Raw genomic sequence first — 72,089 nt, 5'->3', positions numbered from 1 at the left:
GATGAGATAACCATTATCTTCAGATCCAACCACGTAATCTTCAAAGTGATGCGCCCATAATTCATAGTCTTGTGTGTAAAGAATGGGAACCCTTGTATTGGATCCAATGCTGTTAGAGATGTTGATGGGATTAGTTTGAGAATCTTCGTGAGACGTGGTGAGCCTTTCCTTAGAACCGCTAGAATCTTACCTGTAAACTTGATATTAGGGTTTTATCAAACACACGAGTTACCGTCGACAGGAAGAAGACGGCTTCTTTATATTCGATAAGCGGAAACCCTAAAGAATTCTTAATACAGAAGGAATGTGTATTGATCACACAGTCTCCTGCTCTGATACCAATTGTTAGAACAAAGTTCTAGTAGGATCGATAGATTCTAAGCAGATAAACAATTAAAGACGTAATTAAGAACACAAGAATGGCTTTAAAGATGTCGAATAATTAAACTTTAACACCTCAGAAGAGCTCGATTAAGAACTTCGACTGTAGAGGTGTTTAGGGTTACAAAAGCAATAATCACTATATTCACGTTAGTATCTAAGGCATACATGCATGCACTATTTATAGCTAAACCCTATAATAATCACGGATGGACAGGCCCAATCCGGATATACAAAATAATCCCATGATGCAACATACAATACCCAACACGAAGCATAATCGCGCACCACCAGAATAAGCTAGATAGTCAACCTTTGATCCAACATGAAATCTCATCAATTCACACCCTCGAGGAGGAAACACAATGCTACCTAGCCGGTTGTGTTCCTTCTTAGCAATGATCTTACCCATAAAAGGAGACGTACCAACAAATCGAATGAAATGACGAACCTCAATCGCTACTGAACACATTCTTCTAATAACCACAAGAAGATCCCACACCTTGAAGAAGCTGAACAGATCCCACCAATGAGCAAAAGACCAATAAAACTTCCAATCTCGAAGTAGAACTCCAAAATTATCCAGACATGCTGCCAAAATCCTGGTCAAATCAATCAAAATACCAACCCAGCCGACGCGGCCTGCAAAAACCGAACTTTGCGTAACCATGATGATACCTGAAAAACTGAACATCGTTGATCCGATATCCTATCTTCCGATAACTAAGGCTAGCTTCCATCCAATCCCACTAAGGACCATAGTTCCATAACCAAGAAGTCGAGAGATCACCTTCACAGAGGCCAAGATACAAACTTTATTGAATTTGACTAAGGGTTGACACATCAAATGCACCCTCGACTGATACTGCCTGAAACCTTCGAATAACCTCAATGGACCCTGAGACCGATCAAACATTGCCTAAATCAACTAAAAATAACAAACCCATATCATGGGCTAACCATGCTTCCCATACCTAATACACAATTAGAGTGGTTTAAGCTCCTCCATCCAGGTCCCCTGGGCTACCACAAAGGAACTACTGACCACAACAAATTTCTTACCCACTAGTTTCTTTCTGCGAGGATAGCACACACATCTAACGATAACTTTCCCTGCACCCATAATTTGACCAAACCTTAAATTCTCTGCGTCCAAGGAGGTCTCCGACGGATCCCTGATGAATGCAACAAGAAACTTCCAAATCACGAACACTTCGATGATAACCCACTTCTTTCCCTTATGCAGCCATAAACCCTGAACTAAAATCTAACATCCCTGAACTGTAGATTACTCTGACCCATCACGATGAAACCATAAAATCGGACCGTCTAATGATTCTCCAAGCAGAAAACCCAGTTAATTTCCCCCCACTTAGGGTTTGAACTATCATCAAATGACGTCTACAACACTAAAGCCTCAGACCGGCTTAACCATGAACATAACCGACTTGATTCTTAGGATGCATATCACAACATAACATGATCCTTCGAAAAAGAAATCGCCGAATGTCAGATGGAGACTTCGGAGACCTTTCTCCCAGCATCGCCCATTAAACTTAGCGAAATCAGTTAGAACATCATTGGATAGACTCAGCACCTTCCGAACTGAACTTATGAACAGAAAACATTACACTTGGAGAGTTGATCCACAACCTCATCCTCCTCTTGAACCTTCAAGAATCCCCTATAGATGCTCAAAACATAGCTCCAACAAACCCATCATAACTATAAAACTCTCTCGATTCCTAACACGGGAACCAGTCGATGCCCCCTCGGATACAACTGACCTTCTAGAATCTACGATACATATTTCATCTGTGACATGGCCTTTACTTTGGCCATTGAACCATAAGAACCATCTAGTCTCATACATTCCTTCGCTTGTGACACATAGACATTTTACTGCAAACCAAACTTCACATTCTCACAACAGAACCGATAAGGAGATCACCATCACCTATCTTAACCATCGACTAACCCACATCCTCTATCTCTCTTCCCTCGAGCGTAGGAGGCAGAAAAAAAAACCTCGATGGAGCAAGCAACATCCCGTACCATTAACTGACCACTCAACCTTAGGCTGTAATACTCGAGTCAATCATCACAACAACTTCCTCCTTGAGTCCCGCGACTCAGACTGGCACTACTTCGGGCAAGGTCCTCATGACCTCTGAATTAGCGAATCTACACAGGTATGCATCACTCAGACTCAAACCGCTATGGCCACCTGGGCCAAACAGTTACCGGCCTCCTTCTGAACAATCATAGCCGACAAGCCGACAACTTCGGGGATGACTGCAATTAACGTTACTGTTATACCATACTATCTACCCTCTACTAGCTCATTAGAAACCTTTTTGACCCTTCCCAGTTACCGTATGGATCCTGTGATTTCGGTAGTACGGTCCCACACTACCTTCCACACCTATATGTACGTGTCCCAAGAAGTGTCTCAAAGTCCCTAAGTCACTACACCAGACCACTATCAATCTTAGATACTCATGCAACCACAGGCACACACTACCGCTAATCCTAGACTCTCTCTCTCTCTCTATCTCTCTCTCTCTAGGATTCTTCTCATGTATGAGCAAGCACTATGATGCTTTTGATGGGTTTTGAGCATTCTAACACTCCTATGGTGTACATGCAACCCTAAATACCTTGGATCTATGTTTTCTCTATTATACATGCAAATATCAATTTTCCAAGGTATTGTTCTAACTAGCATAATATAAAGTACACATAATATAAATTCTAGTGGAATTACATACCTCTTGTTTGGTGCTTGATTCCATGGAGCTCAAGAGCCTAGTGCCCCAAGTGTGACACCTCAAATGGTTCACACAACATCATAAACACTTGGAATAACTTGAGAGAAAGTAGAACACTTCTAAAATCGGTTTGCCCTCACTTCTTTCTCTAGTGGCCGATTTTTGCACAATAAGATGCTTATATAGTTGTTACAATTAGGGTAAACCCTAATTGTCATGGCTTTTCAATTCCTTGGATCCATGGGTTCAAATACACCATGGAGAATCCATGGAGCATCTTATGGGTTTTAGCCCAACTTGATAATCCATGGAGCAATAGCCCACTATATAAGTATGGATGATTTACACAATCAACCCATATATTTAATTAGTCTTCTTTTGATCACTTAATTAATTCTAGATTAATTCTTGATCAATACTAATTAAATAATCTTATTAATATATTAGAACTTATAATATATTAATAAAACCTTAAGTGTTATTTCTCTCATTTTAGTCTATCCAAATGCATGATGCCATGCAACCCAAATGGACCATGTCGGGTCGGGTCAAGTATATACCAATTATAGTTATGGACTTAGACACTAATCCAACAGTCTCCCACTTGGATAAGTCTAATAACTATTATTGCAAGTACGCCTTCATAACATGACCAGCAATCGTAGCTCTTAAAAGCTACTGCCGAACTCTGAACAAATCAATGACGCGTCCATTAGATAAGTGATCATATATTCCTCCATTCTAGATATCATATGGACTGAGACATGGATTATAATCATTCTCTTTGTCCATTTGTTGTTTCCCGATTTCCGATTTATGACGACTGACTAATTGAACAAATCAAATCAGTCCAGGCCCGACCGAGCACTTACATTTTGTCATCACTAAATCATCGAGGGGCCCACATATATCGCTTTTATCCCTTTGAGGGTAAAAGGAATGGATAAACTTCGACTCATATGCTTGTACTGACTACTTGTTGAATCATACACAAAGGCACGTTTTATAACATCGAGTTACCAATGCGTTTTCGTGCAATCAATGTATAACCAACTCATAGTCAATAACTCATATCTCTAGGTTTGAAGAATATAAGATATTATCGTCTCATGATTCACTCGTGATAAAATCCATGAAGTGATTCAAATGAGCGTGGGTTGAATCCAATACTCAGAACTTATGAGCACTCATGAATGTTGTAGCGACCACTGCTATGTCTAATGCACATTAGACAAATCATACAAGCCAAATTCCTGACAATCTTGATTCATATCTACTTCCAACATATGACCGACTGTGGATGGTTTAAATAACTTAGTCATTCGGGAAGAATGACCTAGTTATTCTGGAAGTCAAAACATGCAAAGTGAAACACAAAAATAATACTAATCCTGTATGGCCCCAACACTTTGAGTGTAAATAAAAAACACCTTTTATCTAAGCACCATATTGATTACTCATTATTCATGTTTCGATTAATCAACTTAATACTTGAATTGAAACAATAGTCAAACCATGCTCCAAGCATGCACACTATGTTCGTCCAAACAATAGCTATGCCAAACTCCAAGTATGCACACTATGTTTACATGTGGTCCTCTCTTTGTGAAACAGATCGATTGACAGCATTTCTATGATGCTCATTTCACAATCCCAAATCCTTTACAATAAATGTAAGAACACCAAGTTCTTGTCATTTACCGTAATCTTGTTAGATTCTAAACTTATATACAATGATCCTCTTTTAATGAATATGCACACAAGTCACAAAGACTTGGCAACAGACATTACAAAGTATTCCAATGGAAAGCAATTCCATGGAAATGATCTCAAATTCAAAGTACATTCCTTTGAACATCCTTCTTGTATTAAGTTCTCTAATCTTACACAGATTCAAAGAATAACTTCCACCTATAGAAACAATTCCACATTCCCATTTTGACCATCACTTTTGAAAAAGAGTTGCCTCTTTTCAAAATATGTCAATATGATCCTTACTCTATACTTCCAATTGTCCATGAGTAACCAATCTTTGGTAAACCTCAAATTGTCCTCGACAATTGCTTAATCATTTTAGTCATATCCAGTTCTAATCCCTTTTCCCCTCTTAATGCCCTAAGCATTAAGAAAATTTAGAAAGGATAACTATTATAGCTCATGAAATCGATCCTATACCCGAAGCATATAGGACACGATTCATGCTATAAATTTTTATTTTCCATATTCTCACAATTCGAACTATGAAGAGGTATGTCGTAATCATAATCGAATTTTGAGAACGCAACATATATAGAATTTCCTTATGTTGAACCATTCCAACATAACATTCATATATATCCTTGACTAAAGTTGATTAAAATCTCAATCTAAGCTTGTAGAATTGGAATGAAGTATAAAATCTTCTCCCTTAATTATAGCAAAACAACTTTTTCAAGGCGAATTGAAACTTTTGTTTTCTATAATTAATATTGCTAACTTGCAACACTTAACATAATAATCATGCTCCCACTAGCATAATGATTATTATCTTACTAGCATAACACTTATGCTCCCACTAGCTTTGACATGTATCCAGAGATCAGCTGGACTTTTAGAAATCAACACTTTATTGACTTTCTTACCAAAGTTCAGATTTCTGATACGCAATTGCTTTGATAAGACTTTATCAAAATCATACACCTTTCCTTAGATAGCTCACTTGTGTGTCTAAACAATTATGAAGAGGGATGCCGTAATCATAATGTTTAGACCTTTTGTCATTCTCACAATTGCTATCTACTTAAAATCTACTTAGTGAAAGAGTTTCCTCACCATCATTTTCATGAATCGGAGAGAAACCTTATGACACTTAGATTTTATGGTGTAAGTGTTCCTATCCATGTGAACTGAACTTGTTCAATCTTAATTTCTTGCCACCTGGCAGCACAAGGGCCTACCATTGCTTCCAGGTTGTTATGCAAACAATTAAGAACTCATAGAACTCATAAGCATAGTCAACTTTTAACTGGAATAGACACAGAAATAAGAATATGTCAACACGATAGGTTACAAACCTCAAGTCGTGGGCTAGTGATTAACAAAACTCTTGATTAGTTCTTGAAACTATTTCAGGATCTTTTAAACTCCCACTGTCCTCTTGACATATAAGACTCTCTTGCCCAATATTCAAGAGATAGTGCGGATTCTTTTACAAACACTTCACACGATTGGCCTTAGTTGGTCTTTGTTTTATCCAAAACATCACAACTTACCAATTTCAAATGTACAAGAGTAAGAAAACATTTTACTCTACATTTGACAAGTGTTTTAAACCTTTCTTAAGATTATGTCACTCAAGGCTCAATCTTGGAGTGTGACTCTAAGATTTTATTTTGGAATGAAGTATGATTTATCTTTTGATTTAACCATTTCCACAATTCATGATTCCTCTCCTTAGCCAATAAATGCACTAAGGTGTCCTTAGAGGATCAATTGTGATATGGTTCCATAATCACTAAGATAATCATAAAACAAGATACACAAGTACTCTCCCATCTCTTCAGATTGGAGAAACTTTTATCTTTCTGCCTTATTTGATTCTTCTTATTCATTCTGCCATATATTGAAACTTTTCCAATGTTTCAGAATTACCTTAAACTTGTAAGCATAATCATATTTACTAAACTTTAGTAAATCATAACGAATAATCTTATCAACCTTTGTGGTGGACCTGACTAGTGCACAACCTAATGTACCCGATCCTTTAGTCCTTCGCTTGACTCACATGCGAATGTGAACAAGGAATTAGTCTTAATTTACCAAAGATGAAAAATCTCATACATCACACAATAAAACTTGCATAATTCCAAGTTTCTATCCAACTGAAACTTGGCTGATGAGAATCTTTCCTTATTTGATAAATTATGACACTACCACAAACGAAAGAATCAAATTCATTTTCCAATATTGCTTATCAATGGAAACATATAAACAACAATTTTTCTCAAATGCCTTTGTAAGGATACTTAAAATAAATAAAATCAAAACTTTTCTTTTATTTTAAAACTTGCGGAAAAACTTATCCTTACAATGCAAATTCATATGAAGACTTTGTTGTTATCTATCCCTAAGCAATATCTCATAACTCTTATGCAGTGGCTCAAAATTCTGGTCATCGAACCATGCGATCAGAATCAACACACTTTTTCTTTAAGCTTCCTTTGATTCTTCAAAAAAACATAAAAGTGTAATTACATTACATCATGTATTAAGAATCTCCAAAAGAGACTTAATAGAGTTAGACAACGGACTTTACCTGAAGTAGAGTCAAACTTTTGACTTTACCATCCTTATGAGGTTTCAGGTAAATTCGGCAGCTTCGTAACCAATGCCCATTTCCTTTGGCAATAGGCACATATGGACTCTTTGGGAATGGTACATGGGACTATCTCAAACTTAGCCTTTCTCTTTACCATTTGGTCAACCGAGTTGACTATGGCCGATCCCTTTCTATTGGGAAGAGAAAGTTTTTCTGGATTTCCATTGTCACCATTGTCAATGTCCGTGAAGTTTTGGGAAGTCGATCTTCTAATCAAATTTGCTTTACCAGTGTTCCAAATCATTGCTGATTCAGCAGCACCAAGCAAATAGATAAGATCATTAAAGGGTCATGTCGTGATCTGTCATCAGGGAGTGACTGAAGAACCAAGTCAACAGCTAGCTACCTCGAGACTTCGACACCCGACTCTCCCGGCTTGTCAATATGTGACTTAATCTCCAAGACCTAAGCACATATAGACTTTGTTTGCCAATAGGGATTGAGTGACTTAGAACTTATCAAGTCTTGAAACTTGTGGGATAGGGAGATTTATTGGAGGAGGTGGAGGAAGTGAAGTATGATTTCCAGTCCCACTAATGCACAACAAAGGGATTGATCTTTCACCTTGATTGCCATTTGGGATATCATCTTCATTAGGATAGCTTGTTCCTAAAGATTTGGGAAGACCATAGCTGTCTAAACTAGACATCTATAAGGGAGAAATTCAAGTTAGTTGATTTAAAGGCCTTAATATAACACCCAATATGAAATATTAAGGCTAGGATCCAACAACGTATTTATAGCTGGAAGAGGGATGTCGTAATCCGAGTTATAAAATAGTTGAAGGTAGGTAAATGACGATTTACCAATTTCCACCATGAAAAACGAAATATAATTAAGTTTTAATTGGATTTGAAACTCCTAGATCTTTTGAGATACATTGAACTTTCAATGGCATGTTTGAATCTCGATTGTGCCCTCTCAAGTTTGTGACTGGGATGCCGAGGATCACAAACAAGGTGTGAATAACCATGCAAATTGACTTGGTACCCTTAACTTTATCACCTAATCGATGTGCCGGTTAGCCACACAGCTCCACCGATCTATAATAAGGTCAAGTTACCCTTTGCCACTCTTACTAGTCCTTATTAGTGTGTCGGTTAACCACACACGCTCCACTAATGACTTGGTAAGGTACAAAGTGTAATTTCATGGGTTAGCAGCTATTTCACATTTTCCTAAGTAACTAGGATTGGGAATTTATGAGTGTTTAGTTACTTAGTATTTATCATTATACTTTTAATGAAGGGAGAATTATAGTCCTTTCCTACCCGTTCGGCTAACGACCCTCCACCAGTCAAGGAAGCGGTGGGTAAGAGTGAACACCCATTAAACTGCCATTTTATAGGCAGTAACCTTATACCCCCTTATAGACCGGCTTCGTGAATGAGGCCTACTAACGGTAAGATTGACTTTATCTTATACATATCTATATAATTAAAATTATAATAATAGTATAAGGGTGTATTTTAAACATTTAAAATACTTGGTGGTTTAATCTATTAATTAAACTATACTCTTATTTTAATTAAACTTAAACCATGTCTTTATGGAATTATTAACTCTTTTAATTAAACACTTTAATTAATTTAATGAAGTCCATAAAGTTTGAATTTTAACTTTTAAAATTGTAGAGTTTGGAATTAAAGCATTAATGTGTGTGAGACTTTACAAATTCCAAAACTTGAGGGCAAGTTTTGAAACTATTCAAAACCTTTCATTTCATAACTTATGAGTTTAATGGTTCATTAAAATAAAGACTCTTAATTTTATGTAACCTCTTATTCTTTAATAACACTTTTAAAGAAGTGACTCTTAAACATCCATAACTTGTCAGTTATGGAGTCATAAAATAATTAAATGAAAAAGACCCTTCATTTTTATGTAACCTATGGCACTTTTATGATTTTTAAGATTCATAAATGTAACATTTTATGTGACTTGAAGACAAGTTACAAAATCACCTTTTATGAACTTCTCTAGATTAATTTGGATTGAAAACAACTAAAACACAAATTTTCTTTTTCATTAATCTAAACTAACTCATAAATCAAGGAAACATAAAACTCTTGGTAATCCATAATTTGAGGACAAGTTATGAACTCCATACAATTTCATTGAGATCAAGAATTATACTAACAAACAATTTGCACATAATTCCTATGATCTACCAAAACTCATAAGCATTAACATTCATAATCAACATTTTTCAAGAATTACATAAACATATATAAACTTGAAACTTCGATTATAGCATTGAAATTGGTTTAACACAATCATTACCACATTAAAAACAGGTTTTATAAGACCAAAACAATCAAATGTAATGATTCTAGACCAATTCCAGCACCAAAACTCGAAGATATGCTGTTTGGGGGGTCCAACTCGTCGAGTGCATGAACCAACTCGGCGAGTTGGATGCATTTTGCCTTGGACTCGTCGAGTCCATCAGTGAACTCGGCGAGTCCACTGTCCCAACAGCAAAAAAAATTCGATTTTAAGCAGTTTGCATCAAGTATAAGTGAAAACAAGCCTAGGCTCTGATACCACTGATGGGTTTTGAGCATTCTAACACTCCTATGGTGTACATGCAACCCTAAATACCTTGGATCTATGTTTTCTCTATTATACATGCAAATATCAATTTTCCAAGGTATTGTTCTAACTAGCATAATATAAAGTACACATAATATAAATTCTAGTAGAATTACAAACCTCTTGTTTGGTGCTTGATTCCATGGAGCTCAAGAGCCTAGTGCCCCAAGTGTGACACCTCAAATGGTTCACACAACATCATAAACACTTGGAATAAATTGAGAGAAAGTAGACCACTTCTAAAATCGGTTTGCCCTCACTTGTTTCTCTAGTGGCCGATTTTTGCACAAAATAAGATGCTTATATAGTTGTTACAATTAGGGTAAACCCTAATTGTCATGGCTTTTCATTTCCTTTGATCCATGGGTTCAAATACACCATGGAGCATCCATGGAGCATCCTATGGGTTTTAGCACAACTTGATAATCCATGGAGTAATAGCCCATTATATAAGTATGGATGATTTACACAATCAACCCATATATTTAATTAGTCTTCTTTTGATCACTTAATTAATTCTAGATTAATTCTTGATCAATACTAATTAAATAATCTTATTAATATATTAGAACTTATAATATATTAATAAAACCTTAAGTGTTATTTCTCTCATTTTAGTCTATCCAAATGCATGATGCCATGCAACCCAAATGGACCATGCCAGGTCGGGTCAAGTATATACCAATTATAGTTATGGACTTAGACACTAAGCCAACAGCTTTTTCTAGAAACCATACCACTGCCAGGTGTATCAGCCACCCAAAAGCTTAGAAAATCCATCACAAAATGCCTTGGTTCCTAACTTAGACTTCCTCATTCACAAGTGCTCGCATCAGCACACTCTAGCACTCCCTCGAGATCACTAGGAGTACTCACCCCTACCTTGCTATTAGATGTGAAAGAAACTTCTACCAATGCCAACTAACTATCTTACGAATACAATTACATGCATCAAGTATTAAACAGTCTTTCAACTGAAAGATCTTGCACTACAACGGTTGGACTCTAACATGATGCGGAATAGGCCAAATCAAACATTATAAAACTATTTAATCCTTGTGGCATGTAACATAACATATTCGTTGAATAGCTAACTAACATCAATATAAGTTTCACATAGCACAAAGCAAGCGACATTCAAGCAGAAGACCAATAGTCAAAAGACATCATAAGGATCATGCAATTCTAACACGCAATTACTGAGGGTCCTTAGCCTACACACTATCCTACATCTCTAATAGCTCATATAACACACACACAAGACATCTCTCCTAAGCAGGCACTCTAGCATGCAAATATGAGTAGATCCTTAGTTTATCTTATAGCATACAGATCATACTATATAACATATAACAACAAGTCAAATACCGCATACAAAGCAAGTATGTATATTTTGGGAAATCAATCTACGAGCTCCGACTGACTGTACAAGCTCCGGCTGACTGTACATATCGCATCTTCTCTTTTCTTCTCTTGAAATGAATCTTTTCCAAAAATGTTTAGTAAATCTCTCAGTTCCATAGTTTGAGTTTGGAATCCCACGAGTGTTCATCCAAATCCCTCAAACAAAGGCTTTGATACCAACTTGTAACCCAAAAACCCAGGCTAAAATTTTCATTTTTAAAGTAATATAACATCCATTTTTAATAAAGTTACATTCAGGATAAATCATTTGTTCATAAACCATTATTCAGAAATCAGAGTTATAATGGAGACATTGCGGAATCTCGAATCATAAAGTTATTGATGTGTGTGTACAGTAACGCCTTCATAATCAGATGAGTAGCTGCAAAATATTGAATCCACAACTATAAGCCCAAAGCTTAGTGAGTTCCCCAAATATCGCATACAACACAATAATCAGCTACGAGTTGTCAGCAACCCTGGGGACTATTAGTAGTCCGAGAGCCTCACAACAGTCTAGGAGTTATCAGCAAATCGATCCACACATAACAACAATCAACAACATAAGACTCAGCTGGTCAACAAGCATATACTACCACACATGCAAGTATAATGAGAAGACTCACCTTGCAAATAGCAGCTAAACACCACATCTTTCACCAACAAAGACTGATCCTACATGGCACCTAATAGTAATAAAGAGTACACACTCAGTATACAATCCAAAACCCTTAATTTGACCAAAAGTCAACCCATGCCGAAAGTCAATGGTTAAAGTCAAAGTCAACATCCAACAAGACTAACAGATAACCCTCATGTCGTGACCAGATCTTGGTCACATAGTAAGAACGCACCACGTCGTGAACACAACAGGACAGGATAGTTGTAGGATCCTCCACCATCACGTCATGACACTCTCTAGTTCATGACGTGACCACAGTCTGAAGCAAAATACAAACGGTTTGAGTCCTTAATTCATTTATTCTTCAACTCCAACTTCTAGAAGGCTTTCCTTAATCTAAAGGACCATAAAAATGATAGCTTTTTAATCATGCATTTCCAATGTTTGACTTGAACACTAACTAGGTCAAAATAATGGCAATTGAAGCCAAAAAGCATTCTTGGAGTCCAAACCATCACCAATCCTCAGATCTGAGGCATACGCTAAATAAAAAGCCCTGAGTGATCAGTGATCCATAAAGTTGCTAACTTTATGGATCCCATGCATGCTACCCAACCTAATCATGAAGAAAAGTGCATAAAACTTAGAAAGGTCCAGAAACAATAAAAATTGGTGAGGAAGAAGCTTGATTGCTGAAACGCTGCACCAAAGGGACCATCTTCTTCAACAAGGAGCACTAAAAGCACACAAAATGGCCAAAACCACCAGGATGAGCTAGGGTTAGGGTTTCAGAAGTTTAAGAGAGGTGGAGGCTGAGAAATGAACCCTAAATCCGAGTTTAGGGTGCTTAAATACGAAGCAAACCCTAAAAGATAATGGGCTTGGGTTGCATCCCTTTTCACGTTGTGACCAGCTATGTGTCACGTCGTGGCCACTGCTCCAGATACGCATCCTCATTTTGCTCATCATGTCGTGACCTCATTATGGTCATGATGTGGCCCATGGTTTTTCCCAAAAGCTGTGCATTTGACTGCTTAGTGCCCCACACTGATCCATTCTGGTAACCAGATGTTACAGCATTCGAAGAAGCGACAGTACACCTGGAGTGGGTTACAGAAATGGATTCACAGATTGAATCAATAAACAATAACAATACATGGAAACTAGTCGAAAGACCAAATTGAGTAAATTCAATTGGATTGAAATGGGTGTACAAAGTTAAGAAGATCACTAATGGGACGATCAACAAATACAAGGCTCGATTAGTTGTAAAAGGTTATGTGCAAAAACAAGGAATAGATTTCGATGAAGTATTTTCTCTAGTAGCTCGCATTGAAACAATTCGAATTCTTATATCAAGTTTAGCTACGAATAATTGAGAGCTTCACCACTTAGATGTAAAAACGACATTCTTACATGGTGAATTAAAGGAAACCATTTACGTGATGCAACCAAAGGGATACTTGAAGAAAGGAAGTGAAGATAAAGTGTATCGACTCTCAAAAGCCTTATATAGTCCAAGATAATCACCTTGAGCATGGAACACGAAGCTCGACTCAACCTTGAAGACGATGAAATTTCATAGGTGTGTGAAAGAACCATCGGTCTATCGAAATATTGATGGAGTAAGAATTTTGATTTTGGATATCTATGTTGATGACTTATTTCTCACCGGATCAAGTTTGAATATAATCAAGAAATCCAGGACCGATCGACATGGCCAAAATATTTCAAATGACAGAGCTCGACAAACTCACTTGCTATCTCGATATTGAAGTACAGCAAGAAGCAAATGTGATTGTCTTCAAGCAATAGGCTTATACCCAAAGTATTCTAAAAAAGCTAAACTTCAAGACTACAACCTAGCTCATGTTCCAACGAAACCAGGTACGAAGATAACCAAAACGGAAGATGAACCATAGATCGAAGCAACTCGATATCGAAGGATTGTGGGATGTTTTTGTTATATACTACAGTCTAGATCAGACATGGCATACACAGTTGGAGTTATAAGCCATTATATGCAGAGGCCTCAAGAGTCGCATGGAACAACTATGAAGCACCTCTTAAGGTGTCTTTAAGGAACCATGAGTTACAATATCAAGTATGAGAAGAATGGTGAAAAACGACTCATTGGTTATAGCGATAGTAGTCATAATATTGATCTGGATGATGGCAGGAGTACAACTGGACATGTGTTCTATTATGGGCCATCACTGATAACTTGGTGCTCGCAAAAACAAGATACTGTCACATTATCATTGTGTGAAGCAGAGTTTATGACAGCTACAACAGCAGCATGTCAGTCGATATGGCTTGAAGACAGCGAAACCACTAATAAAGAACAAGAAACAATGATTATTCGAGTTGACAACAAACCGAAATTTTCACTCACTAAATCTTGTCTTCCACGGAAGAAGCAAACACATCCATACAACGTTTCATTACATTGGAGAGTGCATTAAAAATAAAGAAGTGGATGTTGAGTATGTACCAAGAACAAAACAGAAAGCAGGCATTTTGACAAAGCCTCTAGCTCACATAAAATTCAAGGAGATGAGAAGCTTGATCGGAGTTCAAGACCTTTTTGATTCAACTTAGAAATTCGGGGATGAATGTTGGAATTACTATGGATGTAACATCGGAATTTCCTTATTTAGGTTCCTTTGCATATTAGGAGTCATCTAAACCTCATATATATATATATATATATATATATATATATATATATATATATATATATATATATATATATATATATATATATATAGACACACACTGAGTTAGGGTCAATGCATAGAAAAACAAAGTGTAATTGAGTTTTTGAGTTAGTTTTCTCACTAAATAAGAGAGTTATTCTGATCATCTTTTCTTCCAAGTTATTGTTTCCAATTCTTGAGATTGTACGTGGTATGAGTATAGGTTTCGGTTAAAAGTGGCTCTATGGTGTTTTGTTTTTATGATTCCTTCAAAATTCTTGCATAAGAATAGGAAAAAATATTGTAATTAGCACTATACATAGACATGGTTTTCCTTGCAGGCCTATGCAGGGGTGCATAGACATGTCCAGCTGATGTGGCACTAACAGTACATCAGTGATATGTTGTGCCGGAATACATGTGATTTTGAAATTTCCTGCATATTGTATATTATATAATGCTGATTAATGACTTGCATACAGTCTTCTGTTTATAATGCTAATGACTTGTGTTTACTGATTTCATAGAGTACAAGCATATCATGGAGGTTGTTGAATCAATATTCTTAAAACCAATCATTTCACATGAGTGGTGCAGCCTCCTTGATACCAAATTTGATTCTGAAGCTATGTATTGTAGCGAGCTCACTATTTTATATTTGATTGATCAAGTTTACAAACCTTTTATTATATTTCTTAGTCATATTTATTTTGTTTATAATCAATGATTAAAGAAGCACTTGAGCGTATTATACACAAAGTGAGGGTGACGTGCAATAATGTAGCAATTCTTTATTCTACCACCACCACATGTCTATTATATGCTATTGTAATGATGATGCACATCTTCTTCTTCTTTTTTGTGTAAAAAGAAGTCAAAATAATCGACTGAATAAGCCTACAATATTACAATTTCTTTGATCTCAATCGAGCTATCTATATCCGAATGAAAAGGAATGGGTCTATAATGCATATTGTGGGTAATGTCATTGGAAGATGGTTGACAAGACCAGTAAAAAAGAAGGCGAAAATGATAAATCATTCTAAGCCATAATCGAAAGCCATGATGGTTGATTGGGTCCGGTGGGGCGTATTGCAGGATTGTAAGAATAGTGGTTCAACGGTCGAGTACTTGCGAGGGGAGGACGTATGTGGTGGCGAAGTCAAAACTTACCGACAGGGTGTTGTTGTGGGACGGTGGTGGGGACGTTTATTTAGATCGGAGGAAATATGACCATTAATTTAAAGAGAGTGATGATGAGATGTGGGAAGAAAGTGTTGAAGGAAATCATTAATCGTAATTAAAGGGCTTTACTTAAATGCAAAAGGATTCCGGATTGTTCTATGTAAAGAAATGGTTCAGTTATTTACACGATTTACACAAGTTTGGAGTTTTCTACCCGAGGATGGTATTCTAAAAAAATATTTACCAAAGTCTTGTTTTAAAATTTTTTACATAATTATTGCAATAGGTGTTTTTATGAGGCCCCTGTTTTATAAGATAATAAAAACCAAATAAACCCCTTGTCTTTTAAAAAAGATATCTCCAAAAAAAGTCTTAATATTTTGGATAAATTTTTAATAAACTTCTAAATTTTTTTTTTGAATAAAAAAGTCCTGACTTTTTCACATTTTGAATAGAAAAGCCCAAAAAATCGGCTAATTTATTCACTTTAGTCATTTTTGACATGTTCAGCAGATTATGGGTACAAATTGTTAATTTTTCGAAAATAATAAGACTTTTTCGCAGATTTCGTCAAAATTTTTATATAATGTATAAACATATTTTTTACATATCTATATTTATTTTTACGTATTTTTATATTTTTTATATTTTTTATATGTATATATTTACATATTTTTATGTATTTTAAATGTATAAACGTATTTTTTTTTACTTATTTATATGTATTTTTAACCATTTACATATTTTTTATGTATTTTTATGTGTTATTTTTTATGTATTATGTATTTATATGTATTTTTATATATTTTTACGTATTTATGTATTTTTTAAAGCTTTTTATATAGATGTTTATATATTTTAAGTGTATAAACGTATTTTTCACGTATTTATATCTACTTTAAAGTATTTTACATATTTTTTATGTATTACGTATTTATGTATTTTTTTTTAAGTTTTTTATATAGATTTTTTTGTATATTTATGTATTTTAATTGTATAAACGTATTGTTTTACGTATTTATATGTATTTTTAAGTATTTTACGTATTTTTTGTGTGTTTTTATGTGTTTTTTATGTATATATATATATATATATATATATATATATATATATATATATATATATATATATATATATATATATATATTTGTGTATTTATGTATTTTTTTAGTTTTCTTATATAGATGTTTATGTATTTTTATGTATATTAAATGTTTAATTGTATTATTTATACGTAAAAAATATATATAAACACGTAAAAATAATACAATTAAACATTTAATATACATAAAAATACATAAACATCTATATAAGAAAACTAAAAAAATACATAAATACGCAAAAATACATATAAATACATAATACATAAAAAACACACAAAAAATATGTAAAATAGTTAAAAAATACATATAAATACGTAAAACAATACGTCTATATATTTAAAATACATAAATATATAAAAACATCTATATAAAACACTTAAAAAAATACATAAATACGTAATACTTAAAAAATATGTAAAATACTTTAAAATAGATATTAATACATAAAAAATACGTTTATACATTTAAAATACATAAATATCTATATAAAAAGCTTTAAAAATACATAAATACGTAAAAATACATATAAATACATAATACATAAAAATAACACATAAAATACATAAAAAATATGTAAAATGGTTAAAAATACATATAAATAAGTAAAAAAAATACATTTATACATTTAAAATACATAAAAATACGTAAATATATACATATAAAAACATAAAAAATGCACAAATACGTAAAAATAGATATAGATATGTAAAAAATATGTTTATACATTATATAAAAATTTTGACGAAATCTATAAAAAAAGTCTCATTATTTTCGAAAAATTAACAATTTGGTCTCATGACCTGCTGGACAGGTCAAAAATCGTTAAAGTGAATATATTAACCGGTTTCTTGGGCTTTTCTATTCAAAAGGTGAAAAAGTCAGGACTTTTTTATTCAAAAAATAAAATTTAGGACTTTATTAAAAATTTGCCCAAAATATTGAGACTTTTCTTGAGATATCCCTTTAAAAAAAGAAGAAGCTTTAACTCATGAGAGATGGTTTTTGTCGGCGGCACTACATAGGACGATGCGAAGGGTCATCACTGTGTCTTTGGGTGGGGTATGGTAGTTCGTCGGTGCTGCGGGACTCTTGTCGGAATGACAACTGTTACTAGTTGCTTACAGTTTTGATGCGTGAATTGATGGTTTCCAACCACCGTCATGTTTCCGGCCACCACCATTTTTCCGACAATAAAACTCTTATAAAGAAATTACAGTTGAATAACTAAAAAACAGTAAACAAAAACACTACCGATAGCATTAATGGAATGTCTAGAAAGACAATATGATTGACATTCCCATACAAGTAACATATTTCCCTCTTAATTTGCAATTCTATAATTCCCATACAAGCATCTGAAGTTTTACAAAGAACATGCCTTAAATGAACATCACAAAACTATCATGAGCGTTAGTTTAACCTTATATTTTGCTAAGTAGGGCCTTAGGGCCCACAATTATAAAGGGTCCCATATTCTCCAAACTTAACATCCCCTAATCTAATAAATAAAAGCATTTTCGCCACGTGGCAGTTAATTAGCCCTCCCTGATCGAATTATCCTGCCTATTTTATGCAAGTGAATTTCCGTTTATGCCCCTGCTGTTGAATACGCATATGGTTTTGAATATGGTTTTGAATTCCTGTGATCCCAATTGTTGATCTCCTTAGATCTCGCCGATTTCTAATTGACCTGACCATCTCAAATGTCTTTAATTTAGGAACTGTTGTATTTCCAAATGAATTTCGTAAGTTACTTTTTCCTCTGTTCTTCAATATCAATTATTCATACTCAATTTTCATCAATCTCTCCTTAAATCGGAGACGTAAAATCTATGTATCATTTTTTATTTCGTCTGTATATCATTCCCTTTCCATCATTATTTTAATTATCAAGCTTACATAGTCTTACGTAAAATCTCGATTCAGATGGATCCATTGAAATTTATGCATATTCATGATTGAGGTGAATTTACCCATTCTTGATTTTTCTGTTTCCTTTGTTTTAGATTAAATCGTAATATAAGATTAAGGGATGGAGTTATTTCAGATCGAAGAACTTCAGGATGTACCGAGAATTAACCTGAAAAAAGAAGGTATTTTTTCATCTGATTACACAAAAGTTGGCTCAATCAACTTCTTATTTCATCCATTTAGATGGACATTGATTAAATCTCTTCTTTATACTCGGTTTTTATACTTTTGATTTGTTGGATTCCATTTTTGCAGATAGAAATGGAGAAAGAACCAGTACAAATGGTGGTGCCTCATGGTGATTGTCTCTGAAAGGATTTCAGTGATGGTGGAACCGATGATCTAGAAAATATCACAAAGTTGTTGTGCTGTAATCTGTATGTTTTCCCTTGTATTTTTTTTAGTTGCAAAATGAATGGAAATTAAATTGATTCCATTAACATTGTCTGTTGCGTCTTCAGATTGATCGAGAAATGTTGATTAGCCCTAAAAATGCAAGTTTGGGGTTTGCTACTTTGACAAACATACTTGGATTGGCTAACGGGGCAGTTACTGATGGGGTGCTCATAAAGTACATGGTATTTTTCGGATTCAGGACAATTCCTTTCTTTTTACAATCAAGCACACCTTGGAATTTAGTTTTCTTTCAAAATCTCATCTATGTTTTCTTTTAGGTTTAAAAAACAGTTTTCATAACTACATGAAGATCAACAGAAAATGAATGAAAAGAAGTTTGAATAAGGGCAATCAAATTCTATCAGGTAGAACGCTATTACTTATCCATCCTTGCATATATTGTTTCTAGAGTTTTTGGTTTATAGTGATGAAATCGGTTTTAACAAATTTGTTTCACTTTATAATTCTTCTCTTGGATCTTTTTGTGAAATTTGTCGATAAACTGACATTAATATGCAATAATACTTGGTGATAGGACACATATTTGGGATGAAGATGCCTTTGATTTTTAGTTGTTAGTTTCACTTTGTAGTGGTTCATATTTTCTTTCAGTTTTAGATAATAAGGACCTGCACAGATGATCACAAATTTTTTTCTTCCTTTTCTTTATTGGAATGGTGTACATATGGGAAGTTTTTGGGAACAAAAAAAGCACCATATATGTTTTTGACTTTTCTGTCCCTTCCATATTCCTTGTTTATCTGCTTATCCTCATTATCTATTTCGTGATCGATAACTATTGCAGCTTTGTTGCAGCAATAACCTTCTTTTGAGTTGTCTGGAAAGCTTGCTGCTGACACCAATCGAGTCAAGGGTGAGTGAGTCTTTTGTTCACTTCTTCCCTCTCTGTTTCTTATAGATAATAGAAATAGATTTTCAAGAAACTAAATTAATATGATAAATAATGGTTTAATTGACACTTTTTTCGGGTAGGTGTGACGTTGTTGTTTACTGAGCCACCAGATGCAAGGAAACCAGAAATAAGATGGAGATTCTATGTTTTTAAGGGTAGTGAAGTGCTTAATGGTGGGCTTGATCATGTCCTTCTGTTATTTAATGTAAAAAATGATTTTGTGTGAATTTTAACAACTTCTATTTAAAATAAATAAATAAAACAAGTAATTTGTTTTCCAAATTACTTTTATTTAATATTAACAAATTATTATTGTTATAAAAAGTAATTTGTTAATTACAAAATATTTAGTTTTCAAAAAAACACTTCTGTTCCAAAAAACACTACTGTTGGAAAACTAAAACAAGTAATTTGTTAAAAAGTATCTTAATATAATAAGTTGTTCTTCAGTATGTATGAACAAAATTTAAGAATTTGTAATTAGCAAAAATGGCCAAAGTGACCATAAAGATAAAAATGATCGTTTTCACTAATAAAATTACTTTCAATTTTGATTAATTCAATAAAATATATTGCTATTTAGTGCATTTAAAGCATGAATCCGCCAAATGGGATAAATACCAATATACTTTTACACACATAATCAAATTTGCCAAAAATACCCTTCCATTGTCAATCATGCTCTTTAATTAATGAATTTCCTATAATACCCTTGCCTAAGATGTGCCTAAAATCAAAATCTTCCATATCAGCTCAACAACATAATTATATTTAATGCGATAAATAGCAACCTACTTTATAAGATCGCATATTATTTTGTATGAAATTTTGTTTTTTTTTTAAACTTAACTTTTGTGTGTGTTAGGTAAGAGGGTAAATAGAAATTCCAACATTATTTAATGCATTTAAGCCATGTATCGGGTAAATACAACAAATACCAATCTACTTTATAATAATCAATTATTATTATTATTATTATTATTATTATTATTATTATTATTAATGCATTTGGGCCCTATATATGTTTTTCTGTCTAAGAAGTTGTTTATAAGAATGTACGTTTTTTTTTACTTTCCCATATTGCCCTTACCTAACATGTGTTTTTCCTTGTGATCATCTTCTTCCTTGATGTTGCCAACCAATACTAACATTTGAAATCTATTCGTTATATGAGTCTATATTTGTGAAAATTGGATCTACATTCCATGATTTCTAACTATATTTGTTAGATTTAAGACACGAGTTTAGGTGAAGATATATTTTTTTTGATAGATCTAATTTTTTCGGGCATAATAGCTTTGAACATTGATTTATGTGGAATGTGGCTTAAAGTGGAACTTGAAAGGACCTCTTTCTTGACTTTCATATTTCTGAAAGACCCAAAATTTCATATTTGACAATATAGTTACTCCAAAACATGCTACATGCATATTTATAAAATAATATTTTACATTGATAAAGTGATTACAAAAGATTGGATACAAACCGACTATGTTTTAAGATTTTACATAACTACCCAGGATATTGTAATTTTATACAAACATAAACTGAAGTACAAAAGTACTATTACAAACTATTCTAAGCCTTTCAACAGTATATGACTACACTGGTTACTTATCTCCTGCAAATTTGTTAAACATTGAGAGGGTAAGCGGTGACGCTTAGTGAGTTCAATAATAGATACAATATAACGTTATGTCATATATATACTTCAATATGGCAGAAGCAAAGAGGAACAAGGAACAACAAATGCATATGTGAATGATGTGACCAACTTTCCATATCAATTAATGATTTGATTCAAAGATATACAATCAACGAGACATAACAATTTCCATACTTGATAATCATCAATAACACTTTGGCCCAAATGGCACAGAAGACATACACTTTCTGATTTAAACATTTCGGTAGATTACAGGTTTTCACGCCCTGTCTAACCATCTGCCAATGCCATAGAATATAATTTATTCTCTTACGGAGACATGCTCTACATGGCCAGAGGCTACGTACGCCCTGTCTAACCTTATGCCAATGCCATAGAATAGAGTCATTCACTTACTGGGGGACATGCTCTACATGGCCAGAGGCTACATACCAGTACCACCGTGAATCTGAGTTCTTAAACTGATCACATGGTCAAAGGTATAGCTTTGCTATCATAAATAGCAGAAATAAAAATAACACGGGAAAATAACCCGGAATAATAACACTGAAAAGCACATAGCACATATAACACATAACATACAATTGTTCCTATATATTAAACTCACCGAGAAATAACTGGGGGGTCAAAATAGTAATTCGGGCAGCACTTCGGCTCTAAATATGACTTTCTTCGTTGAAAACCGGGAGTTTTCTTGAAAACCGGGCTCTGCGAAGGTAGAGCTTCGAAACCGAAAAAATAAATTTCTCGGGCTTCTCGGGAATCTCGGGGCGTGTTTCGGGCTTTGGAATAAGTACTGGGGCTTCGGGGGAAGTCGGAATGTAAGAAAATATGGAACAAGGGTGAAAAATGCCAAATTTCAAACATCTAACCGGGAGGTCTCGCACCCCTTATATAGGTGCGAGCCTCGGATCCGAAGCGAGGGGGTGAGGGCAAGTGGCTGCGAGGCTCGGACCAGGTGGCAGCAGGGCGAGGCTCGGACGGACAGGTGCTCGCTTCGCATTGGTCGGATGACGCGGCTTCTGGCTTCGGATCGGGTCGGCTGCCTCGGTCGAATCAGGAGCCAACACGCGGGTCGGATCACGTTGGGCACATGCGAGATCACGTGGATTCTTCGGACACCTGTGCGACATGTTTCGCTTCTCGGACATGCTACGCAGCAGCTTCGGACACGTGGCCAGCTCCGAGCGAGGGTGACGTGGCAATCACTATTCATGCGAAATTTCTCGAAAAATGTCCCCAATCTTGTAAAATCCACAACTTTCTCATACGGGCTCCGTTTTTGACGTTCTTTATATGCAAGCGTAGAGAAAATTATGCTCTACAACTTTCGTTTAGACTTCGTCGGAAATATTTAATTTATTTTTATATTATTATTTTTAACAGACCGGGGCTGGTAAATCCGTTAAAAATTCATAACTTCTTCATCCGACGTCCGTTTTCGTCAGACTTTTTACCGTTGTACTACTAATGACGAGACCTTCGATTCTCGTTTAGGTTGTGTCGGCTAAAAATCACTCAATCTAAATTCGAGTTTTTAGCTGTCTACTGCTAAGTTGAAACTTGTAAAAATCATAACTTCCTCATACGAAGTTAGATTTTGGCGTTCTTTTTTTCAAACGTTCCAGTGTAACGAATACTAAGACTTTCATTTAGATCACTAAGGCTAAAAAGTAGTTTATCAAAAACTCACTTCTTACGTCATTCGGCAGCGTGCCGGTTTTATCGCGGATCTTTGATTGATCATAACTTCTTCGTTATAACTCGGATTTCAACGAGGTTTTCGCCTACGTGTTTCTAACGATATTATCTAAAACTTTCAATAATAAAATTTTACTTATTTCAAATTTTATATTTTCGCTAAATTTCACTATTTGGCTTTTAATTGGAATCTCATAAGACTTCCAATAATTTATGAGTGATTCTAAACATAGTTTTACCTTATTTCTAGTAAAAACTATCTGTTAGAACTCAACACTCAATTTCACATAATATTTCATAATATTATTAACTTTTTAAGTTACATAACACGATTTCAAAACGTGTATGTTACAAATACCTCCTCCTTTTGAGGATTTCGTCCCCGAAATCACAACAATTTAGACAAATGAGGATATGTCGCTCTTATCTCATTCTTATTTTCCCTAAGTATAATTTGAATCTTATCATTGGTGTCTTGAATCATTTCAGGACCACCAAGGATTTTATGTCCTACATTATGCCAACATAATGGTGTTCACAGTTACTACCGAACTCTAAGACATATGCACGAAGCATATCTTCTACTGTTTGGATTGTTCTCTCCATCTATCCATCTGTCTGGGGATGATAAGCTGTGTTGGGGCAACTCGAGATCCCAATTCACTTTTCATACTTGTCCAAGAGTGAGAAGTGAAGTGAGTATCACGATCGGAAATAATCTTTAGTGGCACACCATTTCTCGCCACAATTTCGTCTAAGTAAACTTGTGCGTATTTCTCCATTAGAACCATTGTACGTATGGCGAGAAAATATGCACTCTTAATCAGTCGGTCGATAATTATCCAAAGGCTATCATTCACAGTTTTCTTCTCCTCTTTCAAGGTATTAACTGTATAAGCCGGATAAGTAGAATATCCCCTCGATATAAATTTACGAGTTTTTAAGAAAGAAATTTATTATTTTCACCGTAGATATAAATAAAATCCTTCATATCATTCTTCGTAGCACAAGAGTTCTGCGTAGTTCTTTGACAATCGATTCATGTCGAGAATAATATCAAAGATAGGAATTAGGTTAGCAGGAAGATTATAACTTTCAATTCCTATAACACTATCTCTATAGACTTTATCAGCAATTAATGATATATTTTCTATGTTTTCTATATGAAATGATTGGACAATTGCGTAACAAGCAATTTAAAAAGAATGTGCGAATTTATAAGGCACGAAAGAATCTGAGGTATCATAATCAAATAAGATGTGAGCAGATCTAAAGTTTACGAGAAAATTACTAGTCACAACATTCGAGTCCTAACTTACTTCCTCTGTGGTAATCTAAAATGTACGATTTTTAACTTTTGGTTTGCCAAACGATTGTCAAACTCTTCAAACTTCTTAATTACTAGCGGTGCTCAAACCTGCACCCGCTCATCATTCTCTATTGGGCCTTCGATCCTAATCTTTGAGTTAAAACTCAATTCTCATTGCAGACTCCTGCTCCTTCTTGGTTTATAGACTAAACCCAAGATAAGGCCTTTACTTTTGTTATAACAACAACTCGTATGGTCTTATTCTAATGACCTTTGATTTTATAACGCACAAGACGCACAACGAACCAAACGCTTGTATTAGAATCAGATCGAATAAATCAAGCTGATGGAATAAAGAAAACAAAAAGAGTTTGAACAACATGTGGATGCTTCGGAATAGAAAGAATAGCACCACGTATCTCTAATTCGTGCTTTCGGACATATACATCTTTTAGCTTTTTGCACCTCCTCTTTTTTAGTTGGAGCACTCTTTGATTGTTGAACGGAAACTTGACTCCCCGTCATTTGACTAGTAAGAGTAGGCGGAAACATTTCTTGTGGCCAGTAACACCACATAGCCAGTCACATCTCTGGCTAATGATTGCTCAATCCTTTAATGAAGATCGTTATATTTCTATCGGCTACCTCGACCATTTACTTCTTCAGTATTCCTACTGAAGTTTCGTCACTATATAAGACATGGTTCTCTGAACCAATCAACTCCTTTCGCGGATTTATACTAATCGGACTCGATTCTTTATGATATTAAGATTTGAACGATAATTATCTTCTTAGTCATTACCGAAACGAAGCTAACGACACACATGAATAAAACGGAATCATTTACTAGCTTCTTGGTAACCTTGTGACTTTGCATGATCCAAGTGTGAGTCTTGTGCTTCCAGTAGTATAGGCCTCTACTACTATTCACACCTACTCATACTCGTCCCAAGTATTGTCTCGCAGTTCCCAAGTCACCATTCAAAAGTTTTCACAAAGCAAATTTTCACACCTAAGTGCATTCAAACAAGTACATACAACAGTTTCTCCTAGACTCAACTAGGGTTTTCACGTTTCTATCAAACATATATTGGATTACCTATACTTGCCTTCTAGGATTCTTCTCATGCATATGCTCGATTTAATATATCCTAATACTTTTCCATAGGTCGATAGAAATTTTACTTCCATTTCTTCATATAAATTGTTTCTCGGGTAGTATCTACTCTACAAGACATACTACACCCAAAATTTCCTCTAGCAGTGCAAAGACAAATAGCTTCCAACTACTTACATCATCTTCTAACTCATGCAAACCATCATGCATATTTGTTGGTTTCATTATCCTTTCATGACATCGTCATTCCTGTATCTGAGTAAGTCTTCTTCTCATGGTTGTATCTTTTAAGTCTACTTCATATGAGTCTATCCTAAGAAGGCTGCATTATAGCTGCATCTCAGCAAGCTCTACTAGCTTCAACTTGGTTCTCTACCATTCCTAACTACAACATCTCTTCTCAAATAATATGAGTATATATCTTCTTCAACTAAGTACTCTACCTTGCTCTAACAAGTAAGCCACTCAGCCTTTTCACAACCAAATAACCTATTTCACTATCCCAATTTTGTATGTTAAAGTCAGCTTAACACACAATGGAACTTCCATAAGGATGTGATAGAAGTCAATCATCACTTAGTATTATTAAATACTAAGTCTGAGTATCCTGTATAGGGTTACTACTCGAACTACATACTTCATCACAAAGTCTTGGCCTAATAAGTCTAAAAACTTCATTAGCCTTTCCTTTGATTTTCATTTAATTCTTCTAAATCCTGTACTACGTTAATTTCAATACTGTTGAAGTATTTATCACCATCCTCGGTTCTTCCGACTCTATAAACTATCACTGCTTTAATCTGGACAGCGGTGGAACAACTTCATTGGTTATGCCAAAACATTTATCTCATCTAAATGTATTTCAAATGCACATCTTTCTTCCAAAGATGTTATTATATTATCTTACGTATTTTAAATGCATAATACCACTCTGTTGGTATTAATACACTATTTACGATTACACTTCATATTTATTATTTCACGATATCCTTCGATCGTTTATCAATAAACTTATCAATATCAACTATCATAAGTATCTTTATTACTTCGAAAAGTTTCATGTAAATTCTATTACGAAAATTCTTAGAATTCTGAACATAAAATTTTCTAAACCAAGGTCGGCAACAGACCTTAAACTTTCTCAAATATTAGCAATATAGGTATGAAACCTAAAGCATGCTATATTTACTTATCATTTAGCACTTAATAGTATATAAGGCATATCTCCTCTTAATATTCTAGTGCTTACCCCATGAGGTATTCAACCTAAAATATACCAGATACATATTATATCATCTTCACTTAACAATTCATGTTTAAATCTAGAAATTCTCAAAATTCCTAGTTCATGTATACTAATTCTCTAAATTTTTTGAAGTAACTTATTGTCTTAGAATACTAGGGTTTATCACTACCCAATACCCCACTTAAGTGTTTCCTATGGTTTGTATCCATATATTTACAATGATTCAGTTCACATATTGAACTTCCAATAGTTTAAGTCTAAATACCAATCCATGGCATTTAGTTCACTTAAACCACTGCTCTGATACCATGATTGAAAGAACCACTTTCTATACTTTCACATTTCTGAAAGACCCAAACTTTCATATTTGACAATATAGTTACTCCAAAACATGCTACATGCATATTTATAAAATAATATTTTACATTGATAAAGTGATTACAAAAGATTGGATACAAACCGACTATGTTTTAAAATTTTACATAACTACCCAGGATATTGTAATTCTATACAAACATAAACTGAAGTACAAAAGTACTATTACAACCTATTCTAAGCCTTTCAACAGTATATGACTACACTGGTTACTTATCTCCTGTAAATTTGTTAAATACTGAGAGGGTAAGCGGTGACGCTTAGTGAGTTCAATAATAGATACAATATAACGTTATGCCATATATATACTTCAATATGGCAGAAGCAAAGAGGAACAAGGAACAACAAAGGCATATGTGAATGATGTGACCAACTTTCCATATCAATCAATGATTTGATTCAAAGATATACAATCAACGAGACATAACAATTTCGATACTTGATAATCATCAATAACACTTTGGCCCAAATGGCACAGAAGACATACACTTTCTGATTTAAACATTTCGGTAGATTACAGGTTTTTACGCCCTGTCTAACCATCTGCCAATGCCATAGAATAGAATTCATTCTCTTATGGAGACATGCTCTACATGGCCAGAGGCTACGTACGCCCTGTCTAACCTTATGCCAATGTCATAGAATAGAGTCATTAACTTACTGGGGGACATGCTCTACATGGCCAGAGGCTACATACCAGTACCACCGTGAATCTGAGTTCTTAAACTGATCACATGGTCAAAGGTATAGCTTTGCTATCATAAATAGCAGAAATAAAAATAACACGGGAAAATAACCCGGAATAATAACACTGAAAAACACATAGCACATATAACACATAACATACAATTGTTCCTATATATTAAACTCACCGAGAAATAACCGGGGGTCAAAATAGTAATTCGGGCAGCACTTCGGCTCTAAATATGACTTTCTTCGTTGAAAACCAGGAGTTTTCTTGAAAACCGGGCTCTACGAAGGTAGAGCTTCGAAACCGAAAAGATAAATTTTTCGGGCTTCTCGGGAATCTCGAGGCGTGTTTCGGGCTTTGGAATAAGTACCGGGGCTTCGGGGGAAGTCGGAATGTAAGAAAATATGGAACAAGGGTGAAAAATGCCAAATTTCAAACATCTAACCGGGAGGTCTCGCACCCCTTATATAGGTGCGAGCCTCGGATCAGAAGCGAGGGGGTGAGGGCAGGTGGCTACGAGGCTCGGACCAAGTGGCATCAGGGCGAGGCTCGGATGGACAGGTGCTCGCTTCGCATTGGTCGGATGACGCGGCTTCTGGCTTCGGATCGGGTCGGCTGCCTCGGTCGAATCAGGAGCCAACACGCGAGTCGGATCACGTGGGGCACATGCGAGATCACGTGGCTTCTTCGGACACCTATGCGACACGTGTCGCTTCTCGGACATGCCACGTAGCAGCTTCGGACACGTAGCCAGCTCCGAGCGAGGGTGATGTGGCAATCACTATTCATGCGAAATTTCTCGAAAAATATGCCCAATCTTGTAAAATCCATAACTTTCTCATACGGGCTCTGTTTTTGACGTTAATTATATGCACGCGTAGAGAAAATTATGCTCTACAACTTTCGTTTAGACTTCGTCGGAAAATTTTGACTTTATTTTTATATTATTATTTTTAACAGACCGGGACTGGTAAATTCGTTAAAAATTCGTAACTTCTTCATCCGACGTCCGTTTTCGTCAGACTTTTTACCGTTGTACTGCTAATGACGAGACCTTCGATTCTCGTTTAGGTTGTGTTGGCTAAAAATCACTCGATCTAAATTCGAGTTTTTAGTTGTCAACTGCTAAGCTGAAACTTGTAAAAATCATAACTTCCTCATACGAAGTCAGATTTTGGCGTTCTTTTTATCAAAATTCTCGGTTTAACGAATACTACGACTTTCATTTAGATCACTAAGGCCAAAAAGTAGTTTATCAAAAACTCACTTTTTACGTCATTCGGCACCGTGCCGGTTTTATCGCGGATCTTTGATTGGTCATAACTTCTTTGTTATAACTCGGATTTCGACGAGGTTTTCGCCTACATGTTTCTAACGAGATTATCTACAACTTTCAATAATAAAATTTTACTTATTTCAAATTTTATATTTTCGCTAAATATCACTATTTGACTTTTAATTGAAATCTCATAATACTTCCAATAATTTATGAGTGATTCTAAACATAGTTTTACCTTATTTCTAGTAAAAACTATCTGTTAGAACTCAACACTCAATTTCACATAATATTTCATAATATTATTAACTTTTTAATTTACATAACACGATTTCAAAACGTGTATGTTACAGAACTCATTTTTTGTATTTTTTTTCCTCGTTTCTGATGCAAGGGTAAGGGTTACTAATTTATGCAATATAAACAGGGAATGGAATCATTCTGGTTTTGTTAACTTTACTCTTTCTGTTTTGTATTATCCGCTAAAAGTATTTCGTCTTTATTGGAGCTGGAGGTTTGTGAAATTTGATTGTGCTTTGATTCATTCAATAACCCGAATAACTTGAAAGTTCAATTTAGATAATATAATTGACAACTGCAACTTTTACTTATCTCTCATGATTATATCCTAAAAAGCTCACACTTTTGCTGTTAGTTATCCAATAAGTATGTTTTCCTGGTCTGTTATGTCTCTAAGTAGTTTATTTGCATGGGAACCGATTTAAACAATATAATTTGAACATAATTATGTTGACTGTTGTAGCTGCATATTTTTGGTTGTTTATCTTAGTAACATCTTGAAACGTTTGGATTGTTTCTCTTATTTTGAAAACTACTTAGCCATTGGTATTATATGTTTATATATGAATATTAGCAATGTACTTTTACTTTGTTTTTTACCCATATTAGTAATGTACTTCCATTATGTTATCCGTGTAACATTGTACTTTAGCTTGTGAGTAAATATTATAAATTGTAAATATTTATTACATCTTTCTTATTTGTATAAATATACTAATTATTTAACAAAAATGTATATGAAGGGTGAACATCTATAATAACTCGATCATAAGATTTGCTTAATGCATATGGAAATGATTGTTTTCTCAACTAGCTAATATTTCTGCTTATTCCATCTATTGTACTTCCTTTCAAACGGCTTGAAATTTTTAATATAAGTTTGGTAACAACTTTTGTACCTATTTATTTTTCATTCTGGTCATAACAATTGCAATATATTATTCTACAAATCATTTAAATACAAATTTGTTTGGGGCGGTTCTTTTATGTTGTGATTTTGTCATCATATAGAAAAAAGAATTTGATTTTTTTAGGGTAAATTTGAAAATAACAAGCTCTTTTTGAGTGTTTAGGTGGTTTTTGGTGTATACTTAATATGAATTTTGTTGGTCATAACTCACAAGTGTGCAAACGAAAAAAAAAAAACAAACACATTCATGTTGTGTTGTGGTAGATCTCTAATGGAATGAAAAGCAAACTATAAGTTTTTATTTATAGAAATACATCATTAAACGTAAAGCTTCACTTAGAAAAACCTATATAAAGAATACTTTACAAATTTATGTTTACACTTACAAAGAAGTGTACAATTTATGATAAAACATCGTATTTTTGCACTAAAATTTCATTCCTTTTAGTAATCAAATTTTGCAAAATGAAATACTTTGTTAAAAGGTCTTATGTTTTTGGTTATACGGAAATTTAAAAATTCTATAGTTATCTGTATTTGTTAAGTATATCTCTAATTGTAATGTAGATTTTATGTTTAACAAATTATAAGACCCAACAAGTTGTTTTATAATGCACCATTTATATTTTCTAATTCAAGTGTTAATTGCTTCATTGTTTAGGTTTATTTTGTTTTTTGTTTTGCTACGTCATTAATTGTGAGTATCGTCTTCATTTAAAAAAATTATGCAATTTAAACATGTATGTTTGTATAAAAATAAGGATAAAATTTTATAAGTATTATTTTGTATTACCATTTTTAATTATCAATATTATTTTTCTTCCTTACCCGTGGTTTCCACGGGTTATAACCTAGTAATATTAATATATCTCAAATCTCATTATTAGTCCATTATTGATTGTACGATAGGTCACACCACAGTGAGCGAACAGTAAGCGATCTTGACTCTAGAAGACGAAACACATGCGGTACATCAGTGCGATCTTGAAAAATCAAACACCACATTTATCTTCTATTATTCTATTTCGATTCTCAGTTGTTCAAATCTTCAACGCCAAATGATATGTGTTTCATTTCTTTTCTAGATTCTGTTATCTGTTAGGATTAGCCGATCAGGGTTAATTATTTTTAATTATCCATTGATTACATAATATAGATTTTCAATTGTCAAGTCTTGAATACTTATGTGTGGATTTTGCCTTTGGAATTTTCGAATTTGTGTCAGAACGAACTCAAGGAAGCAGTCAGAGAGTCAAGGCTGTGAATGTAACGACCCAAAAATAAGAACCAAAATTTTTTCATTTTTAAATTAATAAAACAACAACCATATCATTGTCATAAAAACCAAGGTAGTCAAATCGTATCAATACATCATCAATATCAGAGTAAATCCCAGAATGCGGAAAAAAGTGGTGTGTGCTCTGCAATCATCATGGGCTCCTCCCTTTCGATCCTGAAGTACCTGAAACATAAATTGAAATTGTAAGCATAAAGTTTAGTGAGTTCCCCAAAATACCACATATTATATATATATATATATATATATATATATATATATATATATATATGGGCCCCGCCCGGCATCAAGCTACATTTAGTATATAGATGTGTCAGTCATCAGGCATTGTCTGGCATCGGGCCCCGCCTGGTATACATATTGTAACATCCCGTTATTTTCTGTTTGTAAGTCAACTCTAGTCAACCAAAGTCAAACAAAAGTCAACTAAAGTCCTTTTTATTGTTTGGGTTTTAATTTAGGTTATGATAATAACCTTTATTTGCTAAAATCCTTATAATATCCATAGTTGAAATTGGAAGGAAAATGTTTGAAAATCTGAGAAACTTCACATACTATTCATTGCCTCGGACTGCAAACACTTCGGGCTGCAAAGAGCTTACGGCCGTACACTCTTCAGACTGTAAACTCCTCGCAGTCGTAAACGAGGCTTCGGCCGTAAACTGTTAGCTGACTTCGGACCATACACTCCTCGGCCGTAAACCCTCGCACATATATACAGATTTCCTTCATTTTTCCTTCATTTCTCACATCTTCCAGCCAAGAACTCTCAAATTCTCTCAAGTATCATCCACCAAGAACATCATATCTCCTCAAAAACACACCAAGATCATCCTTGTTCATCTTATTCAAGTGATTAAACACTAGTTCATCACATAATCTAACAGGTATCAATTCTTGATCTTGTTATCACTTCAAGAACACCTTTCCATCTTCAATTATTAGGCTAAAATCCATTGATTTTATCTAGTTTTCACGAAGAACACGAAGAACAAGCACCTCAAAACCTTTGAATCTTCTTAGAATCTGGTCTAGGATCATCAAGTGTTCTTCATCCTTCAAGAACACCAAGAACACACACTAGTTCTTTAAACCGTGAAAACCTCATTCAAGCCTCAAAACGTAAGTATCCTTCCGTATACTAGTTATTCTATAAAAGTTCATAACTTACAACCTTGAAAACAATCAATTCCAAGAACAATAATAGTTTACGGCCATGAGCATCTCCCTTGGCCGTAAACTCCTATGAAGAACACCTTACGTCGTAAACTCCATTGGGTCGTACACTTCATGGCCGTAAACACCTTTGTGTGGCCTTAAACCCCTTTAGAGCAATCACATGTGATTGTAACACTTAAATTCAATTGTTTCCAAGTCCCTAAAGTGGTTTCCTATTATAATTAGTTGTTATATACATTAATTATATCCATATATGTATCATTATATGCTTAATAGGATCCGTCGTGTTCAAGACTTCACTTAACACTTAGCATCCTACACCGATCGTACAATTGAATAACTTACTACAGGTAAGTTTATACCCCCGTATTTTCATAGTTTTTACTATTTTAAGGGGGGGATACAAGTCTAACACAAAGTTTTTGTGTTATAAACAAGTGATTTCAATTATCTTATCAAAATGGATTTCATTATCAAAATGGATTTCAGTTAACATCAAATCAAATGGTTTTCAATGATTTTATCAAAATGACATCAAGTCACCAAAATGGATTTCAAAATATCAAACTTCTTTTAAATGTTTTTATAAACTTATATTTTTCCCCAAAAATCATACTAGTATACATATACTTATATAAATAAGATTTAAAAGGCTTATGACTCATAACCCACTTTGGTTCCTTTTCCTTGTTTGGATGTGGGATTATAAGTATCAGTTATTTGTCCGAGTGTCATTTAAATTTTACTTGTATATATTTGTAAATGTATACAAGTATAAAAGTTAGTTCATTAAGTACAATTACCCTTTGTAACATGTTGAGCAAGGGGTTACATTCATGAATACTCGTTATCAATTCAGGAAGTACATATAAATTATAATAGGTATAATTTATGATTCATAAAACACTAATTCACGATTCAAGTATACTAGAGTACATTGTTTACAAGAACAAAGGTTTGATTCAAAACTATTCAAGGGTATACATCTTTCAAATACATGTTCAGAATACTAATTCAAGAACATACTATCAATCATTTATTTCAGAATGATTGGGTTTTCATAACTATTACTATTATACATGTAACGTTTATATGCTTTTATGAGACAAGTAGTTCAGGTTGTTTAATTCATTTTAAACAACATAGTAAAGTCCTGACATTATAACCAGAATCTCCAGCCGGGGATTGAAACAATGTGTGTATAGATCTATATTGGGATTGACAACCCCGCATTCGGACTGCTAGCTACAGTCAGGCATACACGCCTGTGAGTGACAAATTGCTATCAACATGTTTTCAGCGCACTCATAGCGTTGGGTCAGGCCATCTAGTCAGTATGGTTATAATAACTCATATAAAAGATATTAACAATACCTTAGTGTATAATTAACTAAACTTAAGTACATTTTCAAAGTACTAGTTTACAAGATACAATTTACAGTACTACATTACAGTTTGTTATAACAGTTGATGAAATCAGACATACTCTCAGATACAAGTTTACAAAAGGATTACAAATACAGAACATTGGTTTACAATTAGAACAGTTTTATGTAACTACAACTACTTTTCATATACAGCAAAAAATATAGGATTTTCTTGAAACAGTTTACATATTCAAGAAACAGAAGACATTCTTTCAAACATAAATACTTATGCACTCACTCAACTTTATGTTGATACCCTCTTTTCAAATTACTTGTATTCTCAGGGAACCAGTAGACAGGTACACCCCGAGTTTTTGAGAAGATGGAGCTATTTATGTCTTGTCTTCTTCTTTTGTACAACGATTTTGAAGCATTGCCTTGTAATGGAGTATATGAAACTGTGAATGTTGTAGATAACTTAGGAAATAATGTGTTACACATTGATTCGTCCAATGGTTTGGACAAAGTATGCTTGTCACATTGTCGTCTTGGACATGTCAACAAGAAACGCATAGCGCAACTCCAAAAGGATGGAGTGTTGGAGTCATTCGACCTCAAATCGGATGACACGTGTGAATCTTGTTTACTTGGAAAGATGACCAAGTCACCCTTCACTGGTACTTATGAAAGGGGTGAGGGTTTATTGGATCTCATACATACTGATGTATGTGGGCCCTTTAGATCCACCACAAGGGATGCGACTCGCTTCTATGTGACTTTTACCGATGATTATAGCAGATATGGGTATATCTAGTTAATCAAGCACAAGTCAAAAACATTTGAAAAGTTCAAAGAGTTTAAGCAAGAAGTGAAGAATCAGCTGGGCAGGAAAATTAAGATGCTCTGATCCGATCGAGGTAGTGAGTACCTTAGTATTGAATTCCACGACTACCTCAAGGAATGCAGAATTGTTTCGCAATTGGCGCGACCTAGGACACCGCAGTTAAATGGTGTGGCTGAGAGGCGCAATCGAACCTTGTCGGACATGGTTCGTTCCATGATGAGTCGAGCTTCGTTACCTATCTCATTATGGGGGTATGCCTTAAAGACTGCCGCTCATATCGTTAATCTAGTCCCAACTAAGAAGGTTTCCAAAACATCTCACGAGATGTGGACAGGGAAGGTTCCCTCTTTGGCACATATAAAGGTTTGGGGTTGCGAGGCTTTCGTAAGACGAGAGACTCACAAAAAACTCGAGCCTCGTAGTGAGCGGTGTATTTTCATCGGCTATCCGCAGAAGTCCTTTGGATATCTCTTCTATAGACTGAGTGACAATGTTGTCTTCGTTGCAAGGAGTGGGGTTTTCCGAGAGCGAGAACTCATATGCCAAGAGGATAGTGGGAGGCAAATTGATCTTGAAGAGATTCAAGAGTCAAGCGATGAAGGAACCTCTAACATTGGCGCTCAACCCGAGGAGGAAACTCCTATTGAACCGATTGACGAGTCCCTACCTATTAGACGTTCCAATAGAGTTAATGTTCCACATGTGTTGTATGGTTTCCATATAACAAGTGAAGGTGATACGTTTATTAGTGATAGTACACTAATAAATTTGGATGAACCTAACAACTACAAGGAAGCCATGGCAGGCCCGGAGTCTGCAAAATGTAAAGAGGCTATGGACAGCAAGATTCAGTCCATGTATGACAATCAAGTTTGGAACTTGGTTGACAATGTGCCATGTCGTAAGACAGTCGGGTGCAAATGGATCTTCAAGAAGAAGACCGACATGGATGGGAAAGTACATACGTATAAGGCGCGATTGGTTGCGAAGGGCTTTACTCAAACTCCTGGAGTTGACTATGATGATACCTTCTCACCAGTAGCGAAGATTAAATCTATAAGGGTCATGCTAGCCATAGCTGCATTTCATGATTATGAAATATGGCAGATGGATGTCAAAACCGCTTTCCTAAATGGAAAGTTGGCTGAAGATGTTTACATCAATCAACCAGAGGGTTTTGTCGATGCGAAGCACCCTAATAGCGTGTGTAAGCTTGAGAAATCCATCTATGGATTGAAACAAGCATCTCGCAGATGGAATCTTTGTTTCGATGAAAAAGTCAAAGAGTTTGGTTTTTCGAGAAGCGAGGATGAGTCCTGTGTATATGTCAAAGCCAGTGGGAGTATAATTAGCTTTCTCGTTTTGTATGTGGATTACATACTGCTCATAGGAAACGACATCCCAACCCTGCAGGAGGTTATGTCCTGGCTTGGGAAGTGTTTCACTATGAAGGACCTCGGAGAAGCTGCTTATATTCTAGGGATAAGGATAATGAGAAATAGGAGTAAGAGACTAATAGGACTTAGTCAAAATACTTACTTGGATAAAGTGTTGAAACGTTTCAGCATGGAAATTCCATGAAAGGGGAGTTACCAATCCAAAGCAATACCAAACTGAGTAAGACTCAAAGTCCGAGTACCGATGTCGAGATAGCAGAAATGAGCAGAGTACCTTATGCTTCCGCAGTTGGCTCAATCATGTATGCTATGACATGTACTCGCCCTGATGTGGCCTTCGCTTTGAGCATGGTCAGCAGATATCAAGGGAACCCTGTTAGAGCACATTGGACCGCAGTAAAGAACATTCTTAAGTACCTGCGGAGGACTAAGGATTGGCTTCTTATCCTCGGTAGGAGTGATGACTTGAGAGTGTGAGGGTATAGTGATGCCAGTTCTCAGACCGACCGAGATAATTTCTGCTCTCAGTAGGGTTGGTTCTTTACCCTGAATGGAGGAGCAGTGACATGGAAAAGTTCCAAGCAGGAGACCGTAGCTGATTCAACGTGTGAATCAGAGTACATAGCAGCGAGCGAAGCGTCGAAGGAGGCGATATGGCTAAAGAACTTCGTTGGAGACCTTGGAGTTGTACCGGCCATAAAGGAGCCTATGGAGATTTTCTGTGATAACGAAGGTGCGGTTGCCTTAACCAAGGAACCAAGGGATCATGGCAGATCCAGGCATATCGACAAAAAATATCATTTTATTAGACATCGGGTAGAAGAGGGACTCCTCATAGTGAAGAGGGTATCATCGGAGGATAACCCAACAGATCCCCTTACGAAGGGACTGAGTAGGGTTAAGCACTTGCAGCACGCTAGGAGCATTGGGCTGAAGGATGATATTAGTTTTAGTAATTAGACAGCCTTTAGAAACTTGTAATAGATAAATTGTAATTAACATTTGATGATTAAATAAAGGAGTATTATTTATAAGTAATGTTACTGTCTTATGTTAATTATTTACTATTGTTTCACTTTGTATGTTTTGACTTACTAAATAATAAGATTATTTAAACTATCCACAGTCGATCATACGTTGGAAGTAAGTATGAAAGAAGACTGTCATGAATTGGCTTGTAAATTGTCTAAGCGTTTAGACATAGCAAAGGTTTGATGTAACGTTCATGAGTGCTTATGAAATATGATTTGAGTATTGGATTAAACATGCGCTCATATGAATCACTTCATGGAATTAATCACGAGTAATTGTGAGACGATAATATCATATAGTCTTTAAACCTAGATATATGAGTTGTTGTTTACGAGTCGTTTGTGCATTGATAATGCGTAAACGCATCAGTAACTTGATGTTATAAAACGCATTGTTGTGTATAATTTGATGAGTAAATAGTACAAGCATATAAGTCGAAGTTTATCTGTTCCTTTTATCCTACGAGGGTAAAATCGATATCTTGGGCCCCTCGATGATTTTGTTTTGACTTATATGCCGGGCCCGGTCAGGACTAAATTGATGTGTTCAATTAAGTTCTATATCAGACGAATCATATATCGAGAAACAAACTGTTGGACAATAAGAATGACTATGTTCCATGTAATTGTCCAGACGATATCTTGAGAACAGATGACTATACGATCCCTTATCTAAAGGACGTGTCGGAGTTCGACAATGGCTTTTGAGAGCTTCGGATTTTGAAGTCGTACTTGCATCTATAGTTATTAGACTTATCCAAGTGGGAGACTGTTGGATTAGGTGTCTAAGCCATAACTATATTTGGTATGTACTTGACCCGATAGTAGCATGGTCCTTTTGGGTTGCCTTCACCGAAGCAACTTGACTGGATGAATAATAGAGAAAGAAGTTTATTATGGTTTATTAATATATTATTTGAATAATATATTAAAAGAGAAATCATATTATTTAATTAACATTGGTCAAGAATTAATTTAGAATTAATTTTGTGGTCAAAAGAGGTTAATTGAATTAAGGGGACTGATATTGTAATTATTGGATAACTGCAATATGGGCTGAGGAACCCTAATAATAGGGGTGGACGAAATTCTTGTGGAAGCCCACTGGATTTCGTCCATGGTAGGGACTCTGGAAGATTCTTGTGGGCTGCTTAGGGCTTAAGCAACCTGATTAGGTATTTGACTGAAACCCTAATTCCTCACCTATATAAGGAACCCTTGGGCACCTAAAATCGGATACCAAAACCCTAGAAGGAATCCAGAGCCGATTATAGCCTCCTCCCTCTCTCTCTTGCATTCTCCAATTGTTTTGGTGTTTGTGATCTATCAAAGGCATCACACTTGAGGTGCTAAAGTTCTCAAAAGCTCAAGATCTTCAAGCTTCAATTGCAAGGTAACATTCTTACTAGTTATTTATGTTGATTTCGATTTTGTTGTATGCTAGATTAGGGTTTGCAAGTCTTGGACAATTATTACATGTATAAATAGAAAAACTAGATCCAAGCATTAGGGTTTGCATGTGCACCATAGGATTGATGTAATGCTCAAAACCCATTAATATCTTGTATGGAAGATCAGGAGGTGGCTCCTAGAAGTGGAGGTTGAGTTGGGCCGTATGAACAGTTGGGTGAGACCCATTATGTATGGTTGGGTGGGGCCTGTTATGCATAATTGGGCGGGGCTTGTTATGTATCATTGAGCGGGGCCCGTTATGTGAGTTGGATTGGTCTCGTTACATATCATGCGTGTAACATCCCGTTTAAAATAAAATAATTAAATAACAAACCCGAAACCTGAGTAGTAATTTTATTGTTATTTTATATTATTTAATGCTCAAAAATTAATAAATAATTAGTGGGGTGTTTGTTTCGGAAGGCCAAATGATATAATTTTGATTTCCAGGGGCTAAAGTATAATTTCAGGATTTAATTTGCAAAGGATTTTAGAAGCTAGGGGATATTTGGTATTATTTGGACTTAAAATGTAAGGAATTATGGAAGCAGGGGCTGCTTGGTAAATATTTCGGACTCAATTTGTAAGGATTTTAAGAGACAGGGACTGAAGGAGTAAATGACGGATTTAAGTTGAAAAGATTTCTTATGGATAGGGACTAAACGTGTAAAATACACAAATGGTTGAAGATGGATACGGGTGGAACCCGTCACCTTGTTAGCCTCCATATATAAACATCATAGCCACAACACCCCATGTAACCCTAACCCTAATATTCCTCCCAGCCGCCACCTTATGCTTCCGTCTCTTTCAGCCGCCGCTATCGACCACCAAAGTCCACCGTGAACCGCTGCTGCCAGCAGGACATGCAGGGGGTGATGTTCCATTGCCAATGACGACAGACTATGGCCGCCACTGCTGCCTTTCGTGGTTGAAGAAGAGCGGTTCTGGTGCGCCGCCATTGCTGCGGTTCCGCCAACCATTCCACCACCGCCATCGTCATCTGTTAAGAAGTTAACAGTACTCCGAGACGTCGCGCGATGCTGCTGACCTCGAAGACGAGGGCTGCGGATAGTTTTTAGATTCGGTATTGTGACCCATCGTGGTCATTGCAGTGACAGACACGAAAACCCCCTCGTCGTGAATGACTTTCTTCCCTCTCCGCTTCAGTCGCTGTTGTGACCACCGAAACTCATCCGCCGGATGCCACCATTTTTGGGTGGCTGTGTTTGTTGGCTTAATCGGTGTGTTCAAGGATCATCCGGGTCATGGGTCGAAGTTGTGGATCAGTTCATGGGTTTACAATAGTTTAGCATATTGTAACTGAGTTGTTTATTCTTGTATATTAGAAGTTTTATTAGAGTCTACCAGGTCAAAAGTCATGGGCTTATTTCTCCTGGCTTTTAGGAAGTTCACGTAGAAGTAGGTTAGCTACCTTTTCTTTAGGATTAAGTTTGTTTGTTTCTTATTTAAACATTAACTGTGAGATCAATAAAAAGTGTTCAGGTAGTAAACACAAATCTACATTACGTTAGTCTAAGTGTGTGTGGTTGTGTGTGTTTTCAAAGGGCCTGATCCAACAATTGGTATCAGAGCGACCGACAGTAGATTCTGGACAGTTCAACAGCGATGGTTCTCAGCAGAACAAGTGGATCCTATCAAAGATGAAGTTGCTTCGGTTGTGGTTCGAAGTTGGTGATCTTCAAAGAGAAGGTTCAGCAGGTAGCGGCTATGGTGTCTTTCGGTGAAGAGAGTGATAGCTCGTCGGTAGTGGGTGGATCACAAGAGGTTACCCTTCTCCCTGTGTTTTCTTTTAAGCTATAGATTAGAGGGCCAATATCCAACAGTTGGTATCAGAGCTTAGGGCTCGTGAAGAAGAACAAGGTCGTTTTGAGAGTCGACTTTCGAAGGGGACGAGCCTTCGGGTGCGGGGCTGCCATCACAGTGGAAGTCGGGTGGTTGGCAGTGACCTTTTTGTTGCGGGGAGCAGAAAACAGAAGGTCTTATCGCACAAGGAGGTTCGAGACAGTAGAGGTTGTGAAGGTGCTGGCATTTGTCAATGGTTAATGGAAGAGAAGGTGTTTCAGTCGGTGGGTTTCTTGCCGGCTGTCTTTAGTTTTTGGTGGTGTCCGACAAGGTGGTGATTCTGGCGGTAAGTTGTGGGTATGTCACCGGAAAATGGAGAGAGTTACCGAAGATGCGTGAGAAAACGAATAGAAAAGATCCGTCAAAGCAGGTGGCTTTGGGTTTGTTTTGTTTTGCAGGTGATAGAAGACGGGAAAAGTGGGTTGCTTTGTTTTCTTGATCGGTGGAAGAAGGCTCTCGTTTCACAGAACTGTTAGGTGAAAACGGTTTCTGTGTGGTGACAAACAACAGCCGGGTATGGAGGACTTTGGACGTGACCGAGGTGAAGGTCGGGTGCCCGGGAAAAGTTAGGATTGTATGAAGGACTTTGGACGTGACCGAGGTGAAGGTCGGGTGTCCGGGAAAAGTCGTGAATCGAGATGGTTCGAAAGGAAGGTGACTAAACGTTGCTGTGAGTGAAAGGTATGAACAACCGATTAAGGGGTGATTGTTGGGTTAATCGGTGTGTTCACGGATCATCCGGGTCATGGGTCGAAGTTGTGGATCAGTTCATGGGTTTACAATAGTTTAGCATATTGTAACTGAGTTGTTTATTCTTGTATATTAGAAGTTTTATTAAAGTCTACCAGGTCAAAAGTCATGGGCTTATTTCTCCTGGCTTTTAGGAAGTTCACGTAGAAGTAGGTTAGCTACCTTTTCTTTAGGATTAAGTTTGTTTGTTTCTTATTTAAACGTTAACTGTGAGATCAATAAAAAGTGTTCAGGTAGTAAACACAAATCTACATTACGTTAGTCTAAGTGTGTGTGATTGTGTGTGTTTTCAAAGGGCCTGATCCAACAGTGTTCGCATCTAGCAAGCCGGGTGTGGGTTGCCGCCACTTGCTGCCTTGTTTCCGTCGCCACCAGCCACCATGGATGGTGGTTGTGTGTATGTGTGTGATTTCTGTATGCTTAGGTGGGTGTATTGTGTGAGTGGGAAAAAAACGTTGGCCGAAATCTGGAAAGAGATCACTACCACCACCATGAGGTGGTGGCTGCCACCATCTGCCGCCGCCGGCCACCACAAGGTGGCTGTGTGTGTGCGTGTGTGTTATTATTAGTGTGTGTGTGTGCATTATCGAGTTGTACATTGTAATGGTGACAAAAATAATAAAATAAACCCTAACCACCACCGTATGGTGGTGGCTGCCGCCACCGGTCGTCGTGCCGGGTGGCGGTGTGCTTGCCTCGTTAAAGTTTGATACGTTTAGGGTGCTTGAAACCCTAATGGACTCTAATGGACCCGAATAAAACCTTAATGGGCTTAATGATATTCTAGTGGGCCTAAGAGGCCCAATAAAGCCCTAATTGACCTAAAAGCCCAACAAATTGATAAATGGGCTAGTATTTGGGTTGGGAAAACCCTAATGCTAATAAAACCCTAATTAGGGGAAGTAACCGGGACACGCGAGAATTATTTAATAACTTGAGATATTAAATAATAATCATTGGCAAAGAGTAATCTAAGCGATATTGGACTTAATGGATTAAGTCCTTAGAGGATTAAGTCCTTAATGGGTTAAGTAGGAAACTTAACCCTAATCATCATTCTATGTGAAACCCTAATTTCACTTGGGTTTATTGTTGGGCCTTGATGATTGGGTTATTAATGGGCCAGCCAAAGTCAAGCAATTGGACTAGAATAATTTAATGGGCCTAGGGTAAGACCCATGTAAGGGGTTTGGGCCCAATTTGGAAAAATTGGGCCATAGAAGGGCCATAGTCTGGGCCTTAATGATTATATGAGGTTGGGCCTTAGAATAAGACCATGTATAGGCTTGGGCCCAATTTGGAAAATTAGGCCATATGTTGGGCTTTGATTCCCAGTTGACTTTGGGCCTTGGGCTTGAATAAAGCCAACCTTGGGGTAATGTAGTAATTATCCAAGGATGCATTTGTGGTTACGTGTTGGGACCCAATTATTAATTGAGTGTTATTTTGGTGTTGACAGCTCGGGAATCTGTCATCCAACAGCTGGGGTTGAGTCTGCAGAACTTCAGCAGTGTAGGATTGTGTCTACGGGACTTTAGCAGTGCCAGGTGAGTTATCCTCACTATATCAACAGGGTCTAAGGCACCAAGGCTGGCCCTTTATGGATTGTATTCGGATTATTGCATGTTATGCTTACTAATTTACATCCTGGTAGTTAGGATGGTGAGATGCTATGTTAGTGACCTGTTAGGTCGATATCCTGGTCATAGGATTGTTGCTATGATTTGTGATCTGTTAGATCGGTTTGACTGTTATATATATACATGCTAGTGTTATATGATATCTATGTGCACATGATTTTCCTGGTTAGAGGATGATGCTATGTTAGTGACCGGTTAGGTCTGTATCCCGGTTATTGGGATGTTGCTATGATTGGTGATCTGTTAGATCGGTTTGACTGTTATATGAAATGAGCTAGCGTATGATATTTATATGCACATATTTGTTTGGTTGGGGGTTGGGTTGAGGCGGTCCTGCCTTGTACTGTAGGCCAACATACCCAGGGCGGTCCGGATAAACTGAAGGCCCTGCAAAGGGATTCAGTCAGGCCGAAGGCTCGGAGAGCGGTCCAGATAGACTGAAGGCCTACGAGGCGGTCCAGATAGACTGAAGGCCTGCGAGTCTAGTCAGGCTGACGGCTCATTATGCATGTTGTTCTGTATTTGTTATATGATATGGTTATATTTGTAAGGTGTTGGTATTTTGGGGGAACTCACTAAGCTTTGTGCTTACGGTTTCAGTTTATTGTTTCAGGTGTTTCAGATGCCTCGGCAAGGCGAAGGCGTAATCGTACACATCCTCGTGTTTTGGACTTATGGTCTGTGGGAAACTCTGATAATAAATCATTTTGGAAATACCAGTGTAATACTTATTGGTTTTGAAATGTTTCAAAAAGTTTTAATTTGGCTTGAATTTTATGGATGTTACAATGCGTGCATGTGGTTAGGAGATTTGGTTGCTCGGCGCTAGAGCCGAGATCTTGTGTGGATGTATTGTATATATGATGGAATATGTGGTATACTGGGGACTCACTAAGCTTTATGCTTACAGTTGTGAATTAAACATTTTGCAGGTCGTTCGTGAGAAGAGCTCGGCGAGACTGTACACACGCATCGAAGATGTTCGCTTCCATAGTTTTGTAAATTTAACTCCGATAATATATGGTTTCAATCAAAAAAAATTTACTAAATGGTTTTTGAAGAAAAGGTTTAACTGTTTATTCTATTTTCAAAATGAAAAACCTCCTTGTAGTTTTCAGGATGTTACATACTTGAAGAGCTAACCACGTGGTGATGCTTCCAGGACCTTTCCCCTTGATCTTCATCTCTAACGGAAGAACTCTAGTGATAAGCTTGAGCACAAATTCAAACGCCATCTTATCACTCTGCTTATTAAAATTAGTGGATTTCTTATCTGAGATCTCATTTTTGATATTCTCTAAGAGCTCCGACAAACTCGTCCAGAGATATGGAATAAGCTTCTTGTGGGAAGAAGCAACGAGATGAAGAAGTATTTGAGAGCATGGTGATTAGATTCGGTGATGTCGAGGAAAGCGCAAACTCGATAACCACCGAAGAAGGAGGTGGAAGACATGTGGGTGTCATCGAGAATGTTTTTCATTTCTATTAGTTTGGGAAAACATTGCTGTTTTGCTGGATTTAAAAAAGTTAAAATAATTGTATTTTTGACTTTTAAGTTTGACAATTTAGTTGACTATATACATGTGGCATCTTCTACCTTTTGATTTAGATAATAAGGAATAAAACGACGGGTCACTTCCCCCTTATGCCTAATGTGTCATTTCTCCTCTCATTTACCCTTTAGTTAATTTTTAGCTTAATTATTTTCCTATTATATTATTCGTTTTTTGCGATCTGGGTAATACAACATAAACAAGCAATCGAATTTTATGGAAGAGTGATCCACCATAAACGGTGAAAGAGGAAGATCACCGAGAAATATATATATATATATATATATATATATATATATATATATATATATATATATATATATATATATATATATATATATAGGGAAGAGTTATTTGGAAAACAAAAAAACCCTAAAAATCATAAAAATGCATAAAAAAAAATACTTAGATCACAAAACTTTTTTTTGAAAAAATCGCAGCTTTTTATACAAAACCGGTGAAAAAAATTTTGAAAATTTTTTTTTTTTTACAAAAAAAAAAAAAGAAAATTGATTTTTTATTTTTTTTTTCAGCGAATTTCAATAAAAACCTGCGATTTTTTATAAAAAAAATTCAAAAATATTTTTTATGATCTCTAAGTATTATTTTTATGCATTTTTATGATTTTTAAGGTTTTTTTTAAGGTTTTTTTGTTTTCCATAGAACCTAAAATATATATATATATATATATATATATATATATATATATATATATATATATATATATATATATATATATATAAAGAGAGAGAGAGAGAGAGATTACCTGCTTAATGATATATCATCCCTCAGAAACATGTTATACAACATCGGTAGAAATGGCTTGAAAGGCGGAAAAAAGATAGATACCAGTTTTGTATTTTTAAAATTTTAATAGAAAATATTGTGGTCTATAATGTTTTTACTATATTTTGTTAAATAAGTTTTATGCTACCATTATTTGGTAAATAAATTTACAATCACTACGGCCTTGTTAATAAACTCCTACGAGCTGTGACTTCTGTGAGATAGTTCAAGGTAACGGGCTGTGACGTGAGCATGGCTTCTTAAAAGTTGAAGTCGATTACGATTGATGATTGCCCAAGAGTTGACCTTCCTGTTCTCCTCCCCTTTCCCTTTGTAGACATGACCCACGTACACTCCAAAACTCCACACTCCCCCTTTCCTTTCCAATTCCACCACAGTGTTGCAGGTTTCACCTTTTAAAACTACCTTTACACCATTCTTGCTATATATATATCATCCCTCATCTTCTTCCTGATTCGCTCGCCTCTTAGCTAGTTCCTTCATCATAACTTTTAAATTCGTTTCTTCCCAACTTCCTTCACTCGTTTCAATTCCCCAAATAGATATCAAAGATAACACATTGTATGATTATAGTTTCGCCACTCAATCTTTCTTTCATCTAGCTCACTTCATTAGCCTGGCTATCTTCAAACTTCCTTCTCCTTAGCTCAACATTTATAAAAATCTCCCAAGTATGTAACTTCAGATTTTTTTTTTCTTTTTTTAAAAAGAGAGGATCGTGATTCGTTCTGGCTCGTATTCAAACGATTGTGTAGCCATACCTTTATAAAAGTCGACAAATTATGTAAGGTACTTGCCATTCAACCTACATCCTACTCAAAGAAAAAAGAAAAAAAAAACTGTATTTATAGCATATTATATAAGCCGAAGGGAAGAGGGCTGGGCCGAGGGATCGATATTTGAAATGGAAAGTGGGTATGGGCAAACGCCGCCCGTATCAGCACCGGCGACGCCTGGAACGCCCGGAGGTCCGCTGTTTACGTCCCTGCGAATCGACTCTCTGTCGTATAGTGACCGCAAGTCAATGCCCCGTTGCAAGTGTCTGCCTGTTGATGCTCCATCACTCGGTGCACCTCACTCCTGTTTCACTGATTTCCCTGCTCCCGACATCTCTCTCACCCGAAAGGTACTCTTCATTCTTTACAGTTATCATCCTGCTTTTCCAATTACTAAAGAGTACCTTAATATTTTATTGGGGTGATGGGATTTACAGTTGGGAGCAGAATTCGTGGGAACGTTTATCTTAATATTCGCAGCAACAGCAGGACCAATAGTGAACGAGAAATACTCAGGATCGGAGTCATTAATCGGAAATGCAGCATGTGCAGGGCTAGCCGTGATGATAATAATACTTTCCACCGGTCATATCTCCGGAGCCCATTTAAACCCATCTCTCACCATCGCATTTGCAGCACTGCGCCATTTTCCATGGGCACAGGTCCCTGCTTACATCTTAGCACAAGTATCAGCCTCCATATGTGCTTCTTTTGCTCTCAAAGGCGTCTTCGATCCCTATATGTCCGGTGGTGTCACCGTCCCTTCTGTCAGCACCGGCCAAGCTTTTGCCCTTGAGTTCCTCATAACCTTCAATCTCCTCTTTGTCGTCACAGCTGTTGCTACTGATACTCGTGCTGTACGTATAAGCCCACCATTTACGATTTTCTTTTCCTTTTACAGTTTTTCATTGATAGATGTGAATATTCAGGTGGGAGAATTGGCGGGTATTGCAGTTGGAGCTACTGTTATGCTCAACATTCTTGTTGCCGGGTAAGTCTATACTCGGAAAACGCTATTACAATATTGTTTATAATTTGTTGAAGAAATCGTAATTAATCTTGTTGTTAGACCTTCGAGTGGTGCTTCAATGAACCCAGTGCGTACATTAGGTCCAGCAGTTGCAGCAGGGAACTACACAGTGATATGGGTATACCTATTGGCACCGACCCTTGGAGCCCTTGCCGGAGCTGCAGTCTACACATTGGTCAAACTTCGAGCTGTTGAGGGAGAGCAACCACGTGAGGCCCGAAGCTTTCGTCGCTAGATGCTGCCTGCTCGGGACACAGGGTATATACATATACAAGTACTAATAAACAGGGGTATAATTGCATGTCCTTTGTAACCCGTGTCAAATTGCCTGAAACTTGACAGGGTACCTTAATTACTCTCGGGGAAGGTGAGTGTGTGGTGCGAAATACTACGTATATCTTATATGGTTTGCTAGCTTGCTTAGACGAGTAATCATGTATGTATTTTCAAAGTTGTGATGTGAGATATCTGTTTAATTAATGACTCTTGAAGAATATGTTCGATATTTGTGGAGTCCATAGTTACTTTCAAAGGAGTCCTTGTGAAGAAAGAGCAACATTGTAACATATATAATTATATATAGAGATAAGAGACATGTTGCGCCGACACATGACACTAACACTCGACTCCGATTTTGTACTATTTATAAGGGTTCTTTTGGATAGTAATCATGTACTCCCTCTTTAACCTTTGGTTAGTCAGGTAACCAAGGAAAACACATGGTGTGACATGTGGGTGTAATGATATGCACATATCACAAGCATCCAAAAATATGTAGATGGGAGTAAGATGAGTGCTTGAGGAAAATTCGATAAAATATGATGTTTTGGATCGAGGAGGGAAAAATATTTAAGAGGTGAGTGTGAAGGGTTTTGACCTAATAAGTTGATGGAATGTGTGGATAAATTAATGAAGTGTGCTGGTAATATTATTTATGGCACAAATCATAAATTCTGGTTTGTCATTCTATTGTAATGTGTATGGGCATGAAAAGTATATATAACCGAATGCCATTAAAGGCAAAAAGATATATAATCATGAAATTGTGAATTATCTCACTCGCCACGGTTATCACACTAAAAAGGAGATAATTACATATACAAACTAAATTTTCGCATAATCACACAAATGAAATTTTTGTTGAGCATATATTATTTTGCATCATACTTTTTGACGAAACAATATGAACCAACTGATGGGTTGTTGGAAGAATGTTCTTTCTCCATAAACATGAAATTTTCAAAACATCGAAAGTTTCAAAAATAATATAATAATAATAATAATAATAATAATAATAATAATAATAATAATAATACTCCCTCCGTCCCAAAATTATTGTCCACAGACAAAAAACACATAGATTAAGAAAAACAATCATTAGTTTTGTCTTTTTGAATAAAATGACTCTCTTGTCCTTTTCTAAAACCAATGGGAAATGTGCGTTTGTAATTATTCAAGTTTACTTTATTAAATGTTATGGGTGATATGGTAAAAGTGTATATCTACTTTTGGTAGTGGACAATAATTTTGGGACAAACTAAAATAGTAAGGTGGACAATAATTTTGGGACGGAGGGAGTAATAATAATAATAACTAGAAAGGTGACCCCCGCGTTGCGGGGGTCGAAAGGTGTCACTTTTGTTTGGAAGTATAGTACATTGTTCTAATTGGTAGCTACAGTAAAGTATGTTGCTTGAGTCAATTTTATTTTACTTTGCTGCTTTACAAATGATCTTCTACCACTCTTTGCACCTTCAATATAATTCTGGTCATACTGATAGTCAACGTCGATTGCATCATCTGCAAACAACATAAAACCATAAATATAACATATTTCATACGGACAACAGTAAAAATTCATACAACTTGACAGCAACAGATTTTGCTAGCAACAATTTTATCAGATAATGTCATTTTGACATCAATTTGTTCTCAAATGTTTTACTCCTCTTCCTGGAAATGAAATCGAACCCACATAATCTCCTACAGAGTACTGGCTATTGTTTCCCTTCCTCTAGTCTCCTGTACGACAGATTCCACACACCTGACCAAGTGGCTGATACCACTCTAAATCTTGATTTGAAGTAAGCTTTGTTGTCTGGGTTTACTGAAAGGTAATTTGCTATTAGAGAACAAAATTTACAACTATAGAACAATAATAAATAAAAAGTGCAAAAGAATATTCAAAAAAAAAAACTTACAAACAGAAGTTTGAAGTGTTGAAATCTTCATTAAACCTGCAACGAAACGAAACAAACAACAAATCTGTGAAATATGAAATCAACAACAACTATAAGTATACTTGACTGGGTGAAGTTGAATCCATAACGATGGAGTGTGCCTAGAAAGAAGTAAAAGTAATGCAATTGAAACGAATCAGCTACAAAACTTGTAGTAAATCAAACTTGTATAGTTGGTAGTATGATTCACATAATCGAGATGTAAGTTATCATGATTACAAATCTAGGGATTAGAGGGATCGAGACACTAATGGTCATCGAACTAACCTCTAAAACTCTGTCAGCCAGTGGTCTTGAACAACTTGATATCAAAATGAACCCCTACCATATGTCCGAGTGTTTGCCTAATGAAGCAAAAACATAATTGGGTTATTCTACAAAAGTGCCAATGTATTTACCATGTTGTAAGAAATATAAGTTTAATCTAGGAAGAAGAGATCGATGATATAGTTTTCGAAGTACAAACACACTCTTGACCAGATTTTTCGTTGAGGAGTTTTGTCGAGCAGCTGGTGTTCAAAACTTAAAAAAGCACAAAGAACAGAATCAATAAGTTTAGAAAACACTAAAAATCGTGAAATTCAGAAACAAATGATGCAATCAAACTGCTCTTACACTCTTTCCTGTCTTCCCTCACCTTCTGTCTCCCACTGAACCAAATTAGTTGATGGCAGTTGGGTTCGATGACCATCAGTTGCAGCAACAACAATCAATTGCAATAACAGCGTGCATCTTGTATGCTTCATATAACCTGATGCAGTTGTCGACTGTAAAAAATAAGTGAAAGACCCTAAGATCAGCTTGCTGGCCCAGCTGAGTTCATCGGTTTGGTATTTAAGTGAGAGAAGGATGAGATCGATGTTGAATATGAACAATCGATTGGGTTATCCTACAAAAGTGAAAGAGGACGGATATGGGTGAGACGTAAAGACGTAAAACAGGAAGAGAACAAAATCAAACGAAAAATCAAACACCCAACAGAAAATAAGAATGTTCTCACTCCATGTTCATTGATAGTTCGATATTTATTAAGGTAAGAAACATTAGACATCCCAAACCATGGACCTGGAGCAACAAACATAGATACATGGCATACCTTCAGGTTTGCAAATCAATGAAAACAATAAGCACAATAGGACATAATGATCTAACGTTTAAAGGAGAAAATAACACATTTTCTTGTATAAAGATGTATGAAAAGCTTTGGGCTCAATAAGAAGTGTTCCTGAAGCAAAAGAGAAACAAAAATTAACATACATATAAATAACTATAGTTATTATTTATTTTTCTTTTTTTATAGATTTTTAACAATAAATCTTTTGTATTTATAATAATTACCAATGAATCCAATCTTCTTTTGCTTCAAAAAACCATGTCTGCCAATAAAATATAATTATATCTATTTTTTAACTACTATTAAATAATTATTGGATTGTTTTTAATTTTTTTATAAAAAATTTACCATATGGTCAAGCTTTCTCTCCATATCAGCGCTGATAAGAGTTTGATAACCCCCCCCCCCCCCCACGACCACCTTAACAACAGATTCGTCCATTTGTCTGGAAGCAAGCAAAGAGAGTCGACTCAATAGCTATTTCAATATAAAAGCACAAAGCTATTATAAAATGCAATATTTAAAAGAAAGGTCATAAAATGGGAATGTTAATCAATAATTCAGGATATGTTATGGGTACCTTACCATTTTGAGCTACCGCAGCCAAAATTAACAAATCAAAATCAATAAGAAATATATTTCATACTCTCATCCTTAATGTATCAGCTGATATATTATACAACACTCTTCTGTGATATGTGTGCAGGTTGAGATTTTTGTTAACATAGGAACATAAACATTTTTTATTAATTGAGACACTAATTACATAAATCTGATACACATATATATATATATATATATATATATATATATATATATATATATATATATATATATATATATATATATACAACCTCCAACCATCACAACCCTTCAAGATGACAATTAATTTAACCTCTATAACTACCTTTAACCACCGTATAAGTGACTTATATAACAACTAACTGATAACAAAATTTAACAGTCATAACCAAGCATATTAAATGTCAAGATTACCCTTCAACATTACAAAGAACAAATCATCATTTTAACCAATAACTGCTGGTGCTCTAGTCCAATCCAAAAGATAATGGTGTTCTGGTACAGGAAGTCCAATTAACGCATACTAAAAAGAAGCTAGTTTTCATATTGCAATATAGAATGTTCTTTAATATTCCCATGAGGATTATACAAAACGACAATCGTACATACAAAGTCACATATAAAATAAAAACTATAAGATTAATGAAACAAATGTTTAAAGTTTACCTCTTTTGTCCAAAGACAGGTTTCCATCTGCTAATGTTTTAGACATGTGTTGAAAAACCCCAAATTAAGCTTTCAACACTGAAAATAGAATCCAATAGCGACTCTTCACTGCTGTTGCCCAAATTGTGCCTACATATACATTTTTATCAAGACTCCATTATATTTTGTGAGTTTGGTTATTCAAAAAGAGTTAAAGTTTCATACCATTGCTGGTAAGCTTGTGGTTTGAGACCCAAAATTGCAAGCCTTCCATTTGACCTGCATCATACTTCTAATTTTTTGCTTCATAATAATTATATTAAACTAATAGAAACTTCAAAAAATATTTTCTTTAACATTCAAAGACTGGATGGCAAAAGAAACCTTATGAGCTGGTTACAATCGTTGTGAATGCCTCAAAGGTATTTCATCGAACATGTGGTAAGCAAAGCTGATAAGAAGAGCAAATTCCAATCTCAGAAACAAAGTAGAGAAAGCATACAGAGTTGGTAGAAAAAGAAAGTGTCGATTGAAGTCAAAATCAATTACCCAACTGAATCCATTGTACTCGTCTGCTCCCTTCACAATTTCTTTTCCAAAACCCATGGCGTGTTTCTAGGTCTGTAATCATCAAAATTACAGAAATCATACCAACAGGAAAAAAAACTTGTTGGACATCATTTACCTACAGTGGAAACTTGCTTTAGGAGATGAAGTCATTAACTGCTTATTCGAAATCTCGTGCTGAGAGAAGAAATAATACCTTTCACACCTGTGTGTAGAGTGAAACAGTCCTCCAATCCCACAGATGTTGAAGAAGAAGGGAAAACGAAGAGTAAATGACCGGAATTCAAGGCTCGCAAGGCATGAGAGAAGTCCATGTCGGTGGATTCCTGTCCAATATCGGTTCTCTATCTGTAGGTGTCGTAGAAACCTAATTTTGATGTCGTGTTGAAGGAGATGTCCAGATACAACAAACACACATGAAGAAACCGCACTGGGAAGAAAAGTGTGTGGAGCCATAATCGATTACAGAAAGAAAGAGATACGATTTCTGGAAAAGAAAGAGATAGAGGAACAGATAAAGTGAGAGGGAGAGAGAGAGAGAGAGAGAGAATCACATGGTATTGGTTTTGTGAAGAGGAGAATCGATTTGAGGTAGCGGTGGTGGAAGGACCAAAAGAAGCGGTAGGAGAATCGATCGTTGATAATCACATAAACCTAGAGGAAAAAGTGTTTATGACGCCGTTAACAGAGAGAATCGATCGTTGATAATCATCCACTTAAAAATCAATCACAGAGCATGAAACACATACCGATTCAGCCATAAGTCGGACGCCCTAAATCGTCGATTTGAATGTGGAACATCCGGTGGTAGGGGCCGACGATTATGAAACTTGCTCTCTAGGGTAGGAGTTGGTGTAGGTTAACGATTCTCAGAAGAAGAAGAAGAAACCTCAGAGCAAGCGGAGGGAAGATGGTCAGGCGAGAAGAGGAGAAGAGACTGTGTATTTTGGGGATCAATTCCATTTACCAGAAAAGCATGTGAACGATGATGGAAGCTTTAATCGAAGATGGGAGCAGACGAATAAGAAAACCCTCTGAAAATAAAAGATGAGGCAGTGAAAGAAAGAGAAGAAGGCATGTATATTCGTCGTGTCAGAAGTCGATGACTATGCGTACGTAAAAACGACACGTCTTTACTAACAATATAGATATGACAAAAAACCCATCAAGATACAAAAAGACAGCGACCTACAGGAAATGTAAGTTAAGGGACGAAAATAGACAAATATAGGCCAGGTTTACTGTTCTTTTTCTTCGCAATCTTAATATATATATATATATATATATATATATATATATATATATATATATATATATATATATATATATAAGGACCAAATTGCAATTTCAATAAAGAAGTGGACCAATTCAGATCTAGAGCAAATTGGGGGCCCATAAGGATGTACAATGAATCGAAGTAGATGGACCAATTTTAAAAATGGCTTAAAAGGACTCCTGAAAAAGAAGGCAAAATATTAATAAGTAGAAGGACCGAAATTTTTAATATATATAAGTAAAAGGGCCGAAATTGACCAAAAAGGTTGCTGTTTACTGTTACTTTTTTTGACATCTTATATATATATAATAATAATAATAATAATAAAAGAATTAATTCAACGGACTTTGAGGGTTGCCTATCACTTCCACAAAAGTTTGTGGACCACTCTTGAAGCGAGCCGGGGACTAATCTTTAATTTTGAAAACGTTTCGAGGACCATTCTGCAATTCTCCCGTAGTAATCTAATCTATCGACTATCACTGTCTAACCGGCAAAGGAGAACGAGAAAGATGGGAACGTTGCCGGTGGTTTACAGTCACCAGTTACAGGGATTCGCCTCTAACCATGTGCGGAGGAGTTCAATTACTTCTTCAACAGTTTCCACCGCAGTCGGAATTGAATCAATTTTCATTGGAAGCTGCAAGGACCGACAGAGGCTGAGGAGGTTATCATCGTGCCCTTCAAGTCAAAGATCATACACTCGCCATCTCTGCAAGTCTCAACTTGTTCAAGATTTTGCCCCTGCAGCTTCTGCAGGTTACGCTATTCTTCTCCTCGGCGGTGGTCTGTTTGCCTGTAAGTTATTTAAATTGCTACCCATTTACCCTAACTTCGTAAATATTTTGAAAACCTCCATCTTGATTTGTGCTTTTTTCTGGCGTGACTTCGCATTTTGCAACCAGACACCAAATCAGGAAGCAAAGGGTCGCTTTTTGGCGGACTTACGGGGGCAACTCTTATGTCTGTTGTAAGTGCTACACTGTTAATCCTTTTACCTCTGTTTGCGTTACTGGAATAAAAATCGTATTTAGGTATTAAAATAAAGAAGCATAACTCCAGTTCATAACTCCTTTGGTGATAGCTAACAATCTGAATTAGCTACCCAATTTACTCTCAGACGTGCAATTGTACTTGTTCAATGATATGAAAAGAAAGATGCCATTACATCATGGGAAAAGTACCCCTCATATCCTATCAACATGAAAATATGCTCAGACAATTCAAATAGAAAAGTTTAGGAGCCACTACCAATATGATAGATGACAATCTGTGGTCCAAAACTTGGAAATACAAAAAAAAAGATTGGTGTAATATTTAAAATATGAAAAAACAACATGGTATTAGCATTCTTATTAAGAAAGGCATGATAGGGAAACAATACATTCGTGGAATGATGGACATATGTTGATCTTGAATCTTGGGTTGGAAATAGATTAGTGCTTAAGAGTTAAGACTAATGTGATGACCTATTTAGTTTGCACTTCAAAGACAGTTTACAATATAAAAGTTTGTAATTAAAACTGACTATTGAAATCAGTTTACTACATTTATCAAAATCTAGCCTTATTCTAGGTTAGTTTACATTAGCCAACAACTCTGTTTCATAGGCATGCGATTGCAAATGTTAAGGTCCCAAAGCTCTGCTGAAAAAAGCTATTAAGTAGTGTTTGTTTTGAATCAACATAGCTTCCAATTTCTTTAATATTCATTTCGTATCCCTTGGATATATAATCCTTTTTTAATTTTAAAGAGAAATCTTTCTTTAGAAATTTCATGATTTTTATTAAATTACGATTTTATCATCTAAAAGTAGATAGATAATATACTTTTTATTATAATCTTATATGGGCTCTAATGAACTTTCTATTATGTTTAATTTTTCACTTTTTGAAAGAAAAAAAAAAGTTCCTTAATTATAATTAAAGTGAAAGCTATGCATTATGTATTATTATAATATAAATAAGTAATAACAACTATTCCCAAACCCCGTAAATATATGGGGTGGGGTGTTACAGTCTTACCTCCATCCGAGGGTAAAGAGGCTGCTAATTAATTTGATTTATATGAAAATTCATTGACAATTGAACGTAATGACTTATTCCATTCCATTCCTTGGTCATTCCATTCCATTCCATTCCATCTAATGAAATACACATGGAAATGGAAAATTTTCCCTTTCAGGCTTACTATCTTATGCAATCATCTGAGACAAAGGAGATAGGTGATGCACTTGCATTTGGAGCTTCTCTTCTTTTTGCTTCTATATTTGGTATTTTTTTTTTTAACATTATTAACACTTTTGGCTTATCATTTTCACCAAAAATTTACTTGAATGCCATAAACTTTTAAAATTTATTGCTTCAGGAATTCGTCTTGCAGCCACACGGAAAGCAATTCCTGCGGGACTTCTATTAGGTCTATCAGTCTCTATAATGGCAGTCACCTTCTCAGCTTACCTACAAGATAGGATCTAATGTAACATCCACTTTGTGGACAAATTCAAACCAATAAAACATGTTTTAGGCTATATTTCTTTTTTCTTCCATCAAGTATCGTATCGATAAATCATGTATGTGAGAGGAAGTGTTGTATGAACACATGTTTCTTTTTCTTGGAATGAGTCAAGTGTCTGAATAACAGTAAATCATCATTTTATCCTTCTGGAATTATTGAATAAAAATAACTCTCTATTTGATGATCATTAAATATTCTTGGAACATAACCCGTATTTACATAAACCCCATATCACAATATTATAACTAACAACATTAAATCAACCAACAATTGCATCCATTAGTAAATCGAATGCTAAACGACTCTACCCACTTTACATAAAGAATTAAGTACTGTATTGTGAGTTGTAACATTAAAAGTAAGTGCACGATAATTTATCTCAAAAGAAAAAAAAAAATCATATATATGTGGTTTTTTATCAACGCTACTAAGTCAAATATACAGATTTTGGTATTATCAATAAATAAATTAAATAACGAATAACATAACAAGAAGCCAAGAAAACTGAAAAGTGTACGTGAAATGAGTGATCGAGGGTCCAAGATAACAGAGAAAATACACGTGAATGTAAAGTTTCCTGTATAGTGCGTCATTTATTCTTAATTTTTTTTGGAAGTTAGTGTATGATGCTAATGACTTTTGCATATTTGTTTGAAATCGCAAGTTTAGTGGTGGATGGAATCATTCTTAAAAGCAGTGATATTCACATGACTAGTGGTGTTGGATGGGATACTAAATTTGGTTCTGAAGCAACTTAATGTATCAGAAACATCTACATCTACATGCACCAGATCCAATGCAACAACTAAAATTGTATTCCTTCTTGTGACATTTAACTAAATGAGTATACAACATCAACAAAATAAGTAGGTTGGTAATTAAAACCGAAAAAAGATAGAATAAGTTTATAAAATATAAATATGTCATAGTGCATACATTCAAACAATTAATCCAAAGTTTTTATTTAGAAATTAGCATGGCCCATCTCATCATCGATGCCACTAATGATCAACTAGGGATATTATACCGATATATTTATATTTCTTTCTGTGGTTTGTTTGATTTATTTCATTATGAATGACAATAATGATTAACTTACGCATATAATATCGTTTTATATACATTTATTTTTGCTCTTTTTGATTTGTCTTTCCTTCTCCGTTGGTTTTAAGCACTGATTAAAGAAGAACCTTTACCATATATTATACCCCAAGAGAGAAGAGAGAGGGTGATATGCAATAATGTAGCAATACTTTATAATATGGTATTGTTGTGATGATGTGGTTTCTTTTTACTCATTCTTGTTAAAAATAAAGTCAAAAGACTAGCCGACATAATACATATCATCTTTGGACCCACATACTTACCTCAGATTAAGCCAGTTCTTACTTGAGTTTTATAACAATAATAATAGAAATCTATTTGATATATTATATAGCCCACTTAAAATAATAATTGTACGAATTCGATGTGGATGTCAAGGGCAGGCAGGCTATCAATATCCTAATGAAAAAGATTGGGGCAGTTTGGGTAAGGAAAGAAGATGCCTGACAAGACAAATGAATGTAAGGAGAAAACTACAAATCTTTCTGAGTCTTAATTGGAAGGCTTTATGCGTGCCCGAAGTGTATTGCAACCTCGGGTGGTTGATGATATGATCATATGATAATGATAATGATATGCAGTACCAACCAAGCCGGGAGCGAGCAAAGGGAAATCGTGGCATGACAAAGACGAAACTTAATGACACATAGTGCCAATGGATGTGGACATTACTAGGAAAATATGATAATTAATTATAGGGATGTGTTTGGTATTTCTTAATTTAAACAAAATAATTGATTCATGAGATGAGAAGTGGGAAGAAAGTGCCAAAAAAAAAAAAAAATACTTGATCAAAAGGGTTTCACATTCACATCATATAACATTGAATATACATTATATAAACGTACAATGAAACATGGAACATGAATTCAGAATATATAAGATTGACTCCACACATTTAATAACAATGTGAATTTCAAGGTATTTAATGCGTATATGAGAATTTATTATGGTATTTATGATTCGGCATATGATGAATTCAGACAAAATACTTAAAATTCACATAAAATCTGTATTAATTTGTACTACCAAATTTTCACCTTTTTTATGTTTAATCGCTTGATGAATTCCCATTATTTGTAATATGCACTCATAGGCGTGCATTAGTTGTTTTCGAAAAAGTTATTTCTTACTTGTTTAGCCCAAGATATATTTAGCTTTGGAATGAAAAAGCTTGTTCATTCTAAAAGTTTTGAAAAAAAAAAAAAAAAGTCTTATGAATAAAAAGGCAAACATGTAACAAGATGGATTGCTAACCATTTATAGATGACAAAAATAACTATTTAAAATAACATATTGATAAATTTTGGGATAATAATATGCATAACACGTTTCTATTGAAAAACTTGACTGTCAATATTCAGTATACTATTAAAATAATACTCATATTATAGATTATCTCAAATCTGTATATTCTGTCACTCACACCATCATATAACATAAAAGTCATAAAATGTAATATAAATTTGAAGTTATATAAAATGAATGTCAAAGACGCATATCACAAATTTTGTATTGAAACAAAAACCGTACAATATGTTGTATTAAGTTATTGGACGGTCCCTTTTGATTGTTGTCATTGTTTCATTCGTCGTATCATAATTTTTCTTTCTTTTCATATATCATTGTCTCTCAAGTAAATTACAATTTCGGTCCCTACCGTTTGCTCCAATCTGTAAATTTGATCCAACTTTTGAAAATTTGATATGGCTGGTCCATATAGTTTCCAAATCTTGCAGCGGAGGTCCCTGAGTCAATTACCGTCTAAGTTTTTGTTAGAGAAAACTGCAAAAGTGGTCATTGTTGTTGACATTTTTTGTGGTTTTGGTCTAAAAATGTTTGAATTTACACTAGTGATCCAAATTTGGATATTTTTTTGTGATTTTGATCTATATCCTCGTTAAAATGATTGTCACGCCCTTACATTTTGTTTTTTGTTTTTTTTTTCAAATTCACTATTAGTTTTCATATTAAAACTATTTGGAAGATGAAATGGACCCCACCCCATACCCCAAGTTATATACATCTCTCTCTCTCTCTCTCTATCTCTCTCTCCCCCTCCCCCCTTCCTTTTGTCTATCTATCTCTTTTCCCTCTCTCCTCCTACACCATCCTATCTTGTATCCCCACCGAGCACCACCACCCAATTTGTCTTCTCCGGCCATGGCTCCCCTATACATTCACACACTAAAAACCTACAATTTAAAACACATACACACACAATCAAAAACTAAATCACATCAAAAACAAAAAATATAAAAGTGAATCCAAATTTGAAACATCTATAAAATCAAACTAAAGCTAGCTACACATGATATTTGAAGAGATACTACAAATATCAAGTAGATTTTCACGTGATTCAATTCGAGAAACATAGTCGTGGATCGAAATTTTAGAGGTTTTCGAGTATGAATAAAAGCAACTTGGTACCCTATTCAAGATCGATGACAAAACCCTACACACCATTATCATTCAGCCCACATCATCATCATATTGAAACCAACCATCAACACCAACAATGTAGCCACCTACACTTTTAGCATCAAGACCCGAAATCACCCACCTTCACATCGCCATGCACCCCCTAATCACGGCCTGACATTATACTAGATGACCATCAACTTCACATCATAATAAGTATCTTCACATCACGACTTTACCGTCCATCTACACACTGTAACACCCATCCCGAGAAGGTTCGTTTTTAACCCTAAATATGTTTAAGTTTGCCTTTGTGGTCCGTACTTCGTGCATACTCGGAGTGTACACATGGCGTACTCATGCATGAGAAAAGCGAGACTCACACGCGTACATCGAGCGTACTTAGCAGGTATGTCGTGCGTACGCTATTCAGACCAAAACCCTAGTTTTGAGGGTTTGCATCTTATATAATTCCCTTTATGGCCCCGAGACCTTCACCCTCACTAGCCTCCACCTAAAAATCGTCCCACTAGCTAACCAGGAGTGTGTAGAGTACCCCTTGAGCTCATTTGTGTGTTTTGGTGGTGTTCTTGAAGAAGAAAAAGAAGGTGGTAGAAGTATATTGGAGCTTGGAAGAAGTAGGGGTGGAATTGGTACGGTACCAAGTTTTTTTTCTCCAAACCGTATACCGTACCAACTATAGTTGGTATAAGATTTTATCTACCAGTACCGTACCAAGTGTACTTGGTACCAATTAATTTGGCTACCAACAAATTTGGTTGGTACATATTGGTATTTGGTATATACCAAAAGTTTTAACTAGTATGTACTATACATGAATATAAGTTGAATTTGTGGACATTTGGTCGTTGCTTCACTCGCTTCTGGTAATATATTTTTTTGGAAACCACTAAAAGGATTAAAAGAGGTCCACCCCTAGCAAGTTGCTAGAGGAAACAAATGGAAACAATACAAGGAATGAGAAGGTAGTATTCCTTTTTAAGTTTCAGTTTATGTATCACCAATCTCGTGTACATCAAAAAATAAGTATCAAGAAATTTGTCGGTCAATGTGTTACTTTAGTAATTCTAAGACTTGTTAGTTGTTATTCTAAATAAACATGAAGATATGAGAACTCATATTTCTTTGTATTTTATGACTTTATATATATATATATATATATATATATATATATATATATATATATATATATATATATATATATATATTGGTTGGTACGGTACAACCGTGGTATTCAAAATTGCATACCGTTACCGTACCAAGATTACTTAATTGGCATGGTATTACCAGCCAAACATATTGGCTACCAAACAACTTGGCTACCGATTTAATTGGTTCGGTTGGTAACATGTTGGTTGGTTCTCTGTGGTACATATTTGCCAGCCCTAGGAAGAAGTTTGGATATGGGATTCTCACCTTGCTAGCAACCTTCAGGAGGTAAAAAGCTCCTAGCTTGATCATTTTTTCTTATAGATCTAGACATTCCTTCATTTAGGGCATTTTTGGTCCCAACCTTTGTGATTCTTGAGCATGGCATGATCTTAACCAAATAAGTCGTCTTTTCAGACCCAATGAGGGGTCTTGAGTCATAAAAATGAGATCTTGATGCTTAGTTCTTCCCCATGCATGCTCTAGAAGGTCTTTATGTGTTAAGAAGTTAAGAATGTTGGTATTAAGCACTTAATGGGCATGCAAAGTCATAAAGTATTTTGGCCCTGGATCTAAAATTGGAACGTAAGAGCTTAAATTATTAACCTCTTAATATGGAATAAAGGACTTCGGTGCGTATGTCGTGCGTAACTCTACGTATGCCGTACATATGGGGTCAACCGCCCGATACCGGTCAAGGCCCGTGTACGCCCAGCGTACAAGCTGAGTACGACCCGCGTACTCAACAGAGTTGACCGAGTTGACTCGTTGACCTTGACCTTTGACCAGAGTTTTGACCAAGTTTAATCTAGGGGTATTTTGGGTATTTTTGAGCTGTTAATTAAGATTGGGTCCTTGGTTTTGGTTAGGTGATTGTTGAGCCGATTTTTGGAGCAGAGATTTATTCAGCTTCCTTTCCGACTAAGAGGTGGGTTTTCCTTACTGTACTTGTGGGTCGAAGGCACCAATGTCGGCCCACTAGATTACTTATCCTGGTTAGGATAGTATTATGCTAGTTTGTAGTTGTTAGTAGATCCGTATGATTATCTGTATTTGCTGGCTCTGTGTTTTTGTTTATCTGTTACATATGTCGACATATGGTGTTGGGTTGAGGCGGTCCTACTTTGTGCTGTAGGCCAAGACACCCGGGGACGACCAGATAGATTGTAGGCCCTACGAGGCGGTCCAGTCAGGCCGGCGGCCCGTAGAGCATTCTGGATAGGCTGTAGGCCCTGCAAGTCGGTCCAGTCATGCTGAAGGCTCGTATAGCGGACCAGATAGGCTGTAGGCCCTATGAGGCGGTCCATTCATGCTGGTTGCTCATATTTGCATGTTTGTTTGCTATGTGGTGTGCTGGTACTTTGGGGAAAATCACTAAGCTTTGGCTTATAGTTTTTAGTTTATTGTTTCAGGTAATTTTGAGGATCGTGGGAAAGCAAAGGCGTGACCGTGCACATCTTCCTGTTTCATATCACTAGGTCTTGGGAAAACTCTAATTTTGAAATAATGCTTTTGAAACAATGACTCTTTTTGTAAACAATATTGGTTAATGGTTGATTTTGAAAAGTTTAAATTTCCTTGATTTTTGGAGTGTTACAAGTTTGTATTAGAGCCTTGGTTTTAGAGAATTTGATGAACATTTGTGTGAATCCAGACTCAAACTAAGGAAATGCAAAAAAAAATTAAATGGTTTCCAAAATTGTTTTCAAAACAACCAAGGAAGGATGCATTTTGTACGATCAGTCGGAGCAAGAAAGTATACCCCAAATTACCCTCACTGTTATTTGTTATGATAATATAGAACATCATGCTAGTTTTAGGATAGGGATCTTTAGGAATTGCACGATAAAATTGTCTGATGTATGATGCCTTAATTTCCTATAGAGTTTTCTTCCTTATTGTTGTAGGACTCTTTCGAGTGTGAATTAACTATTAATTAAATACGTTCAGTCACATGTTGTATGGGTTAAATAATTTTAGAGTGAAGGATTTCGTCCTATTACGCAGCTCTTGTCAGAGTCCAATCGTGGTAGGGGTTGAATCTTTTAATCTAAGATTATTTAAGTTATGTTGCATGTTATTGTATTCATGCAATAGTTAACTGGCACCAATGGGGGTCGTTTGGAAGTTAATGGTAGGGTGAGGTGTGGATCCTAGGATAGCGTAGGGAGTATGTAGTACTCATGATGCGCTTTTTAGCAAGTGTTAGAAGTTCCATGGATGGATGGGTTATATGTAAGCAACCAGCCAGTTGAGGAATGTCTAGTCTTTCTCTAGGGAGTGAGAATAGGATGTATGTGCATTCTAGTGTGTACTGTTAGGGTTGTTGTGATGATCTTATGAGATAAATATGGGTACGTGTGGAAGGTAGTATGGGCCCGTACTACCGGAAGCATAGGACCCATACACGTAACAGGGAAGTCACAACCCCTAGGGTTTCGTTATTTAGAATAGATCATATGGTATGAATTGCGCCTTATTTGATATTTTATGATTTATTTTCAGTATGGTGTTCACGAGGGTATCCAGATCAAGAGCTGGAACGAGTGGCCAGGATAGGCCATGGTTGATGAGGATGAGATTAGGGCGTTGATTTATTCTGAGGTTGTGACTGTTATCTGTGGTCAGATAGCAGAGTTGTTCAGGTCTATCAAGACCGCCATGATTGAGTACTTTGATGACCGTTACGCTGCACGTTCTGAGGTTGTTGTTGATGCAACTACCACGGCCGCTGCGGCTGCTGGGGTTCGTGGAGAGCGAGCCTTCCAGTACTGGTACTTCGACAATACGAAGCCCCCGGTGTTCGATGGAGTTCAGGATCTGATCATTTCTATGAGTTGGTTGTCCGATGTTGAGGGATGTTTCTTTACTTGCTCCTGCCCAGCTGACCAGATGGTCAAGTGCGCCCTGAACCTTCTCCGGTTGGGGGCGAAAGATTGGTGGAGGCTGGTTACTATCTCTTACACTCCGAAGCAAAGGGTTGTTGTATCATGGGATCAGATCTATGAGATGTTCCACACGAGATATGTTCCATTGGTTGAGAGAGAGAGAGAGAGAGAGAGAGAGAGAGAGAGAGAGAGAGAGAGAGAGAGAGAGAGAGAGAGAGAGAGAGAGAGAGAGAGAGAGAGAGAGAGAGAGAGAGAAAGAGAGAGAAAGAGAGAGAGAGAGAGAGAGAGAGAGAGATTGGCCCAGGAGTATTTGGACTTGAGGCACGGGACTGAGTCAGTGACGGAGATCACCAAGATGTTTACTGAGAGGACACTTTTATTGTCCTGTGTTTGTTGCTTCTGAGCAAGCTCAGATGACCCGGTACTTGAGCAATCTTAAGACGGACATCTGCCAGTTTGTGTCTACTCAACATTATGGTACACTTTTGGAGCTACATGAGGCGGGAGATTGAGTTGGAGCTCCAGAAGAGGGAGTGGAGGGGGGGGGGGGCTCCGGTGCAGACGCAACCTGCAGCGAGGCCATTGATGCGAGATTTGGGAGCCATAGGGGCCGCACTTGTGGAAAGTGTGGCAAGGTTCATGAGGGTTCTTTTCGATCTTCTTTTGGGTGCCACAAATATGGCAAGGATGGGCATTATGCCAAAAACTATCGCCAGCAGGATCCTGCACCGACTACCAGGATCTATTATCACTATGAGCATGTTAGCTATATTAAGGCCAACTATCATTTGCTCACTGCGGGACCGGCACAAGCTCCAACACCATCTAATTTGAGAATCACTGATGGGCACCAGGGTAGGGAGGAACCCCCGAGGGCTCGAGGTCGTGCTTTTCAGCTCACAGTAGAGGAGGCCAAGGTGATTCCTGACGTCGTTACTGGTATGTTTCCATTTATCATTCTGTCAATTATTTTATGGTATGCTTATGTTTATGTTTATGATAGGTATATTATTAGTGAATTCTTTTCCTTATCTTGTGTTATTCGACTCGAGCACGAGTCAGTCCTTTGTATCTCAGTTTTTTAATAGGGATTTCGATATGACCCTTGGCGAACTGGAGTGTCCGTTGCGGGTTTCTATTGCCAACGAACATGGGATTTCTACGTCCAGAGTGTATTAGGGTTGTGTCTTGGAGATATATGGGGTTCCTTATTCGATTGATTTGACTCCTATCCCCATGGGGGATGTATGTGTGATAGTAGGGATGGATTGGCTGAGCAGGTTTGGTGCTATGATAGTCTGTGAGGGTCAGCGAGTGGTAATTCGAACCCCAAGTGGGGAAGAAATGGTCATCTATGGAAAGGGTACCAGGATTAGGTCAGGGTTTTTTTTTCGGTGGCCAGGGTGGGCAGTATATTCAGCATAGTTGTATGGTTTATCTTACCTATGTGGTTGATACACGGGTTGGGGAGCAGACATCGGGTTCAGATGTGCCACTTGTTAGGGAGTTTGTTGATGTGTTTCTGGAGGAGTTACCCGGTGTGCCTCCCGAGAGGCAGGTTGAGTTCAGGATTGACTTAGTGCCAAGTGCGGCTCCAATTTCCAAGGTGTCGTACCGTTTGGCACCGCCTGAGATGCAGGAGTTCTCCTCTCAGCTTTAGGAGCTGTTAGGAAAGCAGTTCATCAGACCGAGCAGTTCACCACGGGGAACACCGGTATTGTTCTTCAAGAAGAAGGATGGTTCGCACCGGATGTGCATTGATTACCGGGATGAACAAGTTGACGGTGAAGAACCGTTATCCCCTTACTCGGATTGACGACCTCTTTGATCAGTTGCAGGGTGCATCTTGGTTCTCCAAGATCGATCTGAGGTCGGGGTATCATTAGGTGAGGGTTAGAAAGGAGAATGTGGAGTAAACCGTGTTTTGGACTCGTTATGGTCATTACGAGTTCGTGGTGATGCCATTTGGTCTCACCATTGCGCCTGCGGTGTTTATGGACTTAATGAATCGGGTATGCAAGCCGATGCTCGATCGATCAGTTATTGTTTTTATTGATGATATATTGGTGTATTTTAAGACCAGAGAACAACACGAGGAGCACCTTCGAGAGCTTTTGGGAGTATTGAGGCGGGAACGGTTGTATGCCAAGTTCTCGAAGTGTAAGTTTTGGTTACGAGAGGTCCAGTTCCTGGGGCATCTCGTTAACCACAACGTAATTTTGGTCGATCCAGCCAAGATTGAGGCTGTGATGCAGTTGGAGGTTCCGAAGTCCCCCTCAGAGATCAGGAGTTTCTTAGGTTTAGCAGGATATTATCGAAGATTTATCCAGAATTTCTCCAAGATTGTTGTACCCCTCATTCATCTGACGAGGAAGGGCGTGGATTTCTATTAGGACCCTGAGCAGCAGACGACGTTTGAGACACTGTGAAAAAGGTTATGTGAGTCCCCAGTGTTGACCCTTCCGGAGGGTGTCGAGGATTTCGTTATATTTTGTGATGCATCCATCACAAGTTTGGGGGTGGTTCTTATGTATAGGGGCGAGTGATTGCATATGCTTCTCGGCAATTGAATCCGCATGAGGCATGATATCCTACTCATGATCTGGAGTTGGGGCAGTAGTGTTTGCCCTCAAGATTTGGAGACATTATCTATACGAGGTCCGGTGAACCGTCTACACGGATCACTAGAGTTTGAGGTATCTCATGGACTAACCAAGCCTAAACATGAGGTAGGACATGTGGCTTGACGTGGTCAAGGATTATGACAGGGAGATCCTTTACCATCCGGGTAAAGCGAATGTGGTCGCAGATGCTTTGAGCTGCAAGTCGGCTAGGGGTATGTGTATGAGGATATCCATTGATTCTCCACTTTTGGATTTGATCAGAGGGGCACAGGCAGAAGGATTCAAGAAGGAGAAATGGAAACATGAGAGGATCAGGGACGAGATCAAAAAATTTGTCACCGATAGTCAGGGATTGTTGACCCGGTGTGGTCGGGTTTGGGTTCCGGTTTCTGGTGGGGTCAGACAGACAGTTTTGGCGGAGGCACATAAGTCTCACTTTTGATACACCCGGGAGCTACGAAGATGTATTGGGATTTTAGACTAAGTTACCGGTGGTCGTGTATGAAGAGGCAGATAGCTTGGTACGTTGAGAGGTGCTTGACCTGTAGGATGGTCAAGGTCGAGCACCAGCGGCCGCATGGTAAGTTGCAGCCCTTAGAAGTTCCCATATGGAAGTGGGAACAGATCACCATGGATTTTATCACCAAGCTACCGAGGACTGCCAAGGGTTTTGATGCTATCTGGGTCATCGTGGATCGATTGACCAAGAGTGCCCAATTTTTGGCCATCCGGAGCTCCTCGGCCGAGAAATTGACTGATGTGTATGTTCGTGAGATTGTTGCTCGTCATGGGGTTCCAGTTTCCATTGTATCAGATCGAGATGTTTACTTCACTTCACGATTCTGGCTGAAGTTCCACAAGGAACTGGGTACATGGCTGCATTTTAGCACTGCTTATCATCCACAGAAGGATGGCCAGAGTAAGCGGACCATCCCGACACTTGATGATATGTTACGGGCTTGTGTTATAAATTTTGGTGGAAGTTGGGATTCCTCCCTACCTCTTGCGGAGTTTTCCTACAACAACAGTTGTCACTCCAACATTGTTGCATCGCCTTTCGAGCTTTTGTATGGTCGGAGATGTCATACCCCAATTTTTTGGGGGGAGGTCGGTCACAGAGTCATGGGAAGGACTGAGGTAGTCCTCCAGACCAGAGAGCTTATCCAGAAGATCGGGCAGAGATTGCAGGCAACTCAGAGTTGGCAGAAGAGTTAGGTCGACCGACATCAATCAGAGTTGGAGTTTCAGGTCGGCGATGTGGTGCTACTGAAGGTATCGCCCTGGAAGGGTGTGGTACGATTCAGGAAGAGGGGTAAATTAGGTCCCCGGTATATTGGACCATTCCGTGTGATCACCAAGGTAGGCATGGTGGCCTACCAGTTGGATTTGTTGAGTGAGCTTAGTCAGATCTGTTGGGTTTTGAGTATCCTAAAAACCTTAAGGTGCACATACAACCCTAGAAGCTTTGGAACTATGTTTTCTCTATTATACATGCAAAATTGATTTCCAAAGCCTTATCATATCTAGCATGCAATCCTTGGTACATGAATAACAAAAATTCTAGATAGAATTACATACCTTTTCTTGTAGTGATTTGCTTGGAGTTTATGAGCCTAGCACCAATAGTGTGGATGCCTCAAGTGGTGTCACAAATCACCAAAACAAGTTGGAAGCTCTTGAGAGAATAAGAACACTATATAGAAATCGGCCCACCTTATGCTCACACACTAGTGCCATTTCAAGTGCTAAAGACCCCTTTATATAGTATGGAGGATTAGGGTTACATGCATGCAAACCCTAATACCCATGACCTTTCATTTACATAGGATCTATGGGTTAAAAGCTCCATGGACTTCATATACTCTTAGCTCATCCTAAATAAATCTTAGCCCAATCCATATATATGTAAGATTCCATATTTAATTAGTCTCATTTGATCACTAAATTAATTCCAAATTAATTCTTGATCAATACTAATTAAATAATATGATTTCACATTAATATATTATAACTTATAATATATTAAGACATCATAAACATCTTATTCTCAAAAGTATATCCATACAAATTGTTCGGTGAAGTGCAACCTAAATGGACCATGTCGGGTCGGGTCGAGTGCATACCAAATATAGTTACAGACTTAGACACCTTATCCAACAGTCTCCCACTTGGATAAGTCTGATAACTATAGTTGCAAGTATAACTTCAAGAACCAACCGACAATCGTAGCTCTTTAAAACTCTGTTGAACCATGAAGCGCCATTTTAGATAAGTGATCATACAATCCTCTGTTCTCAAGATATCAGCCGGACAAATACATGGAACAATGCCGTACTTATTGTCCAGCAGTTTGTTTCTCGATCTGTTGATTTGTTTGACATAGAACTAAATTGAACACATCAATTAGGTTCTGACTGGGCCCGACACATAAGTCAAAACAAAATCATCGAGGGGCCCAGATATCGCTTCTAATCCTAGAAGAAACAGATAAACTTCGACTCATATGCTTGTACTAACTACTTGTTGAATTATGCACAAAAGCACGTTTTATGACATCAAGTTACAGATGCGTTTTCGTACAATCAATGGATAACCAACTCATAGTCAACAACTCATATCTCTAGGTTTGAAGATTTATATGATATTACCGTCTCATGATCACTCGAGATAAATTCCATGAAGTGATACAAGTGAGCGTGGGTTTAATCCAATACTCAGAACTTATGAGCACTCATGAATGTTGCAGCAACCATTGCTATGTCTAATACACCTTAGACAAATCTACAATCCGAATTCACGACAGTCTTAATTCAATACCTACTTCCAATGTATGACCGACTGTTGGGGGTTCGAATAATATAATTATTCAGGAAGTCAAAACATGCAAAATTGAAACAATAGTAAACGATCAACATAGGATAGTAACACTTTACTCATAAATAAATAACAACTTTTATTTAATCATCAAATGTTAATTACATTTTACAAGTTTCAGAAATCTAATTATTAAAACTAATATTGTCCCTCAGCCCGATGCTTCTTGCATGCTGCAAATGCCTAACCCTAGTTAGTCCCTTCGTGAGGAGATCTGCAGGATTCTCTTTTGACGATACCCACTTTGCCACGAGGAGTCCTTCTTCTATCTTATGTCTTATGAAGTGATATTTTCTGTCAACGTGTCTTGATCTACCATGATCTCTTGGTTCCTTGGCTAAGGCAACCACACTATTGTTGTCACAGAAAATCTCCATAGGCTCCTTTATAGCTGGTACAACTCCAAGGTCTCCGATAAAGTTCTTTAGCCATATCGCCTCCTTTGCTGCCTTGCTTGCTGCTATGTACTCTGATTCGCAAGTTGAATCAGCTACTGTCTCCTGCTTGGAACTTTTCCAAGTAATTGCTCCTCCATTGACGGTAAAGACCCAGCCTGAATGAGAGCGGAAATTGTCCCTGTCAGTCTGAAAACTAGCATCACTATACCCAACCACTCTCAAGTCATCACTCCCACCAAGGGTAAGGACCCAGTCCTTAGTCCTCCACAGGTACTTGAGAATATTCTTTACCGCAGTCCAGTGAGACATGCCAAGGTTACCCTGATATCTGCTAACCATGCTCAAAGCAAAGGCCACATCAGGGCGAGTACAAGTCATAGCATACATGATCGAGCCAACAGCGGAAGCATATGGTAATCGACCAATCTCAGCTATCTCAGCCTCTGTACTCGGACTCTGAGCCTTACTCAGTTTGGCATTGTGCTGGATCGGTAAATCCCCTTTCTTGGAATTCTGCATGTTGAACCTTTTCAACACCTTGTCCAAGTAGGTACTCTGACTAAGTCCAATTAGTCTCTTACCCCTGTCTCTCAATATCCTTATCCCTAGGATATAGGCAGCTTCTCCAAGGTCCTTCATAGCGAAACACTTCCCAAGCCAGGACTTAACCTCCTGCAGAGTTGGGATGTCATTTCCTATGAGTAGTATGTCATCCACATACAATACCAAAAAGCTAACTATACTCCCACTAGCCCTAACATATACACATGACTCATCCTCGCTTCTCGAAAAGCCAAACTCTTTGACTTTCTCATCGAAACAAAGATTCCATCTACGAGATACTTGTTTCAATCCATAAATGGATTTCTCAAGCTTACACACTCTATTAGGGTATTTAGCATTGACAAAACCCTCTAGCTGATTCATGTAAACATCCTCAGCCAACTTTCCATTAAGGAAAGCGGTTTTGACATCCATTTGCCATATTTCATAATCATGAAATGCAGTTATGGCTAGCAAAACCCTAATAGACTTAATCTTCGCTACTGGTGAGAAGGTCTCATCATAGTCAACTCCCGGAGTTTGTGTAAAGCCCTTCGCAACCAGTCGCGCCTTATAAGTGTGTACCTTCCCATCCATGCCGGTCTTCTTCTTGAAGATCCATTTGCACCCAACTGTCTTACGACCTGGTACATTGTCAACCAAGTTCCAAACTTGATTGCCATACATGGACTGAATCTCACTGTCCATAGCCTCCTTCCATCTAGCAGACTCAGGGCCTGCCATGGCTTCCCTGTAGTTATTAGGTTCATCCAAATCTATCAGTGTACTATCACTGATAAATGTATCACCTTCAGCAGTGATATGATAACCATAATAAAAGTCAGGTGTGTTCCTAACTCTAGTGGAACGCCTTGGAGGTACAGACTCATCTATTGGCTCAACAGGAGTTTCCTCCTCAGGTTGATCGATAGTGTTTGAGGTTCCTTCACCACTTGACTCTTGAAGCTCTTCAAGGTCAATTTGTCTCCCACTGTTTCCTTGGCTTATAAATTCTTTCTCACGAAAGACTCCTCTCCTTGCTACAAAGACCACATTCTCACTGGGTCTGTAGAAGAGGTAACCAAAGGATTTATGTGGGTAGCCGATGAAAATACACCTCTCACTTCGAGGTTCAAGCTTGTCGTGAGA

At 36.6% G+C, this 72,089-nt stretch overlaps 2 protein-coding genes and 3 long non-coding RNA genes across 10 annotated transcripts; 3 read left to right on the top strand and 2 right to left on the bottom strand.

The window, feature by feature from the left end:
- Nucleotides 1-18,711: 18,711 nt before the first annotated feature.
- On the top strand, nt 18,712-20,693 carry LOC145162263 (uncharacterized). 2 transcript variants are annotated; one of them, XR_013738995.1, is made up of 7 exons: nt 18,712-18,862; nt 19,124-19,210; nt 19,344-19,465; nt 19,550-19,666; nt 19,763-19,849; nt 20,290-20,358; nt 20,478-20,693. It is a non-coding gene; the product is annotated as an uncharacterized LOC145162263 (long non-coding RNA). The 2 variants fall into 2 exon arrangements; XR_013738994.1 differs by having other exon boundaries at nt 18,713-18,862; nt 20,301-20,358.
- A 25,856-nt stretch (nt 20,694-46,549) lies between these two features.
- Nucleotides 46,550-48,585, top strand: LOC145165437 (putative aquaporin NIP5-1). Of its 2 annotated transcripts, XM_079084177.1 has the most exons (5): nt 46,550-47,297; nt 47,385-47,804; nt 47,877-47,938; nt 48,017-48,235; nt 48,320-48,585. In XM_079084177.1, exons 1-4 carry the CDS (start codon nt 47,076-47,078, stop codon nt 48,210-48,212), a joined length of 900 nt encoding a protein of 299 aa, XP_078940303.1. In that variant the 5' UTR covers nt 46,550-47,075; the 3' UTR covers nt 48,213-48,235; nt 48,320-48,585. The 2 variants fall into 2 exon arrangements, with proteins under 2 accessions (XP_078940303.1, XP_078940302.1); XM_079084176.1 differs by having other exon boundaries at nt 46,552-47,297; nt 48,017-48,585.
- Nucleotides 48,586-49,867: 1,282 nt separating this feature from the next.
- On the bottom strand, nt 49,868-51,391 carry LOC145162262 (uncharacterized). Of its 2 annotated transcripts, XR_013738993.1 has the most exons (5): nt 51,218-51,391; nt 50,833-51,106; nt 50,485-50,739; nt 50,179-50,214; nt 49,868-50,084 (listed from the first exon to the last, which is right to left on the bottom strand). It is a non-coding gene; the product is annotated as an uncharacterized LOC145162262 (long non-coding RNA). The 2 variants fall into 2 exon arrangements; XR_013738992.1 differs by having other exon boundaries at nt 50,833-51,391.
- Nucleotides 51,392-51,747: 356 nt separating this feature from the next.
- LOC145162261 (uncharacterized) lies at nt 51,748-53,561 on the bottom strand. Of its 2 annotated transcripts, XR_013738991.1 has the most exons (6): nt 53,322-53,561; nt 53,108-53,179; nt 52,943-53,009; nt 52,784-52,837; nt 52,580-52,708; nt 51,748-51,776 (listed from the first exon to the last, which is right to left on the bottom strand). It is a non-coding gene; the product is annotated as an uncharacterized LOC145162261 (long non-coding RNA). The 2 variants fall into 2 exon arrangements; XR_013738990.1 differs by lacking the exon at nt 51,748-51,776 and having other exon boundaries at nt 52,492-52,708.
- Nucleotides 53,562-54,797: 1,236 nt separating this feature from the next.
- Nucleotides 54,798-57,048, top strand: LOC145165436 (Transmembrane proteins 14C). 2 transcript variants are annotated; one of them, XM_079084175.1, is made up of 4 exons: nt 54,798-55,199; nt 55,307-55,371; nt 56,586-56,673; nt 56,784-57,048. In XM_079084175.1, the coding sequence occupies exons 1-4, from the start codon at nt 54,914-54,916 to the stop codon at nt 56,876-56,878; spliced, it is 534 nt and encodes a 177-aa protein (XP_078940301.1). In that variant the 5' UTR covers nt 54,798-54,913; the 3' UTR covers nt 56,879-57,048. The 2 variants fall into 2 exon arrangements, with proteins under 2 accessions (XP_078940301.1, XP_078940300.1); XM_079084174.1 differs by having other exon boundaries at nt 54,803-55,199; nt 56,769-57,048.
- The last annotated feature ends 15,041 nt before the right edge of the window (nt 57,049-72,089 follow it).

Source organism: Lactuca virosa, chromosome 3, assembly GCF_052849685.1.
Source record: "Lactuca virosa cultivar CGN04683 chromosome 3, Lactuca_virosa_CGN04683_v6, whole genome shotgun sequence".
Classification (NCBI taxonomy): domain Eukaryota; kingdom Viridiplantae; phylum Streptophyta; class Magnoliopsida; order Asterales; family Asteraceae; genus Lactuca; species Lactuca virosa.
This window is presented reverse-complemented; position numbering and strand designations above follow the sequence as displayed.

Coding starts and splice junctions, on each gene's coding strand:
- LOC145165437 (XM_079084177.1), top strand. CDS start 47,076: ATGGAAAGTGGGTATGGGCAAACGCCGCCCGTATCAGCACCGGCGACG. Junction 47,298..47,384: donor ACATCTCTCTCACCCGAAAG/GTACTCTTCATT, acceptor TGGGATTTACAG/TTGGGAGCAGAATTCGTGGG. Junction 47,805..47,876: donor TTGCTACTGATACTCGTGCT/GTACGTATAAGC, acceptor GTGAATATTCAG/GTGGGAGAATTGGCGGGTAT.
- LOC145165436 (XM_079084174.1), top strand. CDS start 54,914: ATGGGAACGTTGCCGGTGGTTTACAGTCACCAGTTACAGGGATTCGCC. Junction 55,372..56,585: donor GGGCAACTCTTATGTCTGTT/GTAAGTGCTACA, acceptor TTTCCCTTTCAG/GCTTACTATCTTATGCAATC. Junction 56,674..56,768: donor TCTTTTTGCTTCTATATTTG/GTATTTTTTTTT, acceptor TTATTGCTTCAG/GAATTCGTCTTGCAGCCACA.